The 72,089-nt window shown below is 42.3% G+C and overlaps 1 protein-coding gene across 1 annotated transcript; it reads right to left on the reverse strand.

Annotated features, from left to right (window-relative positions):
* Positions 1 to 2,761: 2,761 nt before the first annotated feature.
* On the reverse strand, positions 2,762 to 37,129 carry TBX20 (T-box transcription factor 20). The gene is made up of 8 exons (XM_066572115.1): positions 37,003 to 37,129; positions 34,690 to 34,924; positions 33,267 to 33,431; positions 27,868 to 27,976; positions 22,081 to 22,239; positions 18,547 to 18,623; positions 7,420 to 7,529; positions 2,762 to 3,102 (listed from the first exon to the last, which is right to left on the reverse strand). The coding sequence occupies exons 1-8, from the start codon at positions 37,127 to 37,129 to the stop codon at positions 2,762 to 2,764; spliced, it is 1,323 nt and encodes a 440-aa protein (XP_066428212.1).
* Positions 37,130 to 72,089: the final 34,960 nt, after the last annotated feature.

Consider the following 72,089-nt stretch of genomic DNA (forward strand, 5'->3'; position numbering starts at 1 on the left):
TGCATCATCTGTAATACAAAATTCATCAGAGAGAATTTGGAAGAGGTGTTGGCTTTATCATGCTTTTATATCAAGACAGCCTACTACCATGTTATTTCAGATATGAATCACACTTCATTTGTAGTGGAAAGCCCTTTTCTTTCATTTAATATTTTTTTGTAAATGAAGTTTTCAAAATCTGGTTTCATTCTCCAGAAAGAGCCTGGAGAATTTTCTCTGAGACAGTATAAGGGGCATTTCTGCATGCCAAATATTGGTGTTCTCAGAGCAGGGACTGGGACAGGGCTGAAAAGATTGTGCAGTTTGTTTTTGTGAATTTGGTTAATGAAGGAAGGTGATGTATGAACAGACTTTATGTCACATGTTGACCATGCCTAAATCAGCCCACATGTTTCAAAGTTGTTTCTGGAGTAATATAAAAGTTGCCTAGTCACTTGACCCTTTCCTGATGGAAGTATCAGCAGTAAAACTGCTGGCTTGAGTTCTGAACCTAACTGTATCCCCTGAACTCCAGATAAGTTAATGAAGCCGCAGAAGGAACCAGATAAAAGAAACAGAATTTCCCCACAGGCTTTAGTGCATGTCATCCTAGGGTGTTCGTACAACTCTAACAGAAGACAAACAAGTGAAAACTTTCTTCCAAACCTCTTCTTATGTTTCTGTAGAGTCATGGTAACTTGAAGAATTACATTCTTGTAGGGTCAGTATCACCTAATTTCCTGAAAAAGAGGGGGTTTATCTCAAAACCTGTTATAAGTAGGCACAGTCTTGCAACATGCACTTTCCCTGTGAATCTGATAACCTACAGCAAAATCTAATAGTTGGGTACACTAAGACAAATTCAGTGTCTGATTCTGAGTCATTTAAATACTGCAGAGCTTGGCCTGTTATATTAATTTATGGAACTCCTTCTAGCACGTCTGAATTGTAAATAAATTTTGATTTTTATTTACATACAGAGCACAGGAGTTGCAAATTGGCCCAGGTCAGTTTTCATCAGCAGGTCCAAGAGCGATTAATGGGGAATTACGGTGATATTGCAGATAACTTGGTTGGAAAGGTGATTGAAATGGCCTGCTTGAGAAGATTTTGCATTCTAGAAAATGCAATCTAGCTACTAGAAAATACATAATGGTGGCCTTTTTCTGTGGAATGCATATGCCTTGCCTTGCACTTTGCAGAGATGGGAGTAGGTGATTCAGTGTACTGCACTCTGCTTTTTACCATATAACATCAATACAGAATGGTGAAAAGCAGAGGACAATAAATCTCTTTTGTGTTCCAGCTCTACAGAGATCTGTAATATATGAAATTATATATGCTAGTTCTCTTTTGTCAGTGGATGTATTATCATCTATAGCTTGGATGCAACTCACACAGAAACTCTGTGTCAACTTATTATTTACAGTTGGAATCCCAGCTCTTGCCACACAGAAAACCAAACATACCAACGCTGGTACTCTCCAGTAGTGCAAAGGATTCCTGCCAGCTCTCTGCAGACAAGGTCATTATTTTCTTATGCCTCTATAGCTCCTCCATGGCATCAGACACAACATATTAGAAAAAGGGGACAATATTTTGAACGAGAGCTCCAAATACTAACTGAAAAAAAGTCAGACATGAATTTAAAAAAACTTTCATGTGAAGTTCTGTACTGATATTTTCCCAAGGTAACTCCACCATTCTAGTGGCACATGAAAAAACTGGTAGTTCAACCCTCATTTTCCTAGCCAAGGTGATGCCTTGTATAATAACAGCCATGACCAAAACCAACAAAATCAGAACAAGTGGAAAGATACTTCAATGCCACTCATACCAGTCCATTAATTATAGTTTGATCCAGAGAGTCTATAGGCTGATCTAGCCTGAAATTGGGGTAACTTGGTACACATGTGCAGCTGGAAACAGGTCTTCAGTGGTACACACAACAGCAACAAGCACTGCTTTAAAATTGGAAATCTTGGGTTTCTAAGTTTAAGTAACAGATTTTTACAAATCACAATTTTTCTTCATTATATCTTAACCGACAGTTAAATTGTTCCTCCTTGGATATAGGACAAACTTCCTTTTAGACTGAAGGACAGAATACATTATTACTACTACAGTTCTGTAACACAGTTCTTTTTTTGGAACCGATAAGTGTTTTGTGAAAGAAACAAAGAAAGAAAGACTTACTAATAACGTTCTCTTTGTGATTATAGTAGCAACTAAGAAATACTGGTTTTGGTGAATATATGCCAGTCTTAAAAAGGACAGTGGTCTTCTCCACTTTGTCCTGTTTTCAGCAAATGTATGCTGAGATAGCCTAAAACATGCTCAAAGTTATAGCAATACATTATTCTGTTTAGATGCTCATCAGTCACAAGAAGAGATGAAGATGAGTAAGAGTATTGCCTTTTCTAGAATTCATCTAGTATATGAAAAAAGACCTTTAGACCAATTAGTTTGTACACTGCTGCTTAAAGATAATCTCTTTCCACTACGTATAATGCACCTTTGGAACAAGCTGCAGGTGACCAAAGATCCTGGGGACTTTGGGATCCATTTTGGCTGTGTTACACATAGATCTGTGAGCAGCTCCAAGCTGCGTGCTCTCTTCTTGTGATCCCTCAAGAGAGGAATCTGTATCCACAATGCATTTTCTTAGCTGGTTTGTCATGAGTTCAGCAGTCCTGCCACAGGCCTTTCAGGAAGGTCCCTTGTATTTTGTCATAGCAAACTTGCACATTTAAAATCTCGTGTTCCTCTTGCCGCACGTCACTCATACAAACGGTGTCATCACTGCTGAAGAGTGACGCAGTCCTTGGATAGCTGCATAAGGACCCTGCTGAAAATAATGGTGGTACCTTGGCATGTGGAAGGATGGGAAAGTGGGGCCGCTACCTTGCATGGAGCTGGCTATAGCAGAGGGTGTAAGAGGCATTCCCAGGCGGCTGTAGGGAGGCAGAGATCCTTGGATCGGGTGAGGAATGGGTGTAGCTATGGATGCAGTGCTGGTACCCAGGGCACTCAAAGACTGTGGATGCTGAAATCCTGGGAAACTGGTTGAAGAGGAAACCCAGGAACTGAGGGACAGGTTATCAGATGTTGTGAAGGCTGACCCTGCAAGCAAAGAGAAAGAATACCTAACATTGGCACACAAAGCTGGTAAAGTAGCGAAAAGGGAGGAAATGAGTCCTTCACAGCAAGCCAGGTTTCAATGACCAATTGTCATTGGAAATACTTCCCATATACTTCAGTCTTTAAAATGTTATTTGCTGGTTGCTGTCCTTTATCACTACGTCTTAGACAAATATCCATTTTCAGAAGCTGGTTGCAGTGGTTTCAACAGTAAAATCAGCTTTGCACATTGAACATTTTAGATATTAAACGCTGAAGCACCTTGTAATGCTGTGCTAAACACTGAAATATCTCCTCTCACAGGGAAGTTCACTGTATTACATCCCTGTTTTGAAGACATTCTTGTAGATTTTTACATCAGATCCTTAGTAGAACTGTTGTTTTGGTGTTTTTTCCCAAAATTTCAGTGTGGCAAAAATGCAGAAAAATGTAATTTGCTCTACACGTTTTCCCTTTTTTTAAAACCCAGTAAAACCTGTCATTACTACATCTTTCCAGTCAACCTGATTCTTTCCAGAATATAGAGCAAGAAATCCTAAAAACATAAATGTCAAAGTATTTGTTGTTTTTCCCACTGTGTATAGTACTCTAATAAAGAGCACCAGTGCTAATTCATAGTAAGAGGTGCAGAACTTGCTCTGAAGGTAATTATCTACTTTTGATCAAATGTTAGTGTTGTGTTTGTCATTTTGTGTTGGGTTTGGACTTAAATTTGAAAAGTTTCAAAACCTATTTCCACAAATCTACCAACTCTTTAAAATACTTTGGGTTTCCTGAAGATTGAAGAATCATTAAAAAAAAAAGAAAAATGATTTCCTAAAATTAGAACTAATTACATATGTTGACAGTAAAATTTTGGAGAAACAATAATTCGTTTGGATAATTACACATGGTCATTTTCAAATAATCTGATGACTGTGTTGTCCTTCATCTCTGTTGTTCCTATATGCATCTGGTCATCATCATATGTCTGATTTCTAGAAATGGGAACTACAACAAAATGCTATAAATAAACTCATTGTATTCCTCTTTAAATTATAATTTACCTCTTGTCTCTTATGTATTTTCTTACTTGACCAGCTTTCTTACTTTAGAAAATAAATTTGTTGGAAAGAGGATTTGATAAAATAGAATTTCTATTCAGTATTGCAAAACATTCTGAGACAAAAAATTTTGTAACAGGTGCTAGTTTCATAAATCTAATTCAAGAAGGGAGGTTCATCCAAACTGTAGAATGAAAACATATGAAGACGTTTATCCATCAAGGAAAACTTACTGGAATTCAGTAAAGTAACCAATCATAGCCACATACTTAAACCAAACTATAAGCAAAAAACAACAGAAATAAAAAATGTATATTGTTGGGGTTTTTAAAAAAAAAATCATAAATCTCTTACGGGATATATCCTCAAGCCATGAATTATTTTTCCTCTGCTTAAGGAAACAAGTAAAACAGCCCAGTAACAGGAAAAATAAATTGTGCCAATTTAGCAGTGGAGATAAACTTGAACCAAATCCTGGTCCTACCGCTGAATCAAATCCTAACTGCTGGGAAATTAGGATCCAGAGCCAAACTCTAAATATGACACATTACTCACAGACCACAGCAAAACCCTTGAAAAATCAGAGGGTATCTGAGCATTGCTGCACTACAGGGAAAGCAGGGTGCAAATGTGGATTTGCCCAGAAGGTTTTAATTTGTCTCTCTTTTCAGGTAGCTACTATGAATCCTGTGGATGTCTGTGGATGTAGGCACAGAGAAATTATGCATTAAAGAGTTTCCATTGAATTTATATATTTCCTATTAGTTAGTTCCTTTGGAATTAGACATCTTGTACAGTAGGTTAGCTGCTTCCATCTTTGGATGGCTGAAATTTGCTGAGCAGAGAATGCTCTGGGAGGGTGCCTAGGTAATTACCAAGCCTATCACTGATATTTAATTCTTTTGTTTTATGCAGAATAAGGTATGTGATTCTTTCTTATGAATGACTGTGAAATGATTGTAGGGCTGGAACATTTCTCCTATAAGGAAAGGCTTAGAGAATTGGGCTTGTGAAGTCTTGAGAAGAGCAGACTTTTGGGACACCTAATTGCAGCCTGTCAGTGCTTAAAGCAGGCCTATGAGAAAGCTGGGAACAAATCTTTTACCATGATCTGTCACAAGAAAGGGCTTTAAAGTAAAAGTGGATAGATTTAGACTAGATATAGGAAAGAAATTTTTTACTGTGAGGGTGGTGAAACACCGGTTGGTGAAACACAGGCTGCCCAGAGAGGGGCTGGATGTCCCATTCCATGAAATATGCAAGGTCAAGTTGGATGGGGCTCCTGATCTAGTTGAAGATGTCCCTACTCACAGAAGGGGGGCTGCACTACATGACCTTTAACAGTCCCTTCCAACACTAACTGTCCAATGATTTTCACAAGGAACTTCCTCAAGCATCCTTTCCTGCTCCAGCTGATTTGGTCTCTAATTGCAGCTTAGTACTCCACATACCACTTTTGCCACCACCAAGGGAATTAGTACTTCTGAGGAAATCAAGGTCTCAAAGAGCTTATAACACACACCACCCAGCAATGCATATGTACTTGGCTCTCAACTCTTATTTTTGTGGGGGAACATCCACCAGTTTTGCATGCAAGGTAATTTTAAAATTCATTGGCAGAAATGAAAATATCTATGGCATTCCAATAAGAACATTTTTTCTCTCCTTGTATCTTGGAGGATTTTTCCTAATTTAAGGACACTAGACCTAAAGAGAGAGCAAAGGCAGTACCAGTTACTCATGTGTAAGAGCAGTATGATTTACCTTCTGTGCATGTCTCTGGTTGCCCAGAACATTCACGTCCCATGTAGCATATGGCTCCCAGATTAGAAAAAAGTTCTTCGCCGTGATTCACAATTTTCCTCACTTACTCGTTTGCCATATTGCGAGCAAATGCAGAACTGTACCCTTTTATTACACAGAAAATTAATTGTCATAAAGTAGAATATCCCCCATGACACCTTTCTAAGGACTCTCTTCTGAAGAGATTTAATGGCCAGCTCTCATACTGAGGTTCACCTGATTCATTTTGTCACTCCCAAGGGAGGACATCATACTAGGGAGAAATTTAATTCTTGAAGAGAACGTGCTTTGCTCTGAGCACTTCCAGCAATGGAAAATTTAATACTGTCTTCAACAACAGCTGGCCTAGGATCTAAGGTGACATGAAGCAAGGTAATTCCCCAGAACTGTGTGAAAGGATGGCATCATAGCAGGTGAACTTGCTTGAGAAACTCCATAATCTAAGGACCTGCTCTTAGAATAGATGTGTAAAAACAAGCCCACCTAATCACATTTGCTGAAGAGCAAGTCATGGTTAAAAATAAGTGTGTTTTCCCTGCACAAGTCCACAGAGCTCATGACCAGAAAGAATGCTGTTATCTTAGCAGCACTGTATGAAGTTAGAGGACAAGACAAGGGCACTGCCAGTCGGAAGACAGATAGAACTGCTTTACCTCAAGTGGCTGTGGCATATCAGGCAGGTCACAAAGTCAACGTGCAAACTATAATGCAAGACAAGTTTTTGCCAGTCAGCAATCCTACAGGAAGGGTTTGAGATCTATTTCCAGTGGTTAATTGTGACAGATGCAATTTCTCCAGTAAGTATCCTCGCACAGATCAAGTCTGTCTTGTTACTACTTTTGCTACTGCTAATGCAGACAAGGTGTTTAATAAAGCATTTGGGGCTAATTGCTTCAGCAGGAACAGCACCTTTAAGAGACTAACAGATAACAATTAAACATCAATTTTTCAGGGAGCTAACAAATTTTCTTCCTGAGTAAGCAAAGCGGGTTAACCACAAGTGGGTTGAAGATGGTTAGGACTAAGTCCTCTGTTCACAGGAGCCTGGAGGGGCAGCAAGTGGCACATTAACATGGTGCTTTACAAGTGGTGTGGAGCCCAGCTAGTAAGTTCTGCCAAGAGATGGAGAGTGTTAACTTGTTCTCAGGAATGAAGTAGTTCTCAGTAATGAAGTTTTCTGGTTTGCAGATATCTTGAAGAGGAAGCAGAACTAATTCTCTCCTGATGGCAAGGATTATATGGCTGTCTCTAGAATGGCCTCCTGAATTGAACCACCCACACCAGTGCTGTGGGCACATCAGATGTCCCAAAGAGGCAAAAGTTCATTATATGACTGCATGGCAGAGAGACACACCAGAGAAATGCTTTAGAGTACCACGGTAGTGCCCGTGGTCCTGCTTTTCTCAAGCATAACTGAGTCACCCCAGTTTACATCATGAACACAGTTTCCTACCTCTGCTTTGTGTTGCCTGGCTGTCATCTCCAAGATCATCTTCTCCTCCATAGGTCCGAATCGGGGATCGAGCATAGGAATGCTTTTGGATAAGACTCTCCACACTTTCCCTGTAAAAGGAAGCAACCTAATGTATCAATACCATCCCAAACAGCAAACTTTTTTGTTCAGGTAAATACAATGCCTTTTTCTGTCCAGATCAGAGCTTTCTCACACAGGCTCTCCAAAGTTACTTAACAAAAGACTTACCTCATAGCATGACATTGGAAAAGCCAGATTTGGCCTGCATTTTTTTCATATTGCAGATCACCACTTACCAGTTTCTTCAGCAGAGTGAACTTCCTACTGTGCTTCCTGGATGTGGTCTCAGACAGTGACTATCAGACCAGCACTCTTCATAAATTTGAAAATGCAAACTCTGCAGTTATTTGTGCTGAGTGATGAGTCTGGGTTCAAAGAGACACCTGTGGTCCAGCTCCTTTCAAACAAGCTTTTGCATCACACATGACCACCTCATTTTCTGCTTTCCCCTTTTCCTGAAAGCAGGGGCAAAGATAGGTGTGTCCAGAGACAACTCAGCTCTGACTATGCTCTCAGCATCACAGTGGAGGGCAGTTTGTAGCAGGAAGTCTGCAGATACTACTGATCTCGTGCCACGTCTATTCTGGGAGGTTAGACGTGTCTGCCAGGCCCCTGCCTTGCTGGTAGCACAAATCACTGAAGTCTCCCAAACCATTTTTAAATAGAAGGAAGGCGTATCTGCACGATAAGCCTTAGTAGTTTGTAAGGAAGATCCAACCTTACACATACCAAGCGCATTTCCATGTAAGTAGGTGGCATTATACCAAAGATGAAAATGACCTGGGCACATTTCCAAAATGACTTTGACCTTCTGTTCCTGTTTAAGAAATCTAAGTAGCAATAGTTGTTTAAATTTGCTACTTGATGAATGTTTTGTCTGAATTTACCATTTGTCCATTCATACTTGCTAATGCCCTTTGCTTAGAGAGTGCTCCTGTTTCAGAAATTCCAAGGAAAAATATTTTTCGAGTAACATGATAAATCACAGTGGCACATGTTTTCCTTTCCTACAGAAAGTCCATTATGGTCATTTTGTCCTTGGTCTATCACTGGCATCATTACTTATGCTAGTCTCCTCAGAAAAAAATAAATAAAAAGAGGATCTTATCAAAGTGATTTACTTGTGTCAGGATTGGAAATGGACTGAAAGCAATGGCAGTTCCTACATAGAGGATGATATAATTGGATTACTGCCTTTTAAGTGATTGAAAACAGTAGGCATATCAGGGCTATCTTGAAGAAGATTTTCCGAAGAAAAAGACAGATGGCATTGTTTACATTATGTGCTGAATGCCTCTTGAAACATTAGACTTTCTTCTGAAGCAGAATGTGAAATGCATAGAGTTTTACTTGACCAAAAGGGCTATTTCATATGAGTACAGCATAACAGAATAACAAATTAGACCGGTGTTTTCTGAGTGATTTAGATACTGATATATAAACATATTCAGAATCTAGGAATTACTAGTCCATCAAGGTCTGAAAAATAAATTTAATACAGGTGATTGTCTGTATTGTCTCTATTGACTTTATTTCTAGTAAGGGTCTGCTTATAACAGCAGATATTACAGCACATAATAATATCCTGATGCAACAGAAACAATGCAGGCTGTAGTTTTAGCACAGTGGGCCAATTTCACCTCTAAAACATTGGATCCAATGGCAGCTTGGGGATAAACTCACCCCAATAAATTTACATTTGAATTACCTACAGGGATTTAAAGCTAAATCAAATGCCCACAATTATTGCAGACTAAATTCTTTCCAGATGGGTTTGTATGCTAGACAGAGAACTCTATTATTCTATATGGTTGTCTTCTTTTAAAGGAAAAAGAGAGATGACTTCTTAGTGAACCCTGAATCTGCAAAGTTTGAAACCAGGGAACTATGTGGTAGGTTTATTTATTTATTTTATGATGTAGTGTTGCAGATAGTATGCAAAAGGTTTTGGAAGATTAATCTCATTCATCGGCACAAGAGGCAAAGGTTTTTATGGCAGAGGGAATGTGGAAACTTGGATCAGGGAAAGCAACTAATCTCACAGTCCTCTTGTGCAGCTGAGATTTAATATTCAAAACTGTATGAGCTTATCTTGACTAACCACGTTGGTTGTTTATGCTATAATCACAAAACACCTACTGAATTTTCGTTTTAGAGGTTGAGGCTGTGACTCTCACCCTGAGTGCAAAGCATTGAGATTCACACCAGAATTTAGGCACCTGCCCCCACAGTCTCCAGGTGGCTCCTCTTCTTTCCACATACAACACATATAAACCTCCAAACAGACTTACAAAATGCAAAAGGCTGAGTGCACCTAAGTGTGCAAAAGGAAACAGGAGAAAAAAAAAGAAGCGGTGTATTTTCTCCACTCAAAAGGCATATCTCTGAGTTATCCTCCAAGCACTGTTTCTTCTACTTAGGAAAACAAGAGCAGAAGCCTTTCCTTCCCCTTGTGTTTCAAAGGAAAAGGGTGTGGTGCCCTCTGCACCATGCTGCAATATTCCATCCTCAGAGAACACCACTTGGAGTCTGGATAAAGAAGAGAGCAGTTGCAATTCATTTAACCTATAAAAATATTTGGATTTTCCCACATAGGTTGGAAAGAGGAGACTAACCTACTCCACCCTTTAAAGACAGAGGTGCCTCAGGACTTGACTCCAGCACAGAGACGTAGGAGGAAGCAAAACTTTAACAACAAGACTTAAGTGCCTGTGAAATCTAGTTCAAAATGCAGGAGCAAAGCTGGCAATCTGGAATACAGATTCCTTCTTATATCCTTGTTTCCACTGGGTACAAAAGGACTTAAATCTCAAAATATTTCTGAAAATTCTCCTTATGGAAGTATGAACCCTTTAGGTTATCCCAAATATGGTGCTCTGGAGAGTAGATTAATAAAATACATTTTTTTCAAATCCCAAAATATTACACAAACACTACTAAAAGGGAAATACATTATTACCTCTGGCTTTTTAGTTTTGTATGCAACATCAGATATTTCAATGTGGTTTCAAGGATTTATGGAAATAATTTTATAAATTACTGAATCATAAATTAATATTTGCTTCTTTATGATTCTATGCTTAATTTCAAAAAATAGCAAGTGAAGAATATGGTGGAGGGTTTTTTAAAGCTGTCTTTGCTAATTTTTCAGCATTGTTCCACAGTAAACATGTTATCTGAGGAACAAAGTGACTTCCAGTAACTCAATACTCAACTTCTGTCCTGTTTCTTTGTTTGAGATCAGAGACTTGTTATCTTATACTGGGACCTAACAATTTTTAATGCATCTAAGAACTCCACAGTTTCTTCTATTAGCAATAAATTAGCATTAAACCTTGTTCTGAGAGAGATCACAAGCTGCCAATTGAATAAAGGAAAGATGTCTTCTTTCTGTCAAATGTTTTTGTGTGGTCTACCAACAAGTTCAGTCTTCCATGCTGTTCTTCAACTCACAGATATCTTGGAAATACACAGAGGAGGGAAAAGCATGCCCATACACACAATATATTACTATGATTAAGTTCTGCACGGTGTACAACAACTGGATAATAGTAGGAGATGACAGGCTGGAGAAGAGCAAGTTAGGGACTGAGCTTCTTGAGGAAAAGGATCCATGTGCCAAATGGAAAGGAGAAAACTAAGCTCATATTGGCAAGCACACCCACAGAGAAGATGCTAAGAAAGGACAAATGTGAAGAGAGGTAATAGGAAAAGGAGCTCTGGTTGATCCCAATAATCTGCATTCCAACAGAACCACACTTTGAGCCCAGCCCTGTCAATAAACCTTATTATGAATGAAGCACTTGTCTCCTTTGTCCAAGAAATAAAACAGCAAAATTTGAACCTGAAATCAAGGCATGTGAAAGGCTGAAAGAACTCATCAATTAGAAAGGGTTTAGGGTGCACAGGGAATATCTTGCTATTCTGCAGGTTCTAACCTCTTGATTAAACTTTTCACTCTTGCCTCTGCTGGCAGCTGATTCTAAAACGAAACTTCTGGTTAGGGATGCTTTGTGTCACAGAGTTCCAAGCTGAGTCTTTGGCCTTGTTTAGCTAACAGTGCCCTGTATGGTGCATGTACAGTGCCCTGGATGTACAGAGTAGCCTCGAAGGACCAAAAGATGGGAAAAATCCTGATGTTACTGACAAATGATTCACTAACACTTTACAGCCCAAACCCAAGATTTGCCATGGATTTGAGCTAGGAGAGGGCAGAGAAGAGAGTTGGCTTGGTAAGTAGCTGAGGCTCTGTGTGAGGGTGCTCACTTTCTTTTGCTGTCAACCCAGATTACAGAAATTCTCTCAGGAGATGATAAAGTCCCAGATTACCCTGAACAGGATCTTTAATCAAGATGAAAGAACAGGGCTTCTTTGGAGGTGGGAGCAGGCATCTCTGATGTAATTTTTTCTGCTCCTTTTGCTATGACTCTACTTCAGCTGTGCATGCACAGCAGCCTGGTGATCACCACAACCCTGATTCTGAATTTGGCAGAAAGGAGATGGAGATGGGAAGCCTACCTTCTCCCTTTGGGACAAAAATGCTTAAGACAATATATTTAGTGTTGGTGAAGGTGTCAAGAACGCTGATTCAGAAGTAGCTTGCTGGATACCAGGGCATCCAGTATCTATCTCAGATCTATACCATGGCTACAAAGAGGGTGAAGTTTGATGTAAGGGGCAGCCATCCCTTCCAGTGGGAGCCAGGATCAATCTTCTTTGAAGACAACATACTAAAGTCAAGCTGTGGTGAGAAAGAGCAAGTGGCTGAGCCAGGCACTCTGAATTTATGTCTTCTGCACAACTACTGTTTCAAGAATGACTACAAGAGGTAAAAAATCCAGAGCAGAGCTGAGAAGCCTCTTATTATTAACTTCTTTTTTTTTTACCCCTTGCTATCCAAGGGCTAGGTATGCAGAAAGGTAAGGATATTCCCAGAATCTGCTCCCTGTTCCTGGTGTCATGGGGTTTGCTTTTTTCTACTTTTTTTTCCTTGTTCTTTGAAAGGAAAGGCAATGTAAATTAAAAAAAATAAATAAAAAAAAGGAGGAAAATAGTAAAATAGTAAAACTGACAATCGCGTTTTGCTTGACCATTCCAACAAAAAGAAAAATACAGAACAGAACAGGATATAAAGTGTATGAATTATCAGTTTGCAGCCTGAATGACTTCTTTAGTTCTGCATTTCAAAGGTTTCCTTTTTTTTGTAGCTGCCAGTTAGTATGTTTGGAAGAAAGCCCAGATAACAGAAGATGTCAGAAGTGAGGTGAGGTGAAGACAGATGGAATAAATGGGCTGAGAAGGCACAAAAATAAACTTGTCGGAAGTCACACTGTAATAGGACTTTTTTTTAAGGGAAAAGATGACTTATTTGTCCAAGACACAAGTGCTAAAAACAAGTCTCTAAAAAAAAAAAAAAAACCCACAAAAAAACCCCAACAAAATAACCCAACCAAAGAATAAAACTCCCCCCAAAAAACCGACAAAAACCACTCACCTCCTGAAAAACCAAAACAACATAGCAGGAAGAGCAAGTAGATTTCTGTAACAGCAGCTACAGATGAACAATTTATGTTGTCAGAACCACTGTTCAGATATCACTCAGCCTTTATGTCCCTCTGGCTTTTATTCGCTACTTTACATAGGCACAAACATACAGACGTATTAATTATCTACATATACTTGCTCTTACTGGTAGACGGAGGCTGACCACAGGAACATAGTTCAGGTTGTGGATGGTTCATGGTATGGACCAAATCCTTGAGCACAACAAAGTAGTTCTGTTCCACTGCTTAGTTTAGAACAGAGCCAACCAGGGACAAAAAAAGGCCTACAGGCTACAGTAGCTCATGTGAAGTGGCCCAAAAACTCATCCAGAGCTGCAAAACCCTTTCACACAGAGTCAAAACTGCTGGGCAAGTGTTGGATGGATGCATTACTGCAAGAATTTATACAGGAAAGAAGGGAAATGAGTCTTAAATTAGGAAAAATGTAGGGTTTGATGATTGTAGAAGAACAAGTGTAGCTCCACAATGTTTACTGTCACCCTCTCAGTAAAAATCCAGCAGTTGTAGGTGAGCTGAAATATGCATGGATATGACAAAGCCTAGCTGAAGCCATGGCATGGAAAAAGTAATGACATTTATGAAGAAGGGGCATGAAGTTATCAATACACTCACACAACTTCTCTCAATTGCAAATAAAAATGAGAAAACTATCTTACATAGCCAGCCCCATGGATCTCCACTTCACCCAGTGGAGCAACCATTTCTTTCTGACTGTAACCAAATGATGAGAGGTGAGTACAGAGAAGTCCTATGAAATTGTAGGGGGAAGTATCTGGAAAAATTTCTCTGGGGTGGAAACCATAAATCTGACTTGACATCATCCCCACCTGTTATGCCCACACTACATCTGCATGAAGTGAGGGGAAACAACCAGAACAATATTTTTATACCATTTTGCATAAGTAAGGAGATAGATAACAGAACACCCAAGTGGAAAATGAGCCAGAGTATGAGTGTTCAAAAACTTGGGAACTAAAGAGGATTTTAAGTGGCACAGGGGGGCTTTCTGCTGGGTGAAAAGGAACAGTTGCCTGGCTAACAACAAACAGAGTCAGATGAACCAGATTTGAAGGGAATAATTCAGGTGTTTAAATAGGCAGGTAGTGTTTTCAAGATTTACTAAGGCATCCAAGCCAGATGCAGTGTTCTGGAAGGGATGATGCAGAAAATAGAGACAATCCACCCACCTATCTGGAGCAGCAGCTGAAGGCTGCTGGAATACTGGCATCTGGAATACTGGCACTAGGAACCAAGGTGTTTATGCCAGAGTCCTTGGCATTTCTCCCTAAATTCAGGACTTCTTTTCTTGTCTGAACCCAAACATCAGGGATGATATCTCATGGCTGGTTGCTGACATTCACAGACTGGCAGCTGGCTGAGAATAAAGGATCAGCTGGCAGTTTGACTTATTGGAGAATTATGACAAAGCCCTACTTAACCATGGGTGTGGGGGTAGGTCATAGAGCCTGTATTTGTTTCTGGCTGTTGGCAGGAGGCTTTCAAGGGTCTGGGAAGTTCTTCTTCCAGACCAGCAACAGGCAACAGGAATGGGGAAGAAGGCAGCTCAGTGGGGCGAGCAGGGAAGGGCTGGGAGAGAGGATGGCTGCGCTCAGCCCATCGCTGATCCTGCAGCAGGGAAGTGCCCCTATCCAGGCATTAGCATGAACTTTGCTTACAGCCTTGGAAGCCAGTGTGATGTATTTCCACATCTCAGAGATGAAGCTCCTCAGGGGAAAGTCTGGAATTTTATTACCATGCAAATCCAGTTGGGATGTTGCTCTCTAACTTCCCCACCCCCCATCCTTCCCTTCTCTACCTAAAATTACTTGGGCATGCAACCATACTTTTCCATATTTCCTCTTGAAGTATCCCAGAAGAATTATTGGACTTGTGCAGATGGGTATACTCATTTAACTCTCTCCTTAAATAGTAAAAATCTACACCCTAAACTTGCCTATCACATACTTGGCTCCTGCTCTTGAAATTATCACCTTTTTCACTGGACTTTTTGAATGGTATGATGGTTTTATTTATCTATTTATTTTTAACAGGCTAATTCTTCACAACAACTCAAAAGATAATTCAGACTCAAATGAAAAAAAATTAATCTGTTGGGTTCTGCCTCTGCATCCTTTATGCCTGTGACAGTTTTTTCTTTAGCAGAAATGCCTCATTACTCAATTTGGCATCCCATAGTCAGCACCACAGTATGCTAAGCTCCACATTCTGGTAATTGCTGCTAAATGTTCAATTTTTTCATTCACAACCCAGTGGGAGCCGTTTTATAGTAGAGGAGATGTAAATACCACGTAAAAAGATCAAAAGGTGAGTCAGAAACTTATCTAAATCCCAGTAGCCCCAGATAAAGTCTGCCACATTGCTATAAATAGATCACAAGTAATATAGGGAAAGGGTTGATTGTGATGGGAACCTTGCATCCTACAAAAAGTTCAGTATATACCAAACTCACCAAAAGATTTCTTTTGATAGTTAAAAGACTTACATATAGCTATGAGTACAAGGAAACCATTCTATGATAGGAACAAAAGAAGACACAGGGCATTTCAAAAACATTGCTGTTGCCTATCTCCTCTACTGCTGTGTAAATTTCACTACTTTTATATATATTATTTCAGCTCCAACACATACAATGCCAACAGATTTAATCCTAGAGGCATTTGCAGCTTGAATTTCTTACATAAGGATCGTAAATCTAGAATGGGAAGCCTGAAATCGTTAAAGTCACATATTTATAAAATCATATTCAATTAGGTTAAAAAAGTGCAATTTCTGTCATCATGTCATAAAAAGATGTGTTTTTCTCTCAGATCTACTATAAAGAAAAGCTCCCTATATTGTTACAGATAGAGGCTGTTTTCAATCAGTTACAAGAAGCAATCCAATTACTGGATGGTTTAGTGCAGTAACTGACTACAGACTAATTTAATTTCTTTGGGTCTCTAAAGATCAATTGATCTGATTTGTTTCCCTCCCCAAAGGCTGTTTAGGAAAAAGCAGGCTTAAATACTTGGAAATGAAATACAAAGCTCTGTGTGCTTTCACACTACTTAGGTCATTTGGAAAAGCTAGAACTCGGGATAAATGAGTGCTCTCTTGGCCCCAACATCATGGGATGCTTTACAGGAGGCCATTAGGATCACCATGCCACACTGTAGATTACACACACACATGTGCTGAGTGCGTGCCTGCTGAGGGAGCAGTGCAGGGAAAGTATTTTCACAGCTTCTAGAGAACTAGTCAATTTTCAAGAGCTGTGCAAGTGTGTTTTGGCCTTCACAGTCTTTTCCCTGGAAAATAAGTATTTTTCTCCAGCAGTGATCTTATAGTTTCCAATTAGACTGAGCAAGAGTCATGCTGTGCTATTCAAGATTCACCTATTTGCAATTAATGCTGCAATGGACATCAAATAAGAAATTCTTTCTGTTGCCTTTCTTCCTATTATCATTTATTTTGCTATTTCCTTTGCTTTGTTTTGGATTTTAAGTGATTTTTCTGGTGCTAAGAAAATCTAGAGAACCAGTGGGAACTTAGAGAATGATATCTTCATGCGCCTGAGTATTTTAGTGGCAGAACTGAATAAACCCCTTAATATTTCTGCACCATTTGTTTGACTTAGGCAATTCTCAAACACTCTCTTACCAGCCCACTTGCCTGTTACACTTTTGTTATCTCATGACTTGATGTGTTGTGCAGCAGGTTTTGAATTTTTAAATAATATTGTAGTAGTAATCAGGGCTAAGCTTTCTAATTTAAGTCAAAAATCAGACCTCACCCAAACCTGGGCTCTCAAATCCAGAGTTTTAAGGTAAGTTTAATAGTTTTCACAGTCTGTTTCTTGTATTTATTGTAGGCTTCACATTTGTCTGCCTTATCTTTTGTGGCAACATTTGTGCCTGGGCTCGGCTGCCTGTCTCAGGCTCTATTCTTACACTTATCAATAAACAAAAGGGCACTGCAGCTTATGCTCAGCATTTCTGACTCCATGCCATGTGCTGTTATAATAAGATGTCCTCTGGAAAAATTCCCCTCATATCCAGCACCACGATAGTCAGTTCATCTGCACAGAGGTAACTAAGTTTTCCTCCCAGCTTATCTGTTCAGACTCTTTCCACCCTTGCAAAGCTGTGTTGTTAGATGTCTCTTGTCTGTAAAACAAGGAAACCTCTTCTGACAGGTCCTTCCTTTACTATTTATTGCATACTAACCTGAGCTTTGGATCTTGTTTACCTGAGTATTTTCTCAATACAGCAGGCCATGCTATTTTATTAAATTTGCCTTGTTTGTTTGTTTTCATTTTCAATGAAGGCTTTCACTTAAAAAACAATTTTCAACAACTTTGCAAGTGTGCACTGCAGCCTATAAGCTATCTTTCCACAAATCATTGTTCTTTTACCCATTTACTTGACAGATCACTTATGATCCAGTCTCTACTAAGGTGTAAACGATACCCCTATTTTCCATCCATGGGCCTGCTTAGATGGATGTACTTTTGAACTGCTGTAAAGACTTTCTCTAGCTCTGTTGCTATGACTTCACTGAGCAGTTTGTCCCCTGCATGCACCTGTGAAAAATGATTCACAGATACATCTGGATATCTCCACATAGGAGCCTGGAGGGTTTTGGCCTCTCCAAACTTTCTTTCATGATTGTGTGCTCATAGGAAAAATTGGATGTGCTGTATCCATCTCCATCGAGTTCTCTTCCAGCTTAAAGGACACAAGCAGCTTAATTTGCTTCATTTGCCAAGTTATTTGACACGACACCATAAAAATGTGACGTGCTGGAAAACTACCAAGAGATTGAAGTTTATTTCCTAACTCAGCTGTGGGTTAATGCTTCTGTCCCTATGGCAGCAGTTGCTTGTAATGAGCTGTACACACACAGAACAGTTTCCAGATAAAGCTTTCCCCTGATGCAGCTTGTAATACAACTTTGGTGAAACAAAAATGGCATCTTTGTTGTCAGAGTGGGAGTTATGGGAGTCTTCCTGATGGCAGTAATTGCCAATTTGGTGTCTGGGACTGCTGAAGTGAATTTTGGGATCTCCCCTCTCTCTTTTCCACTATGTTGAGCAGTGGGGAGCTGTAAAGATGTTTTTCACAGGACCACTGCCCTTGTTTCCCATTGACCCAATTCACAGCTCTCAATAGGATTAAATGGCATGATAAGAAAGAAAAGCTTTTCATTCTGAAGTTGTAAAACTGACCCTCTTCCCCCTTCGAGAAGCCCCCTGAGGAAGACAAATATATTGGCCCCAACTGGAACAGATGTCAAAACTCAAAACAGCTCTTTCTTCATAAAGTTTATAAGTATTTTTAAAGGATGTGGAGGAGTCTTACTATATGCAGCAAGATAACATTAAAATGCACAGGTTCTCAGGAGTTGAAAGGATGCTTTTCCTACAAACTCTCTCTTCTCTTTATCTTATCTGCATGGAACGTAAACAGAAAGTCCCCATTACCTCTCGATATCAGTGAGTCTGGAAGAGTCACGGAATCCTTTAGCAAAAGGGTTGCTGTCAATTTTCAACTTGGTTATCTGGGAACACAAAAAAGAGCAACGTTACACGAATACAGTGTCAGGGTACTGCAGTGTACAAAGTGTTGGCCAATCCATCCCCTGTGGCTTCACTGCCCATTTCATCCGTGTGCCCCATGTGTGCTGCTCCTGAGACGTTGCAGAGCTGAGGAGGAGGCAAACCAGGCTGCACTGCACATGTGGCAGGGGGAAGACCAAAGGGCATGGCAGGCTCAGCCTTCCTGCTGCCTGGAGCAGGAGGAACCCACCCATGGACAGCATTACAGCTTCCAAATACTTCACCAGCATCAATCAGGTTGTCTTTTCCACAGGCAGCACAAATCACCCTGCTAACAGCTGAGCATGCTTGGTGGAGCTGCTCATCAACCAACACAAGCCCCAGCAACCTGATGCCACAGTTTCACTTCACCACCACCATTTTTATACTGGTGGTGTTAAAAAATACTTAATTTCCAGGGAAATCTTCTCAGGCAGGCCTACCAGCCACCACATAGGGCCAGTTTAACTGGTTTTGTATGAAAAGAAGCTGAGGAAGGGAAGGAAAAATGTGGGGAGAGCTCAGATTAAAAGTGACAGAGCTTGGATTGAAGGAGTAACCCCACTGAAACTATCACTATTTTATCTCGAAAAACCACAGATCATGAATAAAAACTTTCCTCCCTTCTTCAAAAGTAGCTATAAACCTGCCCACTCATTGAGTCAGCCTTTCCATTTTGAGTGAGCAACCCATTGACCAGGAATCCCTCCTGCCCCAAAACATCTGAGCTCCCCTTTGTGGTGAAACTTTTCAGGCATATGGTGGTGGCTTTCAATATGTTTTTTTGAGGACCAGGAAAAAAATGCACCATTGTTCTTGTGAAATTTTCAATCTATCCAACCAATTTAGATTTAGTGAATAAAACCTGAGGCATCATTGTAATATTTGGATTTTCCAGCCATACTTCTTCCAAGAGCTAAAAATAAAATTTTAAGTGGGAGTTAGAGCTTTATGAGAGAAAACACAGGACCCGTCCTGCAGGGCAGTGAATGCCATCAGCTCTAGCTTAAGCCCATGAAAATCAACAGCTCTCAATATTTCATATTATGGGGCTTTGTCAGCCTGACTCCTTAAAAAAAAAACTGTGTCAAAGGGGCTACAACCTCATTTTTAATAACTGGGCCTCAAGACTCAGAAAAAAAGAAATGGGATCTTTTCCAAATCCTCTAACAATTGAAACACTCTCATCAAACAAATATATTTCAAAATGGTATGGCTTCTCCCCCAAAATAAAAACAAAATAATAAGGAGGACAAATATATATTTATATAAAATGCTAAAAAATAAAGAGGACAACTGGAAACAACTTTTAATTCTGAGAAAGAGGTCTTCTGAGGAAAACACAGAGAGGAAGGGACATGTTGACAAAGGGAAATTCTGAATTTCTAATTAAGGGTCTGTCAGTGGTCGAACACCATAGACCTGAGTGCTGGTGGAGAGTTTGAGGTTGTCTTATCACTTATATACAGCTGGTGGAAACAATCTTGAAGCCTTGTCACAAGGACCTTGAAACAGCTCAGAAAATTAGTTATAGGCTCATTCTACTTCCAAGACATCCATAAGCCCTCAGCTAATGGTGATGTTGCAGAGTGGCAAGTTAGTGCCTCACATCCAGTGAAGGTTTTTATGGCAGCATTTTGAAAACCACCTTGAAAAAAGACAAGCTCTAACTAGTTCCATTGACTGAGATCACTGACACACCAAGCCAACTGCACTACAGAACAATAAGGATGTCTATTCATCTCTTGAGCATATTTTCACCAATCAAACTTCCATCTTCCTGATATTAAAGTTTTGGTATGACATCACAGAAGAAACTTTTTGTATCCACCAAAGCCAGATGAGACTCACAATCATTTATGGCCATATTTTTCCTGAGAGACTGTCTCACAAACAATCAGAGAACATCTGCTAGAAAGCATTTTAAAATGAAATCTGACCTACAATTCAACTCTGTGGCAGTGGTTTGACTGTTTAAATAAATGCATGCCCTTTAAATCTTAAATTATGAGATAGTTTGTTGAAAGTGTAATGTATTTAGCTTTTATCTAATAACCTCCAGAAATGTAATCAATCCCTCCTTAAAACAGTTCTGAAAGAAATGGCAAAAATGAAAAAAGGCTCCATTTTCATTAGTCATAAATAAAATGACAACATCAACCTCTAGGGGTTCCGGAGATGTTCCATTGAGAAATTTTCCAGGACTCAATGTATGTGCTTTTAGTTTAGAAACATCTCTAGTGTAAATATTGTCGGTAGACAAAAATCCATCCTACAGAAATAAATTCTGGGTTTAGCTGGTTTTGTGCCTGTTACTATTTTGCTGGTTTCTAAAGAAAGTTACATGGAAAAATCTAACTGCCTGTCCAAACATTATTTTCTTGAGATTGCCAGGTGCTGAGTATGTTTTCTACAGCATTCAGATACAAATCTAAGTCTAAATCAATATATTATTAAAGCCTTAAAGCAGGATGTGGGGTCTGTCATGAGGACTGACTTAATATTACTAATATTATCTTCAGAGCTTCCTTGGCACCCCATGCATTAGTTTCATTTTATTAGTAATATTTCAAAATTGCTTTTGCTTCATGTTAGGAAATGTCTTCTTCTTTAAATAATCCAGCAGGTACATTAACTCTCTGATGCTGCCTGCCCACATATTGGGCAGTGCCTATATTTTTCTTAACTTGAGGGAATTAAGGAGCAAAATAGGTGGGTTTTTTTGAAGTACCATAGTCAGTAAGTCCTTAAAGCATGCTCTGAATCACACTGAAGGCAACAACGTATTTCCACTGACTTAAATATAAAAGTCCTATCCACCATCAAACAGAGCCTCTGTTCTCTGATTGTTTATAGACTTCCTAAAATTACTCATTAGCAATCCATTGTTATGATCTCCTCCATTTTGTATATATTATTCACTGGCATGCAAATTGAAATTCAAACATCTGGATGTAATTTGGGCAGCCTCTGAAAAGCATATCTCTGAGTGATTTTCCCTACGCCTGAGCTTTACAGCTTAATTAGTCAACTTTTTAAGCCCATGAAATCATCATGTGCAAACCAGAATCTCTCTCAGCTCATAGCTTGTGACATGAAAGATCACTGTAAATAAGAGCAGTTCTTTAATGAGCTATAATTAGAAAATGACTAAATGTTTATATGCAAGCAGCTTTGTATAGACAGAGAGGAAGACAAAAGAAAGCTTCCTACTTGTCATTTTTACTCTCATGAATAATTCTTACTGCTCTTTGAAGTCTGTACTACTACTGTATCTTCAGGAATTATTCATGAATATTAATAAGATTGGCATGGAAAGGTAGGTTATAGCAGAAATTTTCCTAGTTTAGATTGGGCAGAAGGGAGTTTTTAGCAGGGTGGGATCTAGTTACATCTGTGGAAATTAGCAACTCTACTCACCAATTGATTCTGGTAGGCAGTAACAGCAGTAAAAACTGTCTCTGGAAAGATGAATGTTCTGAACTCTTCTGATTTCAGATTTAGCAAAGAAGCTGTGTGATCCTTCTTCTTAATGATGTGCACCCTTGGCTGGTACTTGTGCATGGAGTTCAGAATGATCTGCAAGGCAGAACGACAGAACACTGTCCTGAGAGGAAGGTTGACAGGGCCCTTAAAGGCTATAAAACCATGGGGGGAGGGGGGGAGGGAAAGATCTAATTAACACTAGAGAGGAAGAACCTGAAATCTACCCAGCCAGGGGCTGATTTTCAGAGCAAATTCTCCAGCTCCTTTGAGCAGTTCCAGGAAATGAAGGTGGAAAAGCAGGCATCCCAGAAGCTAGTATCCTCTCACTCCTACGCCACTGGTGAGCATGCATTTCTTGAGGCATAAATACCTGTTCCTACAGGTGAGGTGTTTTGCATACAGAATTAGTCACTGCCAGAGTGTGCCCTGGTTGGCAGGTGTGACTATGTAACTCCTGAAAGCTAATGGCCAAGAGCCCCCACTTGCAAAAAATGCACATGTGCAGAATGAAAACAGCCACAAATCCCTCAGAAAAAAAATTATGGAAAAAATTAGACCCATCCAAAAGCCTACCAGCAGCAGCACAAACCATCTGACCAAAAGTAAAACTCCACGTAGCCTTTCACTGTGGCAAACCTTTAAAACAAACTCCTTCGGGGGTGCTCGTCACCGCAGACTACCAAAAATGAGAGCAAGGAGGGAAACCAGTATGGAACCCCCAAATGACTGGGTTTTGCTATTCTATCCTCATTAATAATTGTTTACGAGCTCTCAAAACAATTCTAAACCCAAGGTACCAACCAACCAATTTCAACGTTCACTGGCGTCAAACCAAGAGTCCCCCTCGCTTTAGTTACCACTGGCTGGAGGCCTGTTTGGCGGTCTCTAACCACAGTATTACAATATAAGAATTAAATACAGAGCTCAGCTCACACCAGCCCTTCTTTTGGATATAATCACAGTCACAAGACAAAATTGGCAATGGTGTGGGTGGTTCTATTTTGCAGGGGCCATAACGACATTACAGTCAGCTCCCTACATCTGGAATAGCTAATGTGCATTCCTCAGGAAGCGTTAACTTCAGCTGAAACATAGCAGGAGCAGTGCAGTATTTCATGCTAAGTCAATGAGAAAGGTTGCACATTGCATTGGAGTGGAGAGCTTAGAGACGGTTCTATCATGGCTACAATTTCCATCAGTGTTTTTCTTTGCTGCTCCTTTGGAGCCAAATACTGGAAGACTCGCACTGGGACTTGGGGGGAGGCACAGAGCAACAAGAAAGACATTGCAATGACAGTGAACCATCATCCTAAAAGTGTTGCATGTTTGCTTTAACCAGCTCAGGTCCTTTTTCAAAGCACTTCACCATTTTGTATAGGAACACACACAGTGGCCATGGACCTTGCCTCCTTAGCACTTTTCCCTCTCTTTGTAAAATTTTTGTCTTGTCATCCTAGTTAGTTGGAGTGCTCTAAGCAGATGGAAAAGACATTTTAAAGCAGGGTGTGTGGATGGTGATGAGCTTACTGAGGGGTCGGCCCACAGACCTTGGTGCTTTCCATTGCCTTTCATGGCCATGATATCCACACCAAGGCATTACATCTGAGCAGCAGTCAGGCGGAAGGAGGAAAAAGTTGAGAGCAGCTCCTACACATGCCCTTTCCTTTCACTCCTCTCTGAATGCAAATTGTGATAAATGAACTACATTTCTCAAACAAGACCATGTAATCCTTTATGAAAGTTTTCCATAAAATAGAATGCACATGGATAACTTCCATTGCAATGATACTCTACGTTTCTCGTTCCCACCAGAGGCAAGTCTGGTCATTCATGTACAAAACAAGTACTGAATGCAGCCAGGAGATCACAAAACACCCATGACCAAGGAAAATGTCACCATTTCCTTCATGTGAGGGTCTGTATGTATAGTTCCCCACCTCCACCCCCACACAAGCTGCTGGTGACACACAAAGACACTCCTTAATATCTGTGTTAGGACCATATAAAAACAGCCCAAAGGAGTGAGATCCAAAGGATGTTCCTCACAGAGCAGACTCCAAGAGCAGCCTCAAAGTCCAAGCAGTTCCCTCCTGCATGGTGTAGCTATCAGAAAATCCCTTATGCCAGCTCAGTGACAATCCTGCTGGCATGTCCCAAGAGGTACCTCAGGTGCCTATATATTCCTGGCTGCCCCCCTGCACACACTTGCTGGCAGCCACAGGCCCTCAGCCACCCCATCCACCTTTGTGCTGACAGCCTGAATCAGGGCAGATGACCAGGATACCTCCTTACAAGATCCTGATTGCTGTAAGGCAAGGCAGGTTTGTAGGCATCTGGCTCCCACTGGCTACAGACCAGCCACCAGAGGCAATCTGGATGCCAGCTGCAAAATTTCAAGGTGGTTTTGAATTCAGGAACTGTGCTGTGAGGGCCACTTCCATATTCACCAAATAATAGCATTACCATGTAAAGTTTTCTTTCTGAAAGCACTAAGGTTCCTAACTTGTGCCTGGTTGACTAAAAAAACTTGGGCATAAATCCTTGTGGCTATTCCACGACCCCTTTTCAGTTTTCACAGTTATTTATTAAACATGTTCACAGCTTTGAGTTTGCTTTTGCATAGATTCATGTGTTTGAGTAAATGCCAAAAATAATGCCAAGTACATTATTACAATAATGTATACACTCATGGCTCACCTCACCATAAACCAGAAATGATAGCACTCCAATGAAGGGCAATGAAAAGTACTAAAGAAAGCAGTCTGTGTGAAAAGTATCACTAAAATAATGGCGGGGGGGGGGGGGGGGGGGAATGTCACACTCATTTCACAGTCAGAAAAATGGCAATTTCTTGCTTGGCTGTAAAAATCTAGAGATAGAAGGCATTTCCTTCCTCTGGTAAGGATAATCTGAAAGTGTTCCCATGCAGTGAGCTGTATGCCATGCACACAGAGATAAGACTTCTGCCTGAGGCTTGAGGAGAATATGTGCATAACTCTGGGGTTACACATGCTGCTGAAGGTAGACAATCAGAAATGCTTGCCAACCCCAAAGTCTCGGAATAAGAGAAAACAAACATATGCTAGAACAAACAAATGCCTCTCTTCTCTACTTCTTCCTTTTCAGGAAGGGAACCACCCTACAAATAAACCACAATTACCTTAACACCCAAAACTGTATTCTGGACGGTGAGGAAAGCAAACAACTAGAACAAACTGGAATCAGGCTGGATCCATTTTCCCTACCTGTAACTAGTATTTAAAAGCATCTTTTGGGTCATCCAAACTTCCTCAGGAGCCAACATGCCTTATCAAACATAATTAAAAAGTGAAGACTGGCTCTTTCAAACAGAAGTGTGAGATTTCAGGAGGTTTCAATTCTCCTCTCCTCTTCATACACAAGAGTTTGGAAATGCCTTGAGCCATAGTAGAGGGAGCCCTCCTTAAAGGCTCAAGAGAACTGATTTCTTCCTTAATTCCACTGATCATCCAATGATGGTATTTGCATAGCTTCAGTAAGGCAGCACAAAAAACCTGACATCCCAATTTGGATGGAAGCCCCACAAAATATTAAAAAGACAATGCTCTGTGAAGGGGTAACACCTGACACTCAAATCAACACAGGATCCAGCCTTCAGGGCTTATCCTTAGCTAAGCACACAAAACTTTCCATTGTTGTTGGCTGTCCAGAGCCTTTGTGTAAAGAATGGGATCAAGCTCTGCTTCTCCGGAAATGAATGGGAAGGCTGCGTCTCAAACACTAGGGATCATTTTCTCCTGCTGCCTGTATTTGAGACGATTACATCTTCTTGCTCTGCCACATGTCTCTGTTCCCGACAGCTCCTCAGACCCACTTCTTCTTCCTACTCCTCTGGGCTTCTGGGAAGTGCAGCTCTCCTAACTAGCTTGCAATATACTGCTGCAAGCCCTTTATTAGAGGCACACATGGCCCCTGTTATGATGAAAAATGCTGCTTTTTAAGTGCTCACGTATACTGCTCTATCATCACTCGGTGATAGACCCCACAAATCTTCAGCTTTGCCCTTCTACAGATTATGAAATAAAAGAGAGGAAAAAAGCAAAACCATTCTCCACTAGTCCTGAAGGGAACAACGGTGGGGACTGGTTCAAGAACAATATACCCACAGATGGATCTCTGCAAAAGAACAACACAGAGGCATCTATCTGGGCTTTCTTTTGTTTATTTGTTTGGGGGTTTCAGCTGTTTTTGATGCTGTTATTTCCAGGATGTATTTTAAACGGTCATGGCTGTGATTCAATTCTCAGTTCTTGAAATGAGTGAAAATCCTCTTTTGGATGAGAAACATTTGCACAGAATGCAGCTAAGACAAATGGCCACTGTCTCTGAGAGTCCAGGCAATAAATACCACACTAGGGAAGGGATTTCTGATACATTGCATTCAGCAATTATTCAGCTGAATGAATTAGTTATCCCTGAACATGTTTTAGAATTCAACATAATTTCTCTCTTCCCAACACCTCATTTACTAACACTGCATTTATGCTTGTTCTTCTAAACTGAACTGCCCTGTTCTCAGTTGACAATTCTTCCAAATCCATCCCCTTCCTCCTTCTGCCTTCCTTGAGAGAACCACCAAGCCCAGAGGCAACAATTTTAGCTCTTTCTTTGCAATTTGGGAGCACTATCTAGTTGTTCCTGCACTTTACAGGCACTTTCACGGAGAGAACAGGACAGACAATACCTATTCCTACCACCTACCACTAGGCACTCAGATAACTACAGAAGTTGTCCCCACTGATGGAGCATAGCAAGGACCTGTGGCAAGCAGCTCTGAATCCTGTTCACCATCTTCCAGCCTCAGGGAAAACAAACTGGCATCAATCAGAGCTGGGACCTGTCTCCTTCAGAGGCCCAAGCCCACCCTGTGGCACCTTGATTTGCAGTTAGCCCACAATTATTTCAAGGGCACATGAGGCACACTTATGTTTTATAATTCTATAGACCCTGCTTTGGTGTCAGGTCAGTATTTTCTTCTGTGGCACCTTGATTTGCAGTTAGCCCACAGTTATTTCAAGGGCAATTGAGGCACGCTTATGTTTTATAATTCTATAGACCCTGCTTTGGTCTCAGGTCAGTATTTTCTTCTGACTCTGAGCCCATACTGTGATGGGTCTGGAAGCAAAAGAGATCTTATTGACAGACCCAATCCTGAGAGGTGGCCTGAAGTGACCTGTAGGGAGCTTCCAAGCACACATATAAAAGCTCGTGGGTTGGCTGGCCATGGCACATGGCAGAGCATACTGCCAAGTCGCAGCAAAATGAAAGCAGAAGCACAACAAAAGGCTCTTCTGCCTTCCTTCTATCCCTTGCTCTGATGTTCAGCTCCACCCTGAACTTGTCCCTGATGGATGTTTTTTTTCTGATGGAAGTAGGAGCATGATTTGAACCATTGAATCAGGCTCCACCTTATGAAATTACAGAAAATCCTGACTTTGAAAGTTGCCTGTTCCTCAACAACAAAGTAACTCAAAAGGGCCCTTAAACATGTCAAACCAAACACATTCAAGCTTCACACAACATCTTCTACCCCTGTGGTATGAAGGGCTGGCTAAAAGAGGTGCAACATGGGGGCCGTGGCAGCCTTTTCCCATGGCAGCCTCTCTCCCATTTAGCCCTGTGGCACAAGCAAGCAGTTCCTTGGTGATTTCTTTTCCCTTTCCCACCCACAGGGCTACTCACATGGCCATGCTGATCTAGCTCGTTGTTGGTGAGTTTGACTTTTTCAAAGGACACCATCTGCTTCAGCAGTTGCTCTCCGGTGAACGGGGAGTCAGGGTGCACGTACAACCTAAAAAACACAGAGAAAATGCCTGCTCAAAATAAAATCTCACCTCTGGGCTTGTCTGTGGGTACTACCTCTGTATGAAGTTAAAATGCACACATCATTTTGCTTTTGGGATATGCAGTGGTTCCCTGAGCACAGACTTCCTGAGAACTTAGGGTAATACAGATCTACTGCTAGAACATGACACCATCTCCCCCAAATTAATGAATCCCTGAAATAATGCTATTCATGAAGGACAGTAAAGCAGATGACTTATTTAATTCACTGGAACATAATTGAGAATCCTGTGTCTGAGTACTAGACTGCTCCTTAACCATAACTATTATTTTATCCCACTATCTAAAATGGAGACATTAACATTCCCTGTTGTGTCTTTTCCCAAATGAAAAATTGATCATGTCTTTCCCCACAGCTGTACTAACAAGCACTTAAAATAACAATGACTACAACTCCAAGAGAAAAAACATGGTGTCATTACAGAGATAATGGGGGAATGCAGATAAAAATGCATTTTTCTTTATATGTAACATTAAGCCGTGATAATGATTTTAACCTGCACTCGATCACACATTTGCTGTGGTGACGTCTGTTTATAAGAGGTTGAAGGCTGCAGTCCAGCACAGTGGTCTGACATGAAAAATTAGTTGCAGCTCTGCTATTAACAATCCTACACTTGGGAAATTAGGCAGAAGAAAAGGAAGCAAGAAGACATGCAGATACAATGATATATACATTATGACTACACTAATTACAAGTGTTGTGCTGTTTAAGAGCAATGATTTTATAGGAATAATGTATTGCTGAAAATTATTAACTCAGCTGTTCTTTTGTGATGGCAAATTAAGAGCTGGACTAAACCTTCAGCTAGTGCAAACCAGCCCTGTTTTGCTACTGCCCGTAATTGGTTATCACTCTCTCAGAGCCTGGCTCTCATTTTGGGTGATGTCTTTGGCCTCACAAATTACTTTCTTCCATTAGGTGGGTGGAGCAGGACCGAGCTGCCAGGTTAGGAAGATAAACATTTGTTCTTGTTGTTGAGCTACGATTTTAGAATGGAAAAACCACTAAGCGGTGGGGCGGAACTCTCCAATAGAGCATGCTGATCCCTAATCAAGGAATGCCCATACCAAAGACGCTGGGGAGAGCAGCCCTGTTGCTCAAAGAGGAGGGAGATTTGATCCTGTATTCTGTTTTTGCCAGCAGAATCCCCAAGACACAGTGAAACTAAAGTTTTACCAGCACAGCTTGCCTCAGATGAGCAGGATGTTTTCCTTACATTGATCCAAAGCACAGCTTGGCTGCTCTAGCTATGTCCATGGGAGGGATGCTGAGCCAGGATTCCTGTCACAATAAAATATTCCTAGCATGCAGGCATCCTCACTGCTATTGACTCTGCTGATTGCACTGCAAAGCTCATGAAAAATGATGATGTATCTGAAATCCCAAGACCTGGAATCATGTTATGTCAAAAGAATCTTAGCTCTGATGAAAACTAACTTTGCCTTCCTCTAAAGAACTGTGCGAAAATTTCAATATTTAGAGCCATGAATTAGGGAAGGCAAAACAAAAAGAATGTTGAACATGCCCTGCAAATTTTCAGCCAGAGTTGTGATGGTTTTGTGGGGGTTTTTTTTGTTTGTTTGGGTTTTTTTGGTGTTTTTTTGGGGGGGGATTTTTTTGTTTGGTTTGGTTTTTTTGTTTTGTTTTTTGGTTTTTTTATTGAGCCCGCCTCCTAATTTTGAGTGTCTGGATACTAGCTAATAGTGTTTACTGCAATCACAGAGTGTCAGACTCAGCAAGGTTTGGCTAATTGGGACCAAGAAGCCAAAGTATTTCAAATATGTGCAGGGAATGAGTAAAGACCTCCCTGTGCTGAAAAGCTGAGCACAATTGTTTTACACCATCATGGTTAATGCTTGGCACTGCTTTAGATCGACAGAGGGCCTGTAAACAGAGTGCTAACAGGAAAGTCACTGAAGGATGGGCACCAGAATATCAATTATACAATCATAGACCTTCCTTTTCTTTGACCATTTGCTACACCCCAACAATCCCACTGCAACACAGGGTTCCACCTGGTGAGCTACACCTATTTCCCACACTTCTCCCACAGTCAGAGCTTGCACACCTCAGGGAAGAGGGTTGAACCCTTGACACAGCAATGTAGCGATTTCTGAAGCAGAAGTTGTTGGCAAGACCACGAGTGTGCCCAAGCAAACAGGCCAGTGAGATAAATGTGCACATTCCAGGGCAGCACACGAGGCTCTCCCAGAAGTTTGCCTGGGATCTGCTGCCTAAGGCCAGCCAGATGTGAGGGGCTCCTCACTTCGATTCACAAAGGGTTTAGGAGCCATATTTGGGTGTGAATTTGCTCTGCAGTATATAATGATTCATGATATACACAAGGTTTGGGTACTGCTTCTTTCTTGTGTATTTTGGAATGCAACACTGCACTCCGTCTATTTACTTTAACAGATGGTCTGGTCCCCGTGCATGCTACTTTTATTTACTGTAACATCTCAAATAATTCTCAAAATATAATACCTTTTAAAGGTTTGCTGCCTAGAGTTTTCTGTAAGTCTGTAAACACTAGGTTCATTAAACAAATTATTGTAGACAAAAACAGTTTTAAAAAAATATATAGTGATAAACTTTTGAGTGAAAGAAATGAGGCAAAAAAGGAAGAAGATCAAATAAAGGTACATGCGGAAACTTATTGAACTGATGTTTCAGACAGTCTTAACAATGTGGAAGACAAATACAAAATATCACATAGGAACTCTATCCCCAGATACCACTTTAGAAGATTTATAAAAGACTTTCTGAAAAGTATTTTTGTTTAAGTGCTCGTTGCAACATAAACTTGTTCATTGCAACATAAACTTGTCTTCAACATTGACAGCAGGAAGACAAGGATAAAACTGGTTTTAATAGAAAGTTCCCTGAAGGGCTAATCTTTCAAACAGAATCACAGAATACTTATTAATTTGAAAAAAACCCAAAAACCCAAAAAAACCCTACAAAACTGTCATAGTGTTGAAAGTTATTTGTATAATGGAAAGAGTAAAACCATCAAACTGGTTCAATCCTGCAAAGTCTTACACCCAGGCACAATGCAACTCCTGAATTATTCCCCTGATGTCACTGTGCCTGGGCAGATGCAGGCAGTGATGTGTGTGGGGAGTAAGTACCTTGTTACCAGTTCCCAGACACTAAAACATACACACACACACCTCTCACTGACACTCCTCAAGCAGGCAGAGATAAAACCCTGCTTTTGGAGGACAAGAAATCATAACTTCGTTAAGGGTTTTGTTACTGAAGCAAGACCAAACTCGTTTCAAGATGGGAGAACTACTTTTAATCTTTTCAAGCAAGACTGAGGCCTCCCACCTGAAAAGATGCATTAACACTCTAGAAGAAGCACTGGTAATGCAAACACTGGCGCATTGAACCTCTTCACATCCTTTTTCTCACCAAAGAGAAGTATAAGGAGGACAAAGTGCATAAATGTATAAGTAAGTGCTGTCTACACAAAGAAAAAGCTGTCTCTGCCTGCTCTGATCAATAGTCTGTTTAACTAAGCATCCTGAAAATGAAGCAGGAAAGGTGTACATTCACACACGGGGGCAAAGCATCCTGAAAATGGAACAGCACAGATTTCCACATAGGGGCACTGATCTGCTGAGGACTCCCAAAAGTTACCGCAGTACAATAAAAAAAAACTGTTAAGCTTCAAGAAGGCTTTATCCAATACTCAGTAGGGCAATTGCTAATTATTCCAGTCTCTTGTCTTACATTCCAATATTTCCTTGTTGAACAAGTCTATGCCAGAGAGTGTGTGAATTAGAAATCTATTTAAAGGTATCCCAAAAGGGGCATGAACAGAAAAATAAGAAGGGGGGAAAACACTGCCTTAAAATTATTTCTGTTCTTCTGTTATTTCTTCTTTTGATGCTGACTCCTTTGGAGTAGGATCTGTGTATTTTCTTTGGGTTTTGATCAGTGCCCATTACAATACGTCAAATGAAGCCCTCAGACGTTAACCACACTGCAAGAAGGAGTTTTTGGCCATGAAAACAAAGCAGACATAACTCCTAGGTTGCTGTCTTTAATCACAGCTTCTCTGCTTGCGCTTTTTGTTTGTTTACTCCCCTGAACAGCCTTCCAGAGATCACCAGTCACCAAGATTTCAGTTCAACTATTTATATAAGGAAATCGCGCAGAATTTGGTGCCTATACTCGCACACCAAAAAAAAAATTGTTTCCATTTCTTGTGTTTCACTTATAATTTCTGCCTCTGTAATAAGCAAGTTCTTAACCCCAGGCTAAGCCACCTGGAGCAGATCTGTGCTCCTGCGGGGAGCCCTCCACAAAAAGTTTCTTTGAAGCCAGAGAGGCTTCATCCGCGTTATTCCATATCTCCGGCTCTGACTCAGCAGAGCCCTTCGACATGTGCTGCAGGCTCACTGGCCTTGGGGACTGAAGTAGGTACAGAAGTGCTGGGCTGAATTCGATGAAGTGTGGGTCTCCCCTGAAGTGCCCTCCCACTGTACAGCCCAGCGCTGCAGCCTCAGTTGCCCAGTGCTTAAAGGAATCAGTCATTAATTACATTAATGGATTTATTTTAGAAATTAAATTTCTAAAGCATTTGTTTCTGTAGAGAAAAGGGAATTTATTTTAGAGGGGTTTTTCCTGATGTCTCAGAATATGTAATGATCTTTTAACAAAAAGAAAAGTAACTGAGGAACTGATCTGTACTTTGCCCGCTGCCTAAGAGTTGATTAAAATCAAGAATAAAATCATTGGTTAGCAAATGCTGGGAATGTTACAGAAATAATATAATTTCAAGCATAAACAGCAATGAGCTGCAATTTATTCCTCTTTTGGCTTGGCTGGTGGTGCCTGGATTGCTTTAAATTATGAGGTCAAATATTGGGGGGGGTAAATCCAAGGGACACTTTTTTTTTAAGTTTTCTTATCTGAATCATGACAAACTTAAATTAAAAAAAAATTAAAACCCCGGTATGTGTAAAAGAACTCTTAACCAAATTCTGCATATCTTGGAATACTCAGTATAAATCAAATCTCGAGCAGAGATTTGAAGCCAGATTTTGCAACACAAAAATTGTAATCAGAGTTTTGTAACCAGCTTTGTTGAACATGGACTTAAAATCTCAGAGCACTGTTTGCAAACAGAATGGAAAGATTAATACAAGATATTTTGTGAAGGGGAAAAAAAGAAAAAAAAATATTAAAGAGAAATAAAAGAGCAGCAATAAAATCTACAAACCTTGCAGGGAGAGGAGGGTCAGCTTTCCCAGCCACTAACCAGGAAGACCTGTGGTAGGCATATCTATATCTTTTATTGTCCACAGGAACTATATCCATTAACACAATATACTTGGCCTCAGGATCCACTCCCGAGAAGGAAACCCTGATTGTAGGAAACATTCTCCTAAAAAACAAGGCAAATCAGAAAATAAATATTTAGGCAGAGAACGGAAATTAGAGAGCATCTGAAAAGCTGCTAAAAGTAATAATTATATTTAAATTCCCCACAAAAAAACTTAAAGCATGTATTGATTTCGCTTCCACATGACGGGAGTTAAATCTTGTGTCTCTCTAATAAGGAGACAAAAAGCAGCTTGAAATCGAAATTATATTTGGGGAGCAAAAAGAAAAACATGGTAAAAAGTGAACTAGGAAAGGAGAAATATACTATTTGCCTGTTAGTTAAAAGCACACAACGATTTCAGAAAACAGTTGTAGCTAAGGTCTTAAGAACTTGGATTTTCTTTAATTATTTATATTTTGCGGGATCCATATTACTGCAAGGGAAATATTCCAAAACTATTTCCGTTGTTATTCTCACATATTTTATGTGAGTCTTTTCTTAAGGCTGCTCACAGTATTTTTGAACGGAATTTTCAAAACTAAAATATTTCTTTTCTATACTGTTTATCTGTACTTAACTGTAAGGTTATCCTGTAGACCAGAAATAAAGTTAAATAATTCTGACAGTTTAAAATATTGAACTTTATATTGCATGTTTTACACCTAATTTTAAAAAATAAAAACATATAGCGATAGAGCTTATCAGTTAGGAAAAAAAAAATCTTTAGGCAACTACGTTGATAAAAAGTAACTTTGGGGATTAAAAACTCCGAAAAACATTTGGCTCCTCCGGACTGCGTTTGACTGACCCAAACCCCACAAGCGCTACTGAAGAAGGCATAGTTTGAGGTAAGAAGAAAGCCTGAAATTCTTTTGCGCATTTTTGCAACCGAGAGAAAAGAACAAACCAAAGCAAGCTCTGACAGGATCACTTCCCCACGACCCCGCGTTTCCCTCGGTCTGTACCAACCCAGCGCCTCAAAATCACCGCAGAACTTTAGTCACAAACATGATTATTACGGAAACAACTCTTCTTCCCCGCCGCCAGGACGCCCCGGATGGATTTCAGCCGGCCCCGCCGCAGCGCATCGCATCTCGCTCCGGCCCCGGCCGCTTCTCCCTCTGCCCCAGCGGGGCCCGCCGAGGGGCTGCGGCAAATATGGGGCTTCACCCTCCTCCTCCTCCCCTTAACCCAGCCGTGCTGCTCTCCCGATACAAAAAAACCTTCAGGGTTTCGGTAACTTTGCCCTTTATTCCCCCTGTCCAAAGCCGCTTTTCGAAAGATGCGCAGAGGGAAACCCTGGGCTGCTCAGTCTTACCTCCCGGATTTGGTGATGATCATCTCGGTACCCAGCTCATGAAACTTGTCCCAGAGCTCTTTGGTCTCCAGGCTGCAGGAGATTTTGGCCATCTCCTCGCTGGGGATGATGGGGGTGGTGGGGATGAGGGGCTCGGTGCACAGGGAAGAAGGGCTACTGCTAAAATCCCCGTGAGGGTCCAGGCTGGATAAATCACTCAAAGGCTGGGCGCAGGAGGATTTCTCAACGAATTGTTCTGCAGGGTTTGAAGAAAAAGAGAGAGACAGACAGAAAAAGAGACAGAGAGAGAGAGGGGATTCAGCCAGGACAATAGGACCAGCGAGACAAGATATTTAAAAATATATATATTATATCTATGAAAGGTATTTATCGTTCAACTGCCCCCGCACACCCGGCCGATTCCTTAGGCGTCCGCTCATCATTTGAGGGCGGCGGTGTTGATTCTGGGAGATGAGCTCCGGGAAGAGCCCGCAGCGGCGCCGCTCGCAGAGGCGCACCGGGAGGGACGCCCGGGGGGCGGCGGGAGCAGCACGGCCCCGGCCCCGCCGCCGCCCGGCCGCGATCCGCTCCGCGGGGCACGGCAGGGCAGAGCCGGCCCTGCGCGCTGCCCCCCCGCTAACCGAGGGGTTCCACGGAAAGGTCACTAATTCTCATTAAAACGGGAGCGTTGAGCGCCGAGGGGCTGCTGAGGGCCAGGGTCACGCTGGGGGGCACGGGACGCTGCTCCCGGATTGCGCCGCTGGCAGAGAGCGCAAAGCAGAAGGAGCCCGAGCGCGGCCGCGCAGGCTCCGCGCTTCCTTCGCGGGGAAGCGAGCCCCAAATACCAATTAAACAGCGGGCACGGGCTCACCCTCCCGGAAAGCTGGCTCTGCCTTTCTCCCAGCCGGTTAGCTGACACTGAGCCACTCGTTTGGAGAAACAGGCTCCGGAGGAGCTGCGTGCCGCCGCGCAACCTACGCGGGTGCAGAAGCTGCTGCCGACACGGGCCGCCCGCCGCGCCTGGCTCTGCCTCCCACCCGCGCAAGCCCCGGGAGGCTTCGGGCGCTTCAGCAGCTCCCTTGGGAGTTTCCGCCGGAGGCGAGGCCGGGAGGGAGCAGGGCTGCGAGGGCTCTGCCCGGCCCCGCGGTGCGGCACCGGGATGCGGCGGCGGATCCGCCGCCCGGCGCCAAAGAACGAGAGGAGCACGAACGCTCCCTGCCCCTCCAGGGAAAGGTTTTGCCTAAAGCTCCAGTTAATAAAAACCGAGTCACAGGCAGTCGTTTCCCTTCTATTTTTAGATGAGCGACATGAGGGAAGGGGTTAAAAATTTTTGAAAAGTTAAATTAAATAAGCATTTTCAGGAAAAATTCAAAACAAGACCAAAAAACCAAACCAACCCCACTAACACAAAGTTTAACACAAACCCATGTAAATACGCCGACCGGGAATACTACAACGTTCCCGGCCTACATTAGCGCCTCGACTTAAAACTGAAGTTCTCAATGAATCCCTAGACTATGTGAAATCTTTTGAGACAGTTGATTAGGTGCAGCAGACGCTGAGGAGCTGCCTTTTCTAAATTCTTTTAAGATTGAGTGTAATCCTGTTCATTGGCGCCCTGAAAGCTTAACACATATTTTGTAGTTTTCTGAGAACTCCTGGATACACGCAAGGATGACAAACCGCAGAAACTTGGAGGGGGGGGGGGGGAAAGGAGGGGAAGATGTTCATGTTTTTTAAAAGCATTCAGGATTCTGAATCGAGGCAACCGAATAGAGCGAAATCGCTTACCCGAAAATCTCAAAAGCTTACAAAAACTCCTCCCGGTCTATGTAGAGCAAAACAGCCTATATGAGCCTACATTGAGGAGCTGTGGAGTGAAGGGATTTTCAATTCTACGCGCAAGTTTTACTACGCCTTGTAAGCCTAGGCACCACAACGGAGAGTCTCTAATTTGACTTCAGAACCAGGGTGGATTTGCAATATCTATTTAAGAGATTCATTTCATGTCAGCGAAGAGAAATTGAACTACCTTAGAGTGTGGCATTATTCTGCAAATGGCGAAGCTGGATAAATAAGAGGCATAACTGAAACTAGAGGAATTTAGGAAACTCTTCATGCTATAAACAGCCTAAAAAAGACCGTGGGTGATGAGGGCACTCAACTTTCGAGCCTAGGTGGTGCTGCTTTCCCCTCTGCAGAGGAAACCTTCGGGCAGGGGGGACACGCCACTGCCCGGCCCGGCTGCCGGAGCGCTGAGAAAGGTAAGCCAGGGCGGACAGGACAGACGGACGGACCCCACGGACACCGGCGGTCACCCCGGTCCCCACTCACCCAGAGGCTTGATGGTGCTCTCGGGGGACTCCTTGTCCTTGGAGCTGCCGCTCGACATGAGCGCGGCGATGGAGAAGGCGTTGGCCCGGGAGGAGAGCTGCGGCTTGGGGGGCGGCGTGTACTCCATGGCCACTGCGCGGGGACGCGGCTCGCTGCGGCGCTGCCCGGACGGGGCGGGGGGCAGGGCACGACCGGCCGGGGGTGGCGGAGCCGGGATACCGGGAGCGCTCTGCTCCCGGCGCCGAGCGCTCCCCCGCCTTAACGCGGGGCCGCGGAGATCCTATCGGCCGGCGGCCAATCGGCGCCGGGACACGTCAAGGGCCCCGGCCCGGCCCGGCCCGGCCGCGGGGGAGGGGGCGGAGGCGGGCAGCAGCAGCAGGAGCAGCAGCAGCAGGAGGAGGAGGAGGGACGGACGGACAGACGGAGGGAGGGGAGGGAGAGGAGGGGAGGGCTCTGCCCGCCCGCAGGGTGGGGAGGGGGCGGCCGGCCCTCGGGACAGCTCCCCGCAGCCGCTCCCCTTTTGGGCACCCCAGGGCCGCTCCCCGCCGGGGCCCCGGCTGCGGTTCGGGGAGCGCCATCCGCTTCTCCGAGCCCCGGGGGCGGGAAGGAGGGGCCAGGCCGCGCGGCCAGGGATGCTCCCGGGAGCGTCCCTAGGCTATTCGCTTCGCCGAGGCAAGACACGGCGCAGGGGCGCTTGAAAGGATGAAATGTAATTGTGAATTTTTCTGGTGCGCGTGTGTGTGTCAGCTTTCTCTTTTGCATTCAAATATTAAAAGACCGCAGCTTTCAAAGCAGACGTTTCGTCGTTGTGTGCTTTCTGTTGGGACAGAATGTTCCTTAAGGCTGATCGTACCCTTGCTTTTGCTGCACCGGATCCCAAATATTGTCACCCCGGTGAGATGTACTCGCCCCCACCGACTCCAGGTGAGACCCTTGCAGCATTCCCTTCCCACCCCAACCAGTGCGTGGGCCGCTGATCGCACAGTTTTCTTCAAATCCGTTTCATCGGCTGCGCCGAAATAGGTGGTGTTGATCAGGCACATAAGACAGAGAAAGTCGGGACGGGGTGATGGTACCAACGAGTAGCTTATTCCAAGGCGGTGATTTAAGTAAGTTTCTCAGTGCTCTTTCACACGTATAATGTAAGCATACTCTCATGAATAAATTAAATAAAGAAAAGCGGTGCGTTTAAATAAAATTCCTTTAAATAAAAATATCACTGAAGATATTTACTCGCTAGAACGACTCACAAGAGGACGTGCAACTTTATCAATGAAGTTCCACCTTCTAAATCTAGAACAGAATCCAAGCACTCTTAATTACGCAGGCTGGTGCCAAGAGCCACACACATACCCGGTGTCAATCCCGTTCCTACTACACTTAATTAATTATTATGGAGAAAGAATTATTTGGGTCACCCTGCCCGGCCAGTGGAGTGGGGAGGACGAAACAGTGCTTTATCGCTTTGAGATCAGCGAGAACCAACTGCAGTTTGCCCTTTTGATACCTGGATTTGCTAACAGATAGAATATCTATCGCAAACGGGACGTGCCTATTTAGAAGAGCCTAAAGCCTAAATCTGGCAGAGGATTTCGGCGTGGCCCACAGCGGTCTGGTGTCTCCCCTCAGACATTAGTGGGAGGAGAGGGGCGAAAGGGGAGAGCCCAGCCAGCCCCGCGGCCGGCGAGCCGGGAGGGTCAGCTCACCAAGCATCGCCTCTTGCTTGACACAGGGAAACAGAGACGAGAGGTTCTGCCGACACCAATCTTAAAAAAAAAACCAAAAACAAACAAACAAACAAAAACAAACAAAAAGTCCCCTCAACACTTTACCACTGTATCCCGAGGGACATCCCGCCAAATACGGGTCCGTTTACCCTGCGCGACAGCCCCGCTCCTGGGACCTCTCCTGGGCGTGCGAGGGGCGGCGGGACGGGGGTGCCGAGCTCCCGGCCCTGCGCTCCCTTGGCCCTACCTGGAAAGCAGGGTCCGGCCTGCCCGAAAAGACAGACAAAGGAGGGAAAGGAGGGTACAAGCAGCCGGGAAGTTATCCTCTTCACCTTTCCTCTGGTGGTAACAGGGATGCCTAAGTCTCCTTTGGTTTCCTACCTACTGTACGCGCCGCGCAAGCAAGGATAATAAAACCTGTCAAAGTAACAGCGCAGATCCTACCAAAAAAGCCCCAAAAATAAATAAATAAATAAATAAATAAATAAAACCCAAAAACCAAAAAAACCAAAACCGAAAAAAAAAACCCTAAACAACCTAAACCTCCAAAACCACCTCTCCTTTTCCCTTGCTTATTTCCGTCCTTCAGCAGTGAGGTCGTAACATACCTGTCCCTAGCAGGGGCTGCCCCGGTCCATCGGGGCTGAGGGGAGAGGGACGGTGGGTGCCTGTGGATATTTCTGTGCATCCGTCTGAGAAACACCGCCTCGGCAGCTGAGGCAGCTCCGGACCGATTTCTGCTCTCCCTGGCCGCGGCATTTCCAGTCCCGCGGGGCGGCCGGTCATTGCCCTGGCCCGGGGGAAGAGGACGCGGCCGCGGCGGGGGAAGCGCTGCGCGGTGAGCGGGGCACGGCGCACCCGGGCGTGGAGCGGAGGGCGAGGGGCAGCCGAGGCCGCGGTGCGGCCGTGGAGCTGGGACGGGGCTGCCGGACACCTCCGGGCAGGAGGTTTCCCCCGGGGAGAGGAACTGGCTTTGGGGCTTGCAGATCTCTGCTCGTACCTTGGAGTTAAAATACCGGGGTGGAAAGAAAGCAGGAACTTCGTTTTATTTTATTTTAAACGGATCCATCCACGGGATGGCTTTTCTTTTGCTTGGTTACGCCATGCAATTTTTCGCTCTATTCGACGAGAATCTGTATTTTTTTAAGGTATTTTTCCCTCGCTCCGCCTCCGATAAGGAAATGAGCCTTGTCTAGACGCCCAGAGCACCCCCTCCTTCCCCGTGGGCAGGGAATGGGTCTCAACTCCGGCCGTCTAATCCTCGCTACGGCTCCCTCCCCCGCCGGGGCCGAACTGGGGAGACACAGGGATCAGGCAACCCGAGCTCGGCTTCCCTGGGCTGCTTTGCCGTCCCTGCCCACGGCCCTGTCCGGCCAGGGCCGGCTTCCAGAGACCAGGGGGTGGCAGGGGAATACACTACTACCCCAAAGCTCTTGATGCCTCTCTGCTTTCCCAACCAAGTGGATGTATTTAGAAATGTCCGCGCGCTCTTCCCAGGGGATGCGAACCGGAGCTGCCAGTCCCCGCCGCGCCCAGGCACAGAGCGGCTGTCACCACTGTACCGACCCCCTCCCGAGAGCAGAGTTACCAACCCTGCTGCTCCCCAGCAGGGAGGTTGCCTCGCTTGAACCCGTTTCAATTAAATCCTTCGTTATTGTTTACCCGTATATGAAGGACACGCAATCTACACTGCAGATTTGTTTTTAATCTAGCAAATCCATGTGTTTGTCGCTGGTGTCAGCCTGCTCTGGCAGAGACATTCATTAGGCTTCATTATTCTTTCAAAATACTTTTTTCTTTTTTTCCCATTTTCCTTTGCCCAAAAAGCTCCTTAGTCTCTTGTGCACCAGCAAAAAGCAGAGTGCGGTAATCGGTGCACACCTCATCTCGCTCGTTCGGTTCCCAGCTTTAATCAGGATTTGGTCTCAGTTTCGCCGTCAGGTTTCAAACAGGGAGCTTGCAGCCCGCCTCCGAAATCCCTCTTTGATCCCTGACGAACCAAGGAGAAAGCACGATCCCGTGAAAACCCATGAGCACCGCTTCTTCCCGGCCCTTTCCTCACCTACACAAAATCACGACGGGAACGACACACGAGGGACAGAAAACTCGCAGAAGCCCGCCGAGCAGCCTAGGGTCCAGAGGGATGGTTTCAGGTGCTCCTTCGCCTGTGTGACAAGAGCTCCGGCGCTGCGCGGCCGCGCAGGCCCGCGGGCGGGCGGGGTGTGCGGAGAGGGGCGCACACCGGGCGGGGAACCACGCTCAGGTTTTAAACAACTCTTTCGCGTAGTTATGAGGGGCCGTTGCCCTTTTACTCTTTTTTTGTTCCCGCAAAAGCCCCCACGCCGCACACTTCACGCGGCAGAGACAAATCTGTGCGGGGCTGCGCCCCGAAAACGGACCCGGCACCGAGACGAGCTGATACCCACTCTTCTCACGGCTGTCCCTTGGGATAACCTGGCATTTGCCTCCATCCCTCCTCCTCCGTTACTTCCCCGTCTCCCCTCCGGATCCGTAGCCTGTGCGGCGGGCAAGGAGCGCGTTTCCCTTTAATTAGGAGCCTACGGGTGCAGGGTGCCGCTGCCGAGACCCTCCCTGCCGCCGACGCACCCCGAGCGCTGCTGCCCGGGCGTGTGTCTGACCCTCCAGCCCGCAGCCCCTCTCCAAGGTAACCTACGGCGCTGCTTTGGCATTGAGTTTACTCCTGCCTCGGTCGGGAAGAGTTAAAATCTTTTGCTCTTTCTTATTTTTCACCCCTGTAGATAAAAACAGTTTATCCAGCATAAAGAATGGTGTTTATTCGCTCGAGCAGGGTCTCCGGCTCGCCCGTTCGTGCCTTGCGAGAGCACCGCTACTTTACAAAGCGCTAGCCGGCTCTGGCTCTGCTCCCCTGCAACCTCACGAGATTATCAGCCTGCTTTCAAGAGATTTTTTGTCCTCCGCTGCACGTAATTCTATTGCTCTTTCCGCCGGATTCCCCCTCTCTTTGCGCTCCCCGCTTTGGGAGCAGCCCCCGCTCCCAGCGCTCCTGCTGCCGCGGGAACATCGCTCCCCTGCCGCCGCTCCATGCTCTCCCCTCCGCGGAAAGAGCCGCGCCAGCAAGGCAGAAGCCCGGGTACCTGAGATCCAATTTCACAACAAAAACATCTCAATGTCACCTACAGCGAGAAGGTGGCTTATCGGAGCAAAATGCGAGGCATTTTAAACCTATTAGGCATCTCCCAGATGCAAATCCAATGGTGGAAAGAGAAAGGCTCTATTAAGACCCGAGGGCTGACAATTAGATTATAGTCCAATTGCCAGCGGATAATGTGCTAAAAGCTTTCCCATTTAGTGTAACTCCTCGCTGAAAATTATTCACACTTTGCGGGCTGCCGCGCTCCTGAACGGGAGATGTCTTTGTCCGCGGAGAGCGCGAACAGCCGGGCGCAACTCAACACAGACACACGGACGCACGGACAGATGCACACGCAGAAGGTCTCGCAGCCAGGAGGATCATTAAAGACATCCTTCCCGACCCAGAGCCGTGTGGCAAATCTGTGTGTGGTACAAGCTGACGAGCGCACGCACAGCCGCTGCAGAAGGCGCCAGGATAAGCGCATCCAGAGGCACCTATTCCAACGTGCCATGCCGTGTGTGTAGAGCGTGGTTTGTGTAGAGCATAGCTTGGAAGATCATCTAGTTCTCACATATCGTCGCATCAGCTGGACACATTTAGATTTTAATGTCCCTTCACGTGCAGAAAATACACTATTTTCCGTATAAACCTAAAGTTTATATTTAATGACAGCGATGACATTTTTACTAAAAAAAAAATATCCGAGTTTGGGTACTCCACAGATCATTTTCTTCAGTTTAAAACTGTCACTGAAAACTGACGAAATTTTCACTAGGGGCTTGAACTCCTAACGCTCTGCAGGAGCGTTAATTTTAAGTACCACCAAGCAATACACGACTTCGCATGTGATCATTTAATTCCAATATTGCAAAATCTTTGTCATGGGGTGAGTGGGTTCGCATCTGCCGGTGCCGTGCCCGTCCCGGGGGCGTGGGGACTGTGAGCCTCCCTCCCCGCGGTGGGGACAGGCTCTTGCAGCCCCGGGAAGACGATGCTCCACGGCGGCCGGCCAGCAGCACACCCTGCCCCAGAAGAGTCTGTCCTGGACCGGAGGGCGGTGGAGGGCAAGGCTGGGCTGGGCAGAGGCAGCAGGGCCTTCCTGACTCTATTTATCCATTCATCAACCTTTCATGTCACACCTACAAAAAATCATGAGCCTTTGTGGTTTTTTAAAGGTATACACATATAAATAATTAACACACAAGTTTGTCTTGCTCGTCTTTCCCAACATCACTTAATTTAAAACTAAAGCAAAACGAGTCATCCCCCCAAACAGCCAGAACTGCCAGGACCTATGCAATGCACACCAGGCTTGAAGGGACCAAGCACCAGCTTTGGACTTTGGGGCTTAAATCAATAGTCAGAAATGTGATGAAAAGCCACATCTTTAATGCTCTATTTTTATACAACCATTTTATGCTCAGTTTCAGATCAAAGTCCTTAGGAGCCCTTCCACCTGTTTTGCAGAGTTAGAGGAAATATTAATTAACTGGCAGAATTAAGCAGAAAGGCTGGCATGTTAGAGAGGAAAGATAAGTTTAGAAAAGCTCCTTCACAGGTCTTAAGAAAGACAACAGAGAACATAGAATTGTCTGTCCAGCTTTTTCATTGGAGAGAACTACATTTCAATGGCTTGGAACAGAATCTGTTTGTCTGGTTTCTTTACACAAAAACTATTATTAATTTCTTCACTCACAAAGCATTTCAGAACACTTCAAAATTTTATAAATCATAAAATGTGACTTGTTTACTTAGCAGATGGGAATGTTACTCAAGATGAACAAAATGTGCTTGTGTGTACACTTTCCTATACACATACATACATCTGCACTACCATACACTTAAACTTGCCCAGTGGTGCTTTTCTTAGTTGCCTTCCATGAAACAATACAAGAAACCCATGGTCTGCCACAGCACAAGATTTACTGTAAGCTGAAACCACTGCTTTGGACCAAAACTTTAGTGGAAAACAAAACTTCTTTATTTCAGTGCTCATTTTAAAGACATAAAAAATTCATGACAGTGATATGGAAGCAGTTTGCTGGAGCATTGGAAAAATCTTTTCTAGTTCCTGACTTTTGAAGTCTCACTGGAGTTGAGATATCCTGACAGGCATATGTATGTCTGCCTATTTGTCTGTCCTTGAGATAGGATGGAGCTTCTTCTTGACTTTCACCTTGATGATGGAAGTCAAGATGCAGTTCCTGGCAGGCTGCAAGGACGTGATGGCTCACTCTCCTTTGATCAGGTACAGTGATGCACCTGAAATTTTGGGCTTGCAGTCTTCAGGAAAGCTGTCACTCACACTGTTTGTTGGTTAAAGTAAATCTCTGGCTAGTGTGTGACTTGATTGTGCAGTTGAACAGCTTGGAAAACGTTCCTCAAGCTCCTGAGACAATATTTATTTCTTCTCTTTTTCTTGTATCAGTGAAAGATATTTTAAGTGATTTTTTTTTTCATTTTCTTTCAGGCTTTTTGACTTTTTCCTCATTTCATATTTAATTTCCATTAAAAATTAATGAATCAGAACTTTTGAGCTTTATTAAGCAAGTGAGATTTAAATAGCTAATTTACTTGCTGTATGTTGAAAATTGCCTGTTTAAGGAATACTAATAACCAATAAGTTGGCAATTTAGAAGTATTTAGAACAATTTTAGCTAAGTAAAAGAAGTCTCAAGGAGCATTTTTTGGTTAAAAAAATCACCAGACTTTACACAGCCCTAAAGATGATCATGTGCACATTTATGAGAAAGGGCAAATTTTTCTCTTGACTTTTGCAGCCCTTGGATTGGTAGGAGAGTTTCAGAGTTGCCTGTAATGGCAATATGAAAATAGGAATAGTGGGAAGTGCTGGGAAGAATAGAAACCTCAACAACTAAGAAAAAAAATTTCTGGTAAATGTTAAAACTTTTTCTTTTTTTTTTTTTTTTTAATAGAAGACTCTGGTTTGAGGTCTCCAGTTTGAGATGTCTTGGGTGTTACTTACTTCATCTAGATTTATAGTTCCTTGCAATTTTTTTGTTGTGTCCGAAGTTCTGTCCCAAAATATCCAAAGCTAAGGACCTAAAATTAGAGACTGCCTTTGAAACTGCTGATCTCTGCATATTTTCCCTCTGTGAGCATAGAGCAGTAGAATACGCCCTAAGACAACGGGTAAAGAAAATGGATTTTGCTTTGAAGGCCAGAGGTAGAAAGCATTAAAAGAAGGCTATCAGCCACTTCCCAAAAACTTCAGTAGTGGTGCTTTTTCCATTTTTGCTCAGTGATGTATCTGTAATTTTTGTCCACCTCTCCTGGTAGGTGTAAAGAAAAAAGGTAGTTATAAAAGAATAAAGGAAAAGAAAAAGAAAAAGAAAATTAAAAGATAGAAAACAAGGAGGAGTAAGGTGAACATAGAAAAAGGAGGTTTTGTTTCTGGCCTAGTGAGCTTGCAAAGTGAGAAGAAGAGCTGTGGTTTACAGCTCTCCCAGCTCATGCAGAGCTTGTAACAGAGCGTGTGATAAGGTCTGGGAGCAGCACTGCTGTCACTGAAGGGCTGCTCCAGCAGCCTTCTGCTGCCTGAAGTCTCACAGCCATGATCACAGAAACCCAGCGGGTGAAGAGAGGATGCTGCTGCTGGACCCACCAGGCACCGCAAACACCAGATATTTCTGGCTTATATCCACACGGTAAGGATGGAGGAAGAAGCATTCCCACACTGTGGCATGGTGAAAGGCATTGCTTTTGCTTATTTTAACAGTATGGGGAACAGAACTGGGGGTGTTCTGGCATAAAAAGGATTTTTTTTTTTTTAAGCCTGCAGTTTTGAAAGCATTCAGGATTAGGGCTTGAATAACATATTTCAGTACCCATAACATACCACTGATTTATCTGGCAACAGCTAAGCTCACAGAGTAAAACTAAGCTTATTTGAAATAATGTGGTCGTAAATAACACTGGGGGAAAGCAGTTCACAAGTTTGTGTAACTCCCAGCATACACTTTGCTGGAAGGCTGACTCCAAGGGGGTTTTCATTTCAGCAGTGTGAAGACAACCCTACGAGGTAAGCACTTCCTGGCCTGCCTGCACGGGTTTGCAGGAGAAGCCAGCTTGCTTCCATTAGTCATATCAAAGTGAGGAAACCAATCAACCTGGAATTTGCACTATGAAAAGTGGCTACAAGCCAAGTAGGTTGCCATCATCTTTCAGGTGATCAGAGGTGAAATTATGGCCCCTTTAAAGTTAACAGTTCATTTAGAATGGATCAGAGGATCAGAGAAGAGCTTGAACCAATATTTCAATTCAACCTTACCAGGAATTTTTGGCTGGTTTTAGAACTTAACTTATTGTTGACCATAGTACAGTATTCATGGTTGATCTTAATACCTTCACCAATAATAAGTGCAGTAATGAAAATACAAATTAATTAGGCTTCTGGAGGACATAGAAATTAATATTGCCTCATGACAGACATGAGATTGTAACAGTTTATATTAAATATAAGTGAGTGTGTAGTTTTTGCTAATGGAGAACCTTTATGGTCTTGTAGTGCTCAAATCTGGCAGTCTAAAATATAGCTAGACAAGAGTAAGTCATGTGTTAACCTCAAGCATTCTTGCAGGGTACCAGGTTGGGCTGGGTTTTCCGAGATACAGAAAAGGTTAACAAAATTTGACAGAATTTTTTCTGCTGTTACTATGAAACACAAATGAAACCACTAATCAGATAATACTTTGCTGCTTGTGCTGAAGAAATACAATCATAGATACAGTTCATATTTATGGGTATAAGTCATGTACATTGGATATCTCAGGGATAAAAACAAAGGGAATTTTAAAAGTGTGAGAACAGCTCCTTTCCAACAAAAAAGAGACAACATTTATTATCTATCATGCATCTTCTTTTTTTCCATAGCAGAAAAATCAGGTTTCCTGGGCTTTTAGTTAGATGATCTTTGGTTAGATCAGGACTGAACTACATTGCATTCCAGTCCTCTTTTGTCCCAGCATTACGGACATAAATGGGAAGCTTAAAAAAAAAAAAAAAAAAGAAAATAGAATCATTTAGGTTGGAAAAGACCTCCAAAATAATCAAGTCCAGCCTTGACTGATCACCACCTTGTCACCTAAACCATAGCACTATGTCCCATTTCCAGTCATTTCTTAAACACTTTCAGGGATGATGACTCCACTACCTTGCAGTCCATTCCAATGCTTGACAACCCCTTCCATGAAAAAAATTCCTCCCAATGCCCAAATTAAACTTCTGGTGCAGCTTGACTCTTTGTCCTCTTGTCCTGTGACTGGCTGCCTGGGAGAAGAGGCACCTTGATACAGGCACCTTGTCAGGCAGTTGGAGAGAGTGATAAAGTCACCCCTGAGCCTCCACTTGTCTCACATGATTTACTCTCTGTAGAATCTGCACCACCTTTGTTGCCCTTCTCTGGAAATGCTCCAGCACCACAATGTTTTTCTTGTAGTGAGGGCCCCAGAACTGGACACAATAGTCAAGTTGTGGCCTCACCAGTGGTGAGCACAGAGAAAAAAAACACTTCTCTGGTCCTGATGGTCACACTTTTTTTATGCAAGCCAGGATAACTGGGCCCTTTGCTGGCTGTTGACCAGCACCCCCAGTTCCTTTTCTGCTGGGCAGCTTTCTTCTGCTCCTCCCCAGGTTTGTAGTGCTGCATGGGTTTTTGTTGTGAACCAAGCACAGGAGCCAGCACTTTGCATTATTGAGCCTCAGCCCACTGATCCAGTCTGTTTAGGTCCCCTCTGCAGAACCTTCCTACCCTGCAGCAGATCAGCTCTCCTGCCCCACTTCAAACTTACTGAGGGTGGACTCAACCCCTTGTCCAGATCATCAATAGGGATATTAAACACAACTGGCCCCAATATTGGGCCTTAGGGAACCCCACCAGTGACTGCTGGGCAGGAGAGATTCCTCTTGTGCAAGGTGACCATCAGTGGAAAAAGACAGCTCACTCTTCCACCATTCACCACTGCCCTGATTCTGCCTGCTAGGATACTGCAAGGACTTTCGACCAGGAATTGGCCTTTCTCTCTGTCCATAGTTACCCAGTGTACCCAAATCCTGCCGCAACAGAGTTGATGATTAGTAGCCAAGGCAGCCCTGTGTTACACTGGAGGTTGATTAGCCTCCTTGTGTTCCCCCATAACCACTGCTGAGGACTGGGGGAAACTTATTTTGCCTCCATGGTCTTCTCTTAAATTTAAGGTTAAACATTTTGTCTTTTTAAGAGATATTTTTGTGATGAAAACCAGCCTGAAGTCATAGACTTTAATTTCATCTGTACATGGATTTCAAAGGAAAAAAATTCAAATTAAAAAAAAAATTCATTAACTGAAACATTTTTCCAATAGTGGAAATTATTGTTTTAAACAGGTTAAAATAGTATATTTCAAGTTAAGGAATATATTTTACATTGTCACTTTTTGGCAAATTAAGGATTTGATCAAGAGCTTAGGTTTTGCAGAAGCTGAAATGAATGGGTTGTCTCTAAAAGTCTATGGCAGCACCCCTTTTCATACACCTGAGTTCACATCCCTCTTTCTGTTACTGAAACTCTTGAGCAAGTATGGAATACAGAACCTGCATGTTTCAACTTCAAAGACAGCAACCAAAGTACAGTACAAGAATTTTGATATTTTTTTCTTTCTAAAACCAGGAATGCTTTGGGTGCCAGTGCCAAGACAAACCTTGTCTCTCAGGTTTGAAAGACTTGGATATAAGTGATGATGTGGAAAGTGATATTCACCATTACAGAGTGCGCAAAATACTAAAACTATTAACTGTGATTAGCATGGATCCCCTAACAAGGCCTAGAATAAATGAAAATTGAAGGGAAAATTCCCTTTATATTACTAAAATAAATTATGTGGATTTACTAAGCAGATCGTAAAACCGAGGCTGGCATCATAAAAGAAAGATAATGGTGTACAGTAAGGCTATAGGAGGGATAAGAGGGGGAAAGTTGGGAAATAATTTAGTGAGTGCTTTATAACAGGTGTTTTATGTCAAAAAGGGAAACCCAAGGTTAACTCTGGCAAAATAAACAGACGTATAGACATATCGGATATTTGGTGCTGGAAAAAAACCTAAGACCAAAGTTTTAAGAGTGAGAGAGAAAAAATGTAGTGCTAAGTTCCAGGGATGGAAATGCTAAGAAGAAAGAGTGGCTTAAGCACAGCTAAACTTTTACAGCTGTAATGACAGCTTTGTACCTCAGGTGATGCCTCCACCCTTCCTTGGCAATGCCACAACTGACCTTGATCAGTACTATGTGGTAACAAGAACACAAGGTCAGAATTAACTAGTCTTAGACTCTAGCCCAGAACTGCAACTCTCTGCATTCCTCCTTTGCTTTGCCCAAACCCAAGTGGAGTTATACCAACCTGCTACAGAAAAGGCATCAGAGTCTGCTGATTAAAACCACCACCTAGAGAGATGGTGTCAGTATTACCTATAAAACAGGGCACTTGGGAAGGCACCTTGATTTGTATCCTCTCTCTGAGCTTCCACAAAGAAAATACAGCCTATTTTTAAACTTGACCTTCCTACCCACAACAGTTAATGACACAATCATATTCAATTAGGTCAGTTTTCAGAGAGGTTTTAAAATATTTTTGTTAGCAAAACAACCAATACTTAAACCCTTTACTTCCTCAGTTCAGTTTCAAAGGGTTGTGTGCCTTTTGCACTGATGCGTTCCTAGGGATTGGGAAGAGCACTTCTATGTTTAACATGCACTCACGTTTCCAGTGAAAGAAAGACTACATGAAATCTGTCACTTAATATCTGAAACCTGCAAGGTTTCCTTTTCTTCAGTTTGACAGGGGAGATTATGCCCACAAATAAACATTCCCAATAGTATATTTGGGCTCTTACCACTTGGCATCTGTCAAACAACTTGCCATCAGCTTTCTAAAATTGACAGTTTCAGTAGATTTCTGCTAAATGTTGAAAAATAGTTTTGCTGACCTCTTCTTTGTTGAGGATTCAGACACCAGCTGAGGCAGCTGTCCAGTCTGCAGCATGATATAAGAGAAGAGGAATTAACCCATCAGCAATTGAATTTGGAAATGTCTTTAGAGATACTACTGACTGCTGCAGAAAAAGGAGTATTACTTAGTTCTGCTGTCACTAAAATGGATGACATCTGCTAATCTACAGTGACTGATCCTTTTCTAATGTGTGACCTGAGCACTGGAGAACTGAATGGGTGCAGACCAGTCACAAGCACAACACAATGGTCACCATTACTTTTCTGGTCTTCTCCACTAAAAATTGAGTATATACAGTTTTGAATAACATTTTAACCTTGTTATTTATTATCTATTTCTGGACCTTGCTCTTTTGCCTTAAAATTTGTGTCTGTTGTACTTTCCATGGTGGTAATGGTGGAAGGAGGAGCATGCACTTTTCCCACCAGTGGTGGTGTAGATGGTCGCAATGGTGGGACTGGAGATGCAGCCACTTAGCACAGAGTGGGATCTCAAATGTATCCTTGTCACTTATCCCGGTTTTGTTCTATTAACACAAATGTGCATTCTTCAAGATGCACCATGTTGAAATCCAGAGAACCAACTGTGATGGAAATGAGAGGGCTTTCATAGAAAAGCAAGAACCCAAAAGAACCAACTTTTGAGTGCATCTGAAACATGTAAGGGAGAGATCCATGAGCTCAGAGGTAGAGAAGGAAGGTTGTGCATTAGAGAAAGAGAGGAAGTGAAAACCATCTTTTCTTTTTCCTGTCTTTTTTTCAACAAAAGAATTTTCAGTTTATTCACGCACTGCCTAAGTCATCTGAATGCTATCTCATGTCATCACTGGCAGCCTACAGTCCTTGACATCTGTAACTCACTTTGGTTCTCATTTTACTTTAGATTTTTTTTATTATTATTTTAAAGAAAAGCAGTTTCTGCTGTGAAGTGCCAGCTCTTTTTCAGAGCACATAAATGTTGATATAAAGCTGAAACATCGTCACATTCAGTCCCAGACCCAGAGGAGTTAATAAACAGAGATCATTCTGCAGTGTTCCTCCTGTGGTGTGTCACTGTTACACTTTCTTAAGCTACTATTTAGATGGATCTTTGCTAACACACAGTTGCTGGTGAACTTGGCCCAGGTATCCACAGGAAACATGCCATGCACCATCTAGCAAAGACAGGGTAATTTCATCAGTTAACCATATTCCTGAACTTAGTTCTTGATATCTTAAAATAACCTCCCCTCAAAGCCATAAATCAGGGGGGAAGGATTGTAACAAACTTTTGTAGCCAAACTACAAGTGAATTATATTAATAGGCTGTTTATAACCTGTTCACATCATCTTTGTTGACTCATACAACTGACACCAGAAGCTGCAGTTCCTTGCTAGGCTATTCACCTTGGTCCTTCAATGTGATTCTTTATTAACAGGTAGTGGGGATGTGAAACCTACTTAGCACCATCTGTCTCTAGTAAAGAAAAAGCATGCCTGACCAAAGCACTGGTACTTTGAATCTCCTGGGGGGGAAGGAAGGGACATGAGAGGCATAACAGAGCTGATGAGACTTTGAGGACACTGGTGCAGGCTTTTCCTGTGAAAGGAAAGACTTCATAGCCTGGCTCTGCATATGGAACCCAGATTTTACAAAAGCTGGGTTCCCTTCTTAAGAAGAAAGACAGAAAACAGATTTACTATCTGTTCAGCAGATTTGATATTCATGTGCCCCACTGATACCAAATAGCTTAAGACATGTCTAGGTGAGGTCCTTTTTGACAGCTTACAGTGAAGCTCCTAACAAGCTCATTTAGTCATCCACATGCTAGGGACTGGAAAAGGTATAAACTATTAGATATGAGATAGTAGCACACACAAAACAACTAAAGTTAATTTTGCCTTCTCTGGTGTAATTTGAATTTACCTTTTTTTTTTTTTTTTTTTGCTTGGTTGGCTTGGGTTTTTGTTGGTTGGTTTGCTTTTATTAACAGGAGCTTATAACAAATGAAACCTGTGCAATCAAAGCAAGGTAGAACATATCAGAGCTTGCAAAACTCCATGTGTTGGGAAACCAGACCAGTTGCTGAGGCTCAAGGAGCAAGATTGCTGGTAGATCTACCCCATGCTCTGTTTGCTGGGAACCAGGCTATTCCTCTGGGATGCGGTGGAGATGCAGTATGTGCAAATTTAGGTACAGTTTCTCCATTGAATGTATTGAAGGGGACATAAAGAAGAGTTTTGATTAGTAGTAAAAAGCAGTAGAACCTATGAAGGCTGGTCACCCATGAATTTATGTATGTCTTGTGATAAAGTTTGCTATGTCAATGATTTTCTAATAAGAGAATCAAGCTGTGCTGTAATTCTTCCATGAATGGAAGTATGAAGAGAATTCTGGCCTCATATATCAGTCTGTCTATAGTCACAAAACAAGTAGGTATTGAAATTTGTTGAAATCCTGTCCTTGTTTCCAAATTGAATTGAAATTACCCAAGTAGTTCAGAAGGTTTGTTGGAGAAGGGGTGGGATGGGCAGAATTGTTTCAGTCTTGTTTCCTTAAGGAGAACGGTTTTGAGAAATAGGAAACAAACATAGCTCCTTCATGGTAATATCACAACAATGACCCATTTCTGTTTTGTGTTCCATAAACAAAGACAGTGCTTTGGGGTCAAAAACTTTGTGAGAGACATTAAGACATCTTGCAAACTGTCCATGTGTTCAGTCTTGAAGGTAAAGGTCCTGCAGGTGAATCATTAGATGAGACCCCCCTCAATCAAAAGTGAAGCAACAGTAAATTGTACAGCATCCACATCAGGTGAGTATAGCAAGAAGCAAAGAAGTGAAAGACCCATCAGACATGCCAAGGGGGAAAATCCTGACAGTTCCTTCCCCATTGTTTCATCTCCCACACTTCTGGGGAGCAGACCATGCAGTGTTAAACACACAATACTTCAGGAACTTTCCCTGCTTTTGCAGTTTGACCCACATCTGGTTTAAAAAAAAAAAAAAAAAAGATAACAAAACCCGGTATATGTGGGAATATTTTGCCCTTGGCAGCAGTGAAGAAACCCATATAAATTATCTAATATGTCGGCAGATTGTTAGCAGCAGACGTGACCCCAGTTGGGTGGGTACTGCATCTATGCAGAAGTACAGTGGGATGGAGAGGAACATAACAAGAACCAGGCTGGGCTGCTGCATGGCTCACATGGAGAAGGGCTTTCTTTGCAGTCACTGTGATGTGTCAAGGAAGTGGAGCCTTTTGTGAGTCAGCAGCAGCAGAATTGCTAATGCTCCCTCAGAGGGACACTGCTGAAATGGCTAACAGACCTGAACCAGAGCTTTAAAGGATGAAAAAGACACTATTATATGATCTGAAACCTTCCCATGTGAGTGATGGGAATCTCTGGTTTTAAATTGAGCTTTAGAGCATTTGGGAACCAAATCTGCTGTTTCTTTTCCTCCTCACAGAAGTCCTCAGAGCTTTGCAGAGCAGTAAATGCTGTAATACACCGAGTAAGGAGAGTGAGCAGATAAGCAAAGACTGCTTTGGACAACTACCCTGTTAATTAAAGTACTATTTGCAGGGCTGGGGGAACTGCAGATAAAACACCAGGGAACTAGTTACCCATTCATCATGTGACAGACATCTTTGATATGCAACATACTACCGTCCCTCTGTTCTTTCCGTTCTCCTTCAGTTCTTGTCCATGGGTAAACATATGAAACACTTTACAATATGGCCATTTCTCCACATTTGTGCTCTAATGGCAGTGGATTTTGCCAGAGTCCTTTACTGCTGGTTCATCACCCCCAACTCTGTGCAGTCCATTGCATCCCTGAAGTAGAAGCAGCCCAAAGGAAAGATGATCGGAGCTGTAAGTTTAACAGACATTGGGTACTGCCTATAATTTTTCCACATTTCAACCAATGTTTCACCAAGCACAGGAAGGCAACAGTGCATCATGTAAAACTAAAATTTCAGGGCAATGTACACACAATTCTTATTTTCGTGATCCAGTAATGCTTATTCACAGAGAGATGACACCTGTATTAGCCAGCTCACACCACTGAACTCTGCTGGAAGCAAAAGTCAGCTTTATGGCTGAGCAACAGTATTAGGCAAGTACTCATATGAGATGGGCAACAGGGTAAATACTATTTATGAGCCACAAATATTTTTATGAGGAAAGATCAAAAAGCACTTATCTTTTTACTACTTGTACAAATACTTTTTCTTTTTGATACAGTGAGATTCCTCCTTACATGTGAGTATGACAGAAATATGTCTCTAAGACTAGCTAAAGCAAACACTGCTGTTTTGTTGAGTATATGCAAATACTGAAGAGTACTGTACCCTCTAGAAAGCAGCAATGCAGGAGCAGGAAGGAATGCTCAGGAAATCCATGAGAGCAGGACTTTGTGTTTCCACCACTCACAGACTACAGTGAAATTCAGCTGAGCTGGAACCACATAGGTGGTTATTAAAACTTGCAGAAAACTCTGTCTGTCAATATTCTTCTCTTTCTGGGGAACTGGAAAGGGATCTGTGGGGAAATGGTTTGTTTGTTTTGTAAAAGCACCTGCTCATCCTCGCGAGTTAAGCTGCAAAAGTCAGAGGACAAGGCTGGCAGCCTGTATGAACACACCATGCCAAGGACAAGGAAAGATAACAAAAAGGGTCTCTAGCAAAAGAGCTACGTATTCCCACAGCACTGTCCAGAGAAAGTGTGCCACCAAGTGTCTATTCAAATACAAGCTTCTAAAAGCAACAATATCTGATTTCAGTTAATGAATATGTGGAACATCTGCATGAACAAAGCAGAGAGCACTTTTTGAATACTGGGGAGATGCAGCTTCCCTGGCAGGCATGTGGCATTACTTTTGAATCAGTGTATCAGAGGAATCGACACACACACATACACACCCTGGTGCATGGGGAAACAAAGAACTGAATCACAGAGCCAGGTCCTGGGCATTTCTGCTTGGGCACAGCGGTGCTTCCTCATGAGCCCACACCTAGCTCAAGCTAGGGTTGCCCATGCTTCTGCATTAAGAAGAATAACTAATGATGAAAACACCTTCTTTCACACTTTTCAGTGGGACAGCTGAAGTTCTTTGCAAATAAGTGTATGATCATGATAGATAAGACAGGAAGAACTACATAAACTGTTCCAGCTTTGTCCCCTGAAGCACCAGAATGTAAATGGCATGGTAGGACGTGTATGCACGTCTCCCAAGACACAGGGCAGCATTATATGAAATAAAAAACATCTGTGTTCCTTTTTTGGTATATAAACAAAGGAGCAACGTGAATACAGATGCCTGGACTGGTACTGGTGTTCTCCTGCCATGCCAGGAACCCAAACCTGGACATGCAGCTGTCAGCCCCCTGTCAGAAACAGGTAGCCTTATGTACCTTGTGGGAGCAAAGCTTCTCTGATGGCTGTTTGGCAGCGCCTACAGAAGGAGCAGAGAGTTTGTCTGAAAGGACAGATGTATCAGTGAAACTGAGCCATAAAGCAATTTGGAGAAAGGAAAGAGAGAGAGAGAAGCAAGATCAGTCTAGGCTATGGTCTGTATGGAAACTACTGCTGAGGGACTTGTTGTAACACATCACCATCATAAAAACACAGCAGATGCACTGACTAAACTGGGGCAGTGATGGAGATGTGTGTCTTCTTTCCTTATTCTGTGCATGTAGCACCTATGCAGATGTTTCTTGATGCAAAAGTTCTATATGTCCAAGTAGCTTATTCCTTTCTCCTTTCAGAAATAAACCAAAGCACTATAAAACATACCTTATGTTCAAGAACAAAATGAAAATTCAGAATTGCTAGCATGCCACATACATTCTGCAGCCCACATCAGAAAAGATTCAGGACATGGTAAAAGCGGTTCTATTTAATCTAATTTTCTTCATTTACAAAGTAAATTCAACAGAATCACAGAGTAAGATGAAGGAGTTTTTGACTCTGAGTTAGGAGTTTGACTTGGGAATTTAAACTAATCATAGAAAATACACTTCTGGTTAATTTACCTTGTTCCTTTTCTTTGTGTCTCTGTCTAGACAAGCTGTTAGTCTGCATGAGCTTTGGTTACCACCTTCATCAGAGACTGAATGCAACAGGATCTTAATTTCAAGCTTTTATCCACTATCCAAATCCTACAGCAAAATTAGCAGTAATCAAAATTTAAAGTTATACTTATTTTGTTTTTCATATTGTAGGGGATCAGGGCATGCTTGGTTCATAAAGAAAAAAAAGTCAGACACATGGAGTCTCTCAACCAGCACAATTCTCTGAGATTAGGAGACTGTCATTCAGCTTTCATTTCTAATTTTTCCCCTTGCTCATTTTTCATCTAAACAAGAAGTGTTATTAAATCGAGAAGATTAGCAACATGATCAACTCTTTCTTTCTTTTTTCCCCTGTGTTTTGCAAGGAAGGAAACATCCTGCAATCACTCGCAAAGCATATGGTCGTAAGCACGCTGAAACTGGGGATACGGGTGTGCAAATCGATCCCCTAGCTAAGCCTCCTGTTGCTTAAACAAGCAGGGCTACCTGTTCTCAACCTAATTTCAGTATTATGTTAGGGAGAGAAGTCTCTTTGTATCAGATCTGACAGGCATGTGTTCCTGAGGAAGTGGAGGGGAAGCCCTCCGTTCATATGACTAATTAGACAGGCTTCACGCTGGGTTGCTCTTTTTTGATGCTGATCCCTGTACTAATTGTCAGTTTGTTCCTTGGGAAGGCAAGGTTGAGTTCAAATGCTGCAGTGCCTTGTTCCCCGTTAGCTTTCCTGACCTTAAACTGATGCGAATTGACAAGGAACAGACTGGGGGAGAGAGAGCACGGTCCTTTCCACTTGTGGAGAGCGCGTTTTGGAGCCACACGGAAAAAAAACAGAAACAGGATGACAATTAACAGGGGGCACTTAGATAAAACAGACAGTTGTACCTGTGAAGCAAGAGCACCAAGAGTTTAAGGAGAAAAAGGCAGCACGATCATGATCACTGTCACTTCTAGCTGAGATTCTCCAGCTCCCTTAGGAAAGTGTAGATAGTTTAATTTTTAACCAGACCTCCAATCGAATTTTTTGCTCTGCTTTTATTCTGGTTAGATCTGCAACAGTTTAAAACCAAGCTACCACAGCTGAGGCAGGCTCACTTCCCAACAGCTGCCTTCCTTTTCTTTTATATTTTCTTTTCTTTTCTTTTTTTATTTTTGTTGAGGCTGTTTTAGCTCTGGTCAGGCTTTCATGGTAGGAGAGGAGGAGGGGGGAAGAAAAGGGGAGCATTTAATCAAATCTGACATTCAGGAGCTCAATCCTGCAAGGTACTGAGCTCATTGACCTCAGTCCAGCAAAACAATATACATAGGACTTCAAAGGGGATACTCACATGCTTAAAGTTAAGCAGATGTCTAAGTGGTGTATTGGACTTGGGCCAGGGAAAGCAGGGCCTTCCAAAAAGCTCAGGCGCTCCACTATGCTCAGGTCTGCAAACGACCACCTTTATCGGCTCAGCTCTCTGTAACTCCAGAGCAGGTGTTACAATTATAGCAGGGGCTGAGATGAAAGGGGCCCAAGGGCTTGGCTGCAAAGACAGGAGAAACCTGGCAGTTTTCTGGGCAGTAGTTCTTGTTCTTTTCTTTGCAAAATAACCGCTCTATTATGCTATTTCTGATTTAGGATGAAATGAGGCAGCCAAATGCTCCGTTCCCCATTAAAGTCCTAAAATTCTAATTTACAATCAAGGCATGACAACTCTGCAAAAGAGGGAAGATTTCCATTTTGTTGGTTGGGTTTTTCCCCTGTTCTTTTGGATGCTTTTAACTTTACTCAAATGGTTCAGGAGTGGAAAGGCACAGCTTTCTAATTTTGAGGGAAGACTGCTTGGAAATCACTGTATGTCTACGAGCCTCCTCAGAGTCTGACTTGAAAAAGTGGGCATTGTGCAGCTTTAAAGGACTTTCTTCCCCTCTGAGCATAGAAATCCAAGGGAAACAGAAGTTTTCAGCCAAGTGAGGACTCTCTTGATCTGATTTCAGACATGATGGTCTCAGGAAGACTTCAGCATATCTTGGAGGTAAACAATGATCAAGACCCAATTAACAGCAAGAAGAAAAGAAGCCTCAAGCAATAACCTCTACCAGAGATCTCTGTTTGAACTCTGTTGCATAAAGTAGCAATCATCAACTGCTCTGCTCCTTTCATCCAGCATCCTTCAACTAAATATATTCTACACAGGTACATATGCACATGCCTATATATCTTCCAGTTTTTAATCTTCTGCTCAGTAGAATTTGGACAACCAGAAAGCCTATTTTTAGGCACAGTGCAGATATGTTCCTGTCCACCTTAGTGCATGGAAGCAGAAGCTAGTGGGAGACATACAGATAGAACATTTCAACCTCCAAATAAATTAATTCTTCAGAAGTTCAACAGACTGGACAAGAACTATGCAGTTATTGAAGATCTATGAATTTCCAGCCTTTGAAATGTCTTTGAGATATGCTAAGAACATGTATTAATCAGTACAGAATGCAAAACAACAGATTTCTCTTAAAAGTCACTACTAAATTCCAAGGGATTTACATAGCACTTGTAATGTGATTTTCAAATTTTTTTTCAAGATCTGACAGTTTAAAAAAATTCTGCTTAGGATATGCTTCCTTTTTCAGTGAGACTGTCCAAGCAAGTGAGAGACAGCACTCCACAAGCAGGTGGGAGAAGCCAGCAAAAGGAGAGTCCAGAGAAGCAAAGCACTGCCATAGATCCAACCCAATCTTAAATCTCTGACATAGGTAGGAGCTAATGTATATTTAAAAAAAAAAACAACAAAAATCAATGAATACCCCCCCCACTACACCTTTCTTAATACTCCTTTAGATCTGTTGAAAAGAACTTTGCACTGCTGTTTCAATAGACTACCAGTCTGAATAAGACCACTCCACTGCTGCTTTCTTGTAATCCCTCAAGAGAAAATTGTCACCTCAATCTTGCAATTTCTAGGAGTTCAAGTTGAAAGCAGACTTTTTCAAACTTTCTATAAGCATATATATTAAGAGCTGCCATATAACAGACTATACAATCTTTCTCCTGCTACTTTCTCTAGCTCCACTGTGGATGTTTGTCTGCTCTGGAATAAAAGGGGTAGAGCAGGGGAAAATTCACCTCCAGCATCTTTCATTTGTGCCTCGTGGAATAACAAAACATCCTTGGTTTCATACTTTGAAAGCACAGGTTCTCTATTTTAGCACTTCAGCAGCAAAACAGCTTCCCTGTCACCGAGTGCCTCTGCAGTAGGCCCTATTTTCATTTAAAAGATGGCTTTTCAACCTTCTGTGGTCTAGACTTTGTCTATGTAGAAGAAGACTATCTCCTCAAAACCTTTCTCCACATTCACATCAGCACAGACTTGCAGGAAATTTTCCTGCAGAACTTTATCAATAGGTGTATTAGCAATACGTGTTGGAAATCTGTTTCTAAAAAGAAAACATGTGGAAGAGAAGTCACAAAGTGTCACACCTGGAGTACCTATTCCTTCTGAGCACAAAGTCTTTGAAAACCTAAGCATTGGGCTCCCCTGTTTAGCCATGACATCTGTCCCTACATATCCTCATTAATTGCTTTCTAAGAAAAGAGGGGACCTGAAGAATGCTAGAAGGCACTGTCCTACATTAAGTTTGCATTCAGATCTAAGTCTTTATTCCAAATCCTGTCATAGGTAGCCATTACAAAACCTTGGATCAGGTGTTACGTTTTGACTCTTCAACTTTTCCTTTAAAATAAAAAAATAACCATTTCTCTTAGGCTTCTGATGCAGTCAGAGGAGTCAGCAGTAATCTCCTTCCCATCTCTGAAAGAACTGGTTACTTGCATCCTATTCCTGCATGTTTGGATAATGTTTCAACATGGATTGAGTAATACAGATAACTTGGGCAGAGCCACAGTTCTAAAATCCCCTGTTGCATCAAGCCATCAGAGACACAAATGCAAAAAGACAGAGGTGCTGTCCTCCTGTCCTAGAGTTCCTACATCTGTAATGAAAACTCTCCACATACCAGAGTTCCAGATAACACTTATAACAACAACACCAGAGTACAGATGGCACAATATTTCCTCCCCCCACCCCCACCCCCTTCTCTTTCACATATAGAAAATTAAATAAGGCAAAGGGGCAAAAAGCAAAATGATAACACAGCTCCGATAACAGTTTAGGTCCCATCATTCGGGCTACATCAGAACACAACCAACAGTCAAGGATTTCTAGAGATTGCTGTGGAAGGAATCTATTTCAGCATCATGCCTGTGCCATGTAGGCCATCCAAATCACAAAAGAACAGCAGGGTATCTTTGCTGCAGTTCAAGGTCACTAGTATATGTCTTTTGAAATGAGTCTCATGAAAACAGCACCCTTGATATGGCAGGGGTCACCGGCCCAGTGCTTGGTTTGTCGACATAACAATAATTATTCCACAATAACAAGCTTAGCTGCAACAATGGGGACTGAGTATTGGGGTGGTAGGGTTTCCAACCTGCGATTTTCAACCTCAGCCTCCCCATTCAGAGTGGAAATCACAGTGTGTGTGGCATGCCCTCTGACTGATGTACAAGGTCACTGACAGCAAAAGTGTAGCACTTCCTGAAATAAAAGTTTAGACTAAACAGCATGTGATATTGTCAGGACTTGAGCATGTGAAGGAAGCTTTCATCACCAAATAACATTTTACCAGATGTTCATGAGTATGCACACCCAAACTCACAATCTCTTGTTTCTTAGGAGGAAATTCACACCATTTTCCTTTGTTCATTACAATAGGGTCCTATTTGGGCTAGGTTTATATGACTATTTCAACATCTAACAGCTCCCATTGTAGACAGCTGGGAGTGAGTATTTGAAAACCTAGTTCATCTGCTACAATTGCTGTAGTAGACAGAGGGAGAGCCTGGGAGAGCTCACCAAACGTTGTGCTACCAACAGTTTTATTCAAAGGTTGCCCCAATATGAAATGGATAAGGTGAGGAAAGGGAGGACTTTGGGGTAGATGGTGGTGAAATTTCATAGTCTGTAGGAGAAAGAGCAGAAAACTCTGTGTGGGAACAGTTTGGGGATGAATGGGGAAGGAGCTTGAAGAATGGGAGTGATATGCTGGAAAAGTGTCAAAGAACTTGGAAGCACAGGGGTACTTGAACTCTAGGACAGGAGGACTGAGAAGTAGAAGATTATGTTCCCATCACCCAGCCTCTCATGCTAAATCAGAAGAAGATAGAATTATCTTTAGCTAGAGATAAACAGACTCATTAGGAGTCCAGGACACAGAACTCCACCTAATTTTTTCTTGCACTGGATTATCAGGATGCTCCCTTTCTAACAAGCTGGAAGTATCTTAGCCTTTCTAACCTCTCCTGGCCATAGGATAGGTCTGTCAGAATTTTCTAAGCAGCTTTGGATATCTTTCACGTTGTGCTCTGTCTTATATGAAAGTTTCTTTCCAATAGGCAAGAAATTCTAACATGTCATTAGTTACCAGTCTAACTGAGATGATGCATTTGTTCCAGCTGTAGCCAAACAACAGTTTTCCAAGGGACCCAAAACAAACAACATTCCCTTAACTAATACTCCAAGAAAACCAAAGTCACGATGTTCACGAAAAACACTCCTCGCTCCCAATAACTGCAAACTGAAATCTGCATTGTGAGTCATTTCTTATGTTTAAATCCTTTCAAAATGGTGTAAAAATAGGGAGCAGACTCTTTGCATATTAATTTTTACAAAGATTTTTGACAAGTTAACATTTTTTTTAGTGAAAGGATCTAATAAAATTTGACCATTTCATATCAAGGAGCAATGAATTCATCCTGAACATGGTGCTGAGTACCATTAAAATAATTTATTTTTGGAGTACTTTAGGGGTCTTATTTATTTTATTTGTTTCTCTTTGTTTCTTTTGGTGCCCACCTTTCACTAACACAAACTACTGTGACATTGGAAAAGCCAGTCCCCCATTTCCTGTTATGATATGCTTAAGGCCCTTAAGACCTACTGAACATCTCCAGGTAGGAAAAGATTAAGTAGCCCATGGAAGTACAAAACCACTTATTCCATAGGATCCAAGAAGAATTTAGGCTAGAAAAGACCTGAGGTGCTCGAGTCCAACCATTAGCCTAGCACTGCCCAGTCCAGCACTAAGCCATGCCTCACATCCCCAGGTCCACCCTGGGGCTCCCTGGAGCACACATGCTGGCAAGAGCTGACAGGGGGGGTTTAGCATGATCAGTGCTAACTAACAGCTGTGGGTTAACTTGGGCCATGCCCAGCTTTGGAGGTGGCACTGGAGCAGCTGGAGGGAGCCCTAGGGCAGGACTAGCAAAGGGAGCTCAGACAGGCAGAGTTTGGGTCACTGCTCACCTTAAAACCCAGGACCACTGCATTATTTGAGTCTCTGTACCACATGAAAATTGGTCCAAATGAGCTATTGAAAAAACCTCATTTCAGCTACAGCTCATACATACCCCCTGAATGTGTCACTGCCTCACAGAAAAATAGGTGTTCTTTCAATGTTATTCATTTTGGGGCCCAAGTAAGGGAAAGTAGAATAATTTACTTTGAGGCAGCTAAGGTGTTTCACCTTTATAAGTGCAAAAACCTAAACTTCATTAGTTCTTCCCCCCTTCTCATCACCCAAAAATGAAGTTCTGGGAGATGGTTCATTTGCTCCTATGATCTACGAAAGTTTAACCTCCAGCCTTATTGAGTCAGACCTCTCATGGTTATAAAGTAGTGTCCTAAGGGAAATGACACAATCTCCCTGACACAATTTCACAAGTATGAAACATTAATACAAAGATAAATTTCAAAGGATGTGTTAGGAAGAAGAGCACAACATCAACTGGAAAAGGACTGAAATAATGACAATATTATTGGGGACAATCCAGACAGACTGTAATGGAAGAAGGGTGTAGCTACAATTTGACTTTCAGCACCTATAAAGACAGCTAAAACTAACTCCTGCAAAATAACTCATCAGACAGGCATCTAGAAACATTTTCTTTAGTAAAGTAGGAATTTTAAACAATATTTAAGAGTAACTGTTCCTAAAAATGGTGGATGTCACACCAAAAACTAGTGAAGTGATGGTATTTGCCTCTCACAAAGCACTTGAAGGTGTAGCTGATGAAACAACCCTAAAGCAATCCTAAAGGAAAGGAAGTACTTTTTCATTTAAATGGTTAAATTCTGGGACTTATTGCCACAGAAGGCTGTGAAGGTCAGGAGCATAAAAAGAGATTCCGAGAAGAATTAGGCAAACCTGTAGAGGATAAATCTATCCCTCAGTGTGTATTGAAGAATAGTGGTCCTTATATCACTAATATTTTTAAGCTAGAAAAATATGCCAGAAAAGGGATCCCTCTCTCTTTGCTCAGCCAGCTTGTAGGAAAACAAGTAACAGAGTATTGGCTTGTATGGAGCTTTTGGTCTGGTTCACTGTAGCAGCACTTTTGGAAATTAGAAATGAAAATAAAAATCTTTTATACCCCTTGTTCACCGATATATTTTTTTCCATTTCTTTATTCCCACCTATGTTTCAACATGATTCTGTTTTCAACATGAAAGCCTGCTGGCAGTGTTCTCCTGGCTATATTAATAATTAGCAAATATTTGAAAAACAGGTAATTAAGAGATTATAAGAAAAAACATCATCTTTAAAACTAGGGACATAGTGTTATTCTATGGTATATCAATTCAGTATTCTAGAATTTGTGTTTGTTACTGCCTCTTTCAATATTCTGGTTTAAAAAATATTTAATCCTAATAGTAGTTTTGTGTTTTAGAACTTTATACTAAGATTTAATAACTAAGAAAATCAGATCAAACCCCAAGAGTAATGTATTTTTAAGACTATCCTCAGAAGCATTTCTTTCACCCAAAAACCTATCCTAAAAAATGTGCAAAGAAGGAATATGGGAGATGAATAGGCTGGAGGAGACCAACACCCTGACTAGAAAGCAGAGACACTTCATATAGTGCATGATTTTATCACTGTAATAGAACAAAAATTCTTATTGATTTTTTTTCCAATAATGACAATTTTTTCCCAAACCTCCATACTACACTCAATCTCCCATTAGTTAAACAGAACTATGTTAAAACATGCAGCATCAACTTGAGTTTTAAAAGGTATTTCTCAGGAGCACCAGACAGCCTGTTAACCACAGCCGTAGAAGCTGTAACATCACTGCTTGCAAGCACCTCAGGTCAAAAAAGGACAATTTTAGTAAGGGAGAAGCAGCATAGCACCAATTTGAAAACAATGGCATAGCAAGGAAGAGTTACCTGTGTACAGCTGTCCTTGGAGGTGCTCTGTGGGTACAGTTCTCAGTTGCATACAGGAAGCATGAATGTAGAAGTAGATGACTGCTCACATAAAAGTTATATATTTTATGGAATTTTTAGTGCTACATTGATACCCCCTTCCCTATTATTTCAGAAATCTCCTCTCCACTCACCACTACAAGTCCCAGCAAGAAAGCAGGAGCTTTCCATGGCCCTTTCATCTTTGGCATCATTAAACCCACAGAAAATACAGATGTTTTTCAGCCCTAGGACCTCCAGATGGACAGAAGCAAATCAGTCCACTTGCTTGCTAACCAAGAAATAGGCATATCACAATTTCTCTGCCATTCCCAGTTGGTTGTGGCAAGGCCAACACCTGCCTAAGGGTATCTAGAATGAAACCATAAACACCTGAGAGCACTTGACAAGTTCCTTACCCCAGATATGCTCTCCTACACAGGGAAACATGTCTTTGTATGCAGGTGTTGTACTCCACACCTGGCAGAGGCATGCTAGGTACTGATTTTAAGTGCCATGTAGATGCTATTTATGAGTGCCGACAGAGAACTTCACCATGCTCACTTATCTGGAGCAGTACTGCAACTCTCCTGAGTTGCACAACTGAGAAAACAGAGAAAACAAACTGACACCTGGAACTGGACTACTCAAATAGCAAGCTGTGATCTGGATTAAGACCAGTAGTGACAATTTTTCCTGCTGGAACCCTTACCAGTAATCCCCACATCTTGGTAGAAATGGAGACTGTGCTCCTCACATCATTCTGGTGTCTTAGGTGGCTGTTGTGAAGCCATCACATATGATAGCTGTGCTGGGACTTGGGTATTTCTTCCGGCTGACCATGGCCCAGCAAACATTAATTTAGTAGCTGTGCCCTCAAGCCTTGTGTTTCAGGAGTTAAACAATCCCAGAGATAAGAAGCTATTTTGTAATCACCTCAAACAATGAGTTTATATAATGCAATATGACATATTACACCTTCTTAGCAATGAGTTCAGCATCAGTTCTTCTCACTTCAGTAAATTCAGTAAATTCTTTTTGAAAGGCTGGGTAAGAGAGGTATTTCTCATTCTTGCCTCCCTATGCTTTTTTGGGGCTTTTTTTTGTGTGTGTTTTAACAAAAAGTCTCCACCAATAGGATCAGTGATTTTTGAAAGGAAAACAACCTATATGAGAAATAAGAAGCCCACAAAACCAAACTGACCAATGCACTGCACATCAGTATCTGTTACTATGAAAAGACATTTTCAAAACATTACAGTAGTTGATTTTATTACTCTACCAACTCTAGACCAGCACATAAACCAGCACATCACCTAATTACAATTTGAGTAGTATTTGAGCCCTCTTAGTAAGGGACAATATATACTCCCTTCCACCATGGCATAGGTTGCTGCCCGTTTTCAGAGAGCCAGTTAGAGAAAAAAATAAGAGATTTTAGAGTAAAATAAAATCAAGGCCTTAATGAACTCATAATTTCTTTCTTTATGGTAAACAAGTACTTCTGTTCTCTGAGAGTGGGATCCAAAATCTGCTGAAGGTTATGGAGCCTCCCTACTGATTTAAATGGGCTTTGGATCTTCTCTAATTTCCTCCTCACAGTTTTATCTTTTTTCGAAAGGGCCAGATGCTGGGTCTGTATCTGCTCAAATCTATATTTTGCTAATGGAGCTCAGGTTTCTGTAGAAAGAAATGTAACCCAGTTCCCTTAATCCCCACTGCTGGGTGGCTCTAAAAGAGAGACTTAGTCCATCCTGCAGTGGCAAGATAAGAATCATATTTTAAACCAACCTACTTTAAATGAAATTAAATAGCTGTCAGTGTTAATTGAGGACACTTGTCCCTGGAACTAAAAAAATTAAAAATTCTGATTTTATTTATTTCTTCTTAAAGAGCTGCACTTATTTCATGTCTCCAAATGGTGAGCTATGGGTGACCTCCAGAAAAAACTGAGGAGATATAGGTATTTGGGCAAGCAGATTTTAGGGAGAGAGGGAATCTTCTCTATGTTTCTGTACAATTTATATTTAACTGACCCTTAGATCAAATTATAAATAATGTGTGCTTGGACCTTTTAATGGTAACTTCCAGCTGTTTGTGAACAGTGAAGTAACTTACATGTGCAATGTTATACCTCAATGAAAAACAATAATTATCAAAATGGTACATAAAAAAAAAAAAAAAAAAACAAAAACAAAAAAAACCCGCTGCAGCTGGGTGCCCTGTGCCACAAGTGATCTCTTGCACGTGACATGGCATTTCACATTCTGGACAATAATCTGGGCTGAAGCAGGGTCACAGAGCAGCAAAAGGGCTGTTCTGTGGTTTTATCTATAGGTGCTATTACAGACCACTCTATTCCTTGACATCCTTTCTTTAAAAAGTCATACAGATTAATAAATAAATAAACAAATATGAAGGAAATAGGGAAAAAAAACCCCAGTTTCATTTTGATAGTAATTTAAAATGTTCCTCAAAATATCTGTCCTTTAAAAAGTATAACAACCTGTTGTGTTGTTGTCTCTATTTCCAAACCTTTCTCTCTCTCAGTCCACACAAAGTCCTTTGCCAAGGTTTGATATTCAGTATCTGAACTGTACTAATTTGACAATCCTCACAGGAAGAGACATTATCCTTTAGCAGACCAGCAAATATAAATGGAAAAAAGTACAAATTTTTAAGTTAATTTGTTCAGACAAGCCACATGGTACCACCTCTGCTTATTAAAATAATGAACATGCAACCATCTCTAGAATTTCATTAGGAGATTTTCCTTTTAGTCATGTTGAAGTAATTCCTAAATTGCCTCCTTTGAATATACATACCTATAAAGCTCCATCACTCAAACCTTTGCAAGAAGCTAGCCAGAAAAAGCCTAACATGGCAGCAGAGAATTCACTCAGAGAAACACATGAAAGTGTAAAATTTCTTTTGGGACCCATTCTCTGTGTCTGATCAAAGCTGCAGGCCCTAATTGCAGAAATACTACATGCAAATTGTCTCATCTGCTATCTGTAAGATCATAGAAGTCATTCCCAGCATGATGATTTCCTCCTAGATTGGAGCTTATCCCTTTCTGCTCAGCAAGCCAGTGAAATGCATCATGCTGCACATGTTGCCCTCTGGTTGGTGGGACAAACCAGGAGACAGTGGTCCAAGAGCTGCTGCTCTAGTGCTAGGAAAGTTCAAAACTTTTTATATAGTTGTTAATTAAACTAAAACCTTCTCTAGCTGCTAAACCATATCCCTCTACATGTATCAAAACAGATCAAGGCTCAAAGATTTATAAAATGAACAAATCTGAATGGACAAACTGTCTACGACTAAATAGAGGCATAAATTAATCTGGGTACAAGCAAAGTGGAAAATTCAGTGTAATAGAAAAAAACCCAAACGCCAAATGATCCTACTCCATTGTATTTAAAGGAATCAAACCCATTTGGTCCACTGGTGCTTTGGGGAACAGGAGAACTGCATTTTGTTTTCACACATGGAATGAAATGCAGACTGCACTACTTAAAGGATGAATACTCAGAGGGGTTTTTCTTTTTCCAGCATGGTCTCTGCTTTTTTCTCTCTGCTTTTTCCACCTCTTCTTGTCCACCCCCAGTGCTTTTATTCAGAAAAACAAAGCATGAATAAATAAGACCACCAGCCAGAATGTGACATATAAGCAGAGGAATCTTATCAGATTTCTTTACTGTGGCCACATATAGAAACTGATTAAAAACTAATACATGGCACATTACACACTAGACTTTGGTGACACCCTCCTCCCATTTTTAGTTTTTCCATTTGATTTTCTCAATTCTGGGCTTTTATCACCATAGTGGTTTGATAAAAGTCCATCATAGTCGTGTGACACTGCAAAAAGGATTGTACTCTCAAGAACATTCTCACCATTTCTGAAGTATCCAATTTTTGTCTCACTTGTAGGGAAGAATGCTTGTCCCTTGGGGTGTTTTCAACTCTACTTGAGTGCTGTGGTGTTTACATTTATACATTTATTCCAACTATGTCATTAAGATAATATTTAATGGATGGCATTTCCCCCCACCTGACTGGGGTTAAGGTTAGATGAAGTTCTGCTGCCTGAGCACCAGCAATGGACATTGAAGTTGTTGATATTGATTCCTGTTGCTGAGGAACATTAATACCAGAATGATTTATAGTACTGAGAGTACTCTCCAGGGTTTAGGACTGCAAACACCTGTCCACAACTTTGAAGGGTGAGCACATCTGTGTCAGGACCCTGGATGGATTTCTTCATCCTAGGGGTCTGGCCATGAGAAGTCTCTGCAGGTCTCCATTTCCCTTCTGATCTACATTGAAGCTCAGGCTTCCACCCCAGTCTCTGCCTGAGCTATGTCTCCAGTGCTCAATCTCATATATCAACATTCCTGACCCCCTGGCCCAGAGGTCCTGGCTTGGCTGTGGACCAACCAGCTTTACCACCATGGGCTCCTTCAGTGTCCTTATCTCAGCCTGGCAACCATCCTCAGACATGCTCTGCTTGCAGCTGTTGAGTACCATAGGACAGATCCCATAAGATTCAGCAATTATAGCTTTAGAAGTATTTTTATGATAAGGGATGAGCCACAGCTCTCAGCCTGTGCTTTGAGGAGATGACTTCTGCAAGCATTAGTCTCCAGCCCATCTGAAGATCCAAATTCTGCAAAGAGCATGGAAATATTTGTTTAATGGTGACCATGGTGGGGAATGCGGTGTTCACACCTGGACTTGATGATCTTAAAGGTTTTTTCAGTCTCATCAATTCTGTGATTCTGTGATTTCAAGACTTAGCTACATTATAAGATCTTAAGTTTGGCTTCATCTGGAACCTTCAACCTGGAAAATTTGAGGCATGAAACCCTCTTTTCTCCCCAGGATATTTGGAGCTTACAAATTTCTGTCAGCTCAGAAACAAATGCTGAACAAGACACTGGTGGGGAGAAGGTTTTGCCAAGAAAAATGCTTGCCACAAAAAGAAATGTTTTAATGAAAAATAAGATATTTATTGAAAACACATGATTATTTTGTGGCAAATCAGTACCAGTCTCCAAACCTACAAGTGGGATTGCCTTAGACTTTCATATTCTTTGCTTTTCTTGTAATTTCTCTGCTGCTGTTAGGTAAACCACTTTCAGCTGTTTACAATTTCCACCCAGTCTGCAGTTTGGAAGACGAGAAGAGCCCATTTAGACTCAAGAGGACCACTTTCATAACAGCTCAGAAGCGCCAGAGCTGGTGACTTGCAATGGCAGCAGGAAAAGACTGCCAGGGAGAAGACCAGCATTTTGCCTTCTTTCATGAAGACATTATTGAGTTCTGGCACACAGACTGCCAGCTGAGTGTCCCTTTTCCTGTCTTTTTCCTGCCTGCTTCCTTCTCTCTTCCTCTCCATTGCAGCATGATGAGACACTGACAGGGGCATCTCCATGGCATGGCTCCCATCCTTGCTGGGTATGGGGAGAAGCCAAAGGCAAGTAGGGGAGCAAAAGGGTCATGCTAAGGCACAGGCTGTTTGCTTGGGTGGCTGCCTGCCAGTGGCTCCAGCACAATGCCCAGAGCCAGCCTCAGAGAAAGGAGAGGGAGGGCAACACAGAAAACCCAGGAGACAGACACAAGCAACCTGCGTTTCCTACCAGCACCGAATGTTTTGAACCTGAAGTGCTTTACAGCTCTGCTCCATTAAGAGCGGCAGGATGAGGAGACTCCAATCCATCAAAGCCACAAAACAAATCCTGCCTTAAGCCATCGGGTTTCACATGAAAAAAACCAAAAAGAGAAAACAGAAGCCAAAAACGTTCAATAAAACCACAGAGACAATAAATCTGCCCAGTTTCGTGCAGACAAGTTACCTTTGAAACATCCTCTGGCAAACCTGATGAGAGCTTCAGGTCCGTAATGAAACCTGAAACCTGTGGGCTTGTATTTTGGCTGTTAACTCAACACAAGTCAGGGAAAGAACCAGTCCCACAGCTAGAGTGGGGAGAAACCACTTGAAACACCTTTGCCTTCTCCTTCTTCCCAAGGCATTCCTGCTTCCTGGCACTCCCAGTGCAGATTCAGTGGGAACGGGTGGGAGAGAGATTCTGCCCATGTTTCTGAGAGATTTTGGGTCAGGCTTAGGGCTTGCTCTGTGCCCAGGAGATAACATCCAGACCCAGGAATGAGAGGAGTGGTACTCTCCATCAGCCAGGCTTTAACTGTAAGGACGCATGGGCAAAGCACACAGTGTGTTTCCCTACAGCTGCTCAGTGAGTGACACAGGGATTTCCTCTTCAAACATCTTCAACCCTATTTTTACCTTTTTTCCAGCTAGTTAACATTATTGCCACGGCAGAGAGTTTAGCAAGCCGAGAGAAAGTGCCAAAACTGCTACTTTCCTAGGGACAGTGGGTAAAGGGCAAGACTGCCCTGAAATTAGCAGATAAGAGCAGACCTTAACTGAAGCTTTTATCGGTTGTTTGTGTTCACCGAGGCCAGATGATTTTCAAGGAGCCGCTTAGAGATTTAAAGCGCTGATGTGACAGGAGCTCTTTGATTTTAATGTTCCTGCCCTCTTCTTGCAGCCAGTGTTTATGTAAACTTGAGAAAAACTGCCACTACTGTTCATCTCCCTCATTTTTCAGCCTTAATGGTAATTACATTCCACGCATGACAGGAGACTCAGCATTGCATTCAAGACGGGGGCTGTAACTTTGCCTTTGACATGCCATTACTTTGCATTAAGTCACAGTTTCATAGAGGGGGAAAAAATAACATGTTGCAAAAGTGGGGGCATAATGACTGCTGCAGAAAAACATATTGTTGATGTGCATAAGTGGTTTCAATAAAACACTGCAGCTTGAGATTTCTAGGGGCATCCAACTGATGGAGGAATGACTATACTATTGAATAGGTTCCAATTTCATGTCAGATTTTTTTTAGGAACAAAATTTCTATTTGTCTGTGTAAGATTGTTACTGTACCCTTCTTTGCTCTTGGCCTTTCTTATGTGCTAAGCACTGTCTGTCCTCAGTGCCTTGGAAAAATCCCATGCTACCAAATATATGCTACCCCTGCCCAGTCCTGCTTGAACTACAGACCTTAAAATAAGATAGTTATTTAAATCTGATACTTAGCAAATAAGTTGCTCATTCTCTTTTGCTTCATCTGCTTGAGGTTTACTGTTCCAGATACAATCTGGTAAGCTGATGGTGTGAGGGAGTTAAAATGCGTAATAGTTGCTAATTTTCTCCTCCAGATAGAATGCTGTCTGCATGGACACCTGACTGATGGCCATGTATGTCATGTTTTTGAGAAAAGCTGCATCATTAACAAACTCCCACAGGATACAGCTTACAACTGCTTTTTGTGTGACACTCAGAACATCACAATGTATGCAAGCATCTTCTGGGGCATCTCACAGCTGTGAGCAACAGGCAGCAGAGTACAAAGACATTTTGATTTAGAAGTGAAGTTCATCCTCAAGATCCCAAATATCATTACCCATCTGAACTGCATCCCTAGCAGCCACAGACTAAAATAAAAGGACCACAGTGAGAGATTCAAGCAAGTCTTGACATAAAAACATCTTTGACTCACAGTTTCAATCCTGAAACATAGCCAACTGCTCTGGGCAAGGATTATTTCTTTAGCACTTCAGTTTCAGCCTTGGCTCCAAGCTCCTGGGTGAGGAAAGAGGTGGTTTTACCTTGAGCAGAAGCCAGGCTATTCCCCCACCCTCATCTCACACCAGCTTCTCACCAACTTCCCTGCCAGCAGCCCCTCCAGGATAACCCCTGTGTGTTTCCATGGCCCCAGGCATTGTGCAACACCTCTTCCCCTCGAAGTCCCTACCTCACTTTGCTGGTATGGACTCCAGCTGAGGCCAGCCCAGGCTGATTTATCTGTTTGC

This window comes from Molothrus aeneus, chromosome 1, assembly GCF_037042795.1.
Source record: "Molothrus aeneus isolate 106 chromosome 1, BPBGC_Maene_1.0, whole genome shotgun sequence".
NCBI lineage: Eukaryota > Metazoa > Chordata > Aves > Passeriformes > Icteridae > Molothrus > Molothrus aeneus.

Coding starts and splice junctions, on each gene's coding strand:
- TBX20 (XM_066572115.1), bottom strand. CDS start 37,129: ATGGAGTACACGCCGCCCCCCAAGCCGCAGCTCTCCTCCCGGGCCAAC. Junction 27,977..33,266: donor GACCCTCCTCTCCCTGCAAG/GTTTGTAGATTT, acceptor TGTGTTTTTTAG/GTTGTACGTGCACCCTGACT. Junction 7,530..18,546: donor AGACTCACTGATATCGAGAG/GTAATGGGGACT, acceptor TTCCTTTTACAG/GGAAAGTGTGGAGAGTCTTA.